This window comes from Amblyomma maculatum, chromosome 3, assembly GCF_055883805.1.
Source record: "Amblyomma maculatum isolate TAMU_Amacu chromosome 3, ASM5588380v1, whole genome shotgun sequence".
NCBI classification, from domain to species: Eukaryota; Metazoa; Arthropoda; class Arachnida; order Ixodida; family Ixodidae; genus Amblyomma; species Amblyomma maculatum.
The window spans coordinates 40,863,697-40,935,785 of record NC_139346.1 but is presented as its reverse complement, the minus strand read 5'-3'; the positions used below and the strand labels follow the sequence as shown (position 1 = coordinate 40,935,785).

Below are 72,089 nucleotides of genomic sequence, written 5' to 3'. Positions count from 1 at the left end.
AAGGCATTTGACAAAGTACCACAACAACGCCTATTAGTAAAACTCACCCTTTTAAATAAGATCCTAACGTTCTAGACTGCATTAGAGAATTTATTGCTAACAGATCTCAGTTGGTTTCTATTAACAATCACAGCTCAGGCACACTGCCTGTAACATCCGGCGTTCCGCAGAGATCTGTGCTCGGCCCGCTTTTGTTCTTAATTTACATTAATCATTTGGTGCTACACGTATTATGAAAAATTTGCATTTTCGCCGACGACTGTCAAATCTTTCACTGTTACTTACATTTGTGATCAAATGGCCCTTGAGAACGACCTTACCCGTGTCCGTGAATGGTGTGAAAGCTGGTTAATGACGCCGAACGCCAACAAATGCAAACTGGTCTCATTGCAGCGTTATCACAACCACCTTGTGTTTTCCTATAAATTTGCTAATTCATCCATAGAAAGCGCCGAATCCTTCAAGTACTTCGGTGTAACCCTGTGTAGTGATCTTTCTTGGCGAACACACATTACCACAATCATATCATCTGCCAAAAGATCTCTAGGTTTCCTAAAATGTCTTCGTCATGAGCCGCGGCAGGTTGAACTTCTGATTTATAAATCCCTTATCAAACGTAAATTTCAGTACGCTAGTCCTACCTGGAACCCTCATGAAATATACCTAACAAATGCACTTGAAACAGCCTAAAACCGCGACATCCGCTTCGTTCATTCTGCATATTCTTATACCATTAGCGTTTCATGCCTGAACAATATTTCGTGTCTCGAAAGCCTCAAAGCTCGCCGACGTATCGCGAGCCTTTGTTTCTCTACAAGTTGTACCACAGCACTCTGAATTAAACACCTTACATTGCTCATCCGACCCGCATATCTCACCGCACTTCACATGCATTTCCGATTGACCGGCCGCTATCTCGTATTGCAACTTTCTCAGGTTCTTTTTTTCCCCGCACTGCAGTGGAATGGAATGCCCTTCCTACCAACGTCGCCACTATCATGTGCCCATCGTCTTTCTTACATGTTCTGCTTTTATCGTAAGGCAATTACATGTTTTTGTTATTGTTGTATATATAACCAACCTAATATGTAATACCCCCGGAAGTGGGTCTTTAGGGGTAATTAAATGAAGTGAAGGGAAGTATCGGCAGAGCGTGTCCACACGAACTGTCATTCATTAGGGAAAAATACTCAAAGCCGTGCTAAGAATCGGCTTGCTATTTCGTTCCATCCCCAAGTAGAGCGCGCAAACCGATACTCTACGCTGACTTCCTAAGAACTAGACGGTAATTCTCCTTGTCTAAACTAAGGACACCGGAAGGCGCAGAAGGACAGGGCAACAGCGGCAGTAAGCAAGGAGGAAAATATGAAAATGTACAGAAATTTTAAATGATGGTCTTCGAGTGGCTCCGAGCCATTCATTCGCTAATGAGATCATTTTCGCGTTTACTTTTTCATTTCCTGCCTCTAAACATTTACCTAATGAACCTATTTGCCTAATTATTTTTTCGCACACAAGGTTACATAACCCTCTATCAATTGACACCACTCATTAACCTCAAGGACTTTTCAATTACTCACAACTGCTGCAGGCAAGATTTTGCGTGTTTTGTCTCTAATTAAATACTTGATTACCTTATTAGCCTAATTATTAATCAGACACAACATTGCGTCACCTTGTATTGATTGACACCGCTCATTAACCTCTACCGATTCTCAATTACTCACAACTACCGCGGGCAACGTTTATATTTTTGGCCTGTAATAAATGACCTATTTACTTTTTCTGCAGCAACCCTGCGTCAGCCTTTATCGATTGACCCACTCATTAACCTCTACCGCTTCTCAATTACCCGCAACTGCTGCGAACACGATTTTGCGGACGTGGTCTGCGGACAAGGTCCGCGGACAGAAATTTGTGAGCATAGCGAAGTAACGCTTTCGCGTTAATAAGGCTCTGCAAAGATAAAATTTCATATGCATATATACATTCACTCTGAGTTTGCCTGCGCCGCAAACACTATACACGACAGAACAACGCTTTCTTTTCATCACTCGAAACAAACCAGGCAGTTGTAAAACAATAGGTAAGGTGACCCGTGAGTGCACCGTTGTTTTAGCTGGCCTCCTTTCTTCTCAATACTTTTCTCGTTCAGACGGACAGTTTTGCTTTATCCTAATCAAATGAACACGCGTATTCTTTTTATTAACCGTATGTGACACTGAGCCATGAACGAGATTCTGGGTTACAGCGAGACAATCAAGGTGCGTTGGAGGAAAATTATCTACAACGAGTGATTCCGCCCGCTTGAAACAATGGGCACTTATTTTAAAAACATCTGGGAATGCTAACGCTCCCTCTTTAATGGTGTCTCTCGACTGCGTTTATTTCTCCAGTGAGCGACTGCCCTTCAGGATCATTGTTGCTATATATTCACTTCGCTTCCCGCCTAATCTAATATATTTGCCTTAGCAATCACATACTCACAACATTTCTGTCCTAAGCAACCACATAATGGGAATGACCAGCCGACTGAGATGGAGTGTCCAGTTTTAAGCCTGCCGTATGAAGTTTCATATGTGGCGAAGGGGCAGAGTTTTTGAATCGGGATCTAAGGTTCCCATATTCAATTCTATTATGAATAGAGCTGTCCAAGTTGGCAGCGCCTCGATACAGAAGACATGGCTAAGGTGGCAGCTGTTACCAACTCAGCCATATCTTGCCCGTCCGTGAAGTCAGACAAGATACCGACCAATCATGCCGTAGCAATTACCTTATCAAAAAACACCTGACTGAGGTAGTTTATGATTTTTCGCTCAATGCATCGATACCTCTACACGGTGGATTTTGTGGCGAACGGGGTGGCCATCACGCGTTCGCGCTGAATTAGAGAATGGTGGTGCAAATAAAAGCACAAATTCGTTTTCACTACAGCATCAATGACCGCATTCTGCTTCAAATCCCGCGTCTGTGTCGGCGGCACGGGCATAAATCATGGAGGTGGTAGTTTACAGATGACAAGGCCTGGTACCGTTTGATCGCATATGATTGTGCGGTGTCATGATATCGCGGATTTGGAAAGAGCTTCGAAAACGTGCTCCTCAATTCAGGTGTATGAGAGGGGAGAAGGGGGAGCTCTGCACTTCTACGCGTCATAGGCGCATTGCTAAGGCTTCGTTAAGTGAGGAATTGTAATTTTTATTGGTAATCATTGACATAATGATGTACTTGTCTTCTAACAGTATGCTAGAGAGCATGTATGAGGTAATGTAGGATTGAATTAGAAATGTAGTGGTTAATAGAGTTTCATCGAGCCTGTAGGCGAACGAGGATCCCTAATGTTTGCCGAGAAGCCGCAAACGCTCACACGTCACAGCTTTAAACTCGGAAATCAATTTTCCCCCACTCGCATCATCATCCTCCATTCTTTGTGACAATCACCTTGAGAGACACTACTCTGCTTGGCTGCGACCGGTTTTCGTGCTATCAAGATCTTTCTTATTTCCACTTTATGTGCCCTTCTGTAATCAGTGTCTTGCTCCTTTGCGGTCAGTTCTTTAAGGAGATTCCGAAAGTACCTACAGAGCTTTGAATTGAGCAATATGATTGATTTCGCGGCATTAGGCCCGAACACCACGAATGATCTTGTCATTTGGCTCGTGCAGAACCTACTACAAAACTAATTCCCTTAGAAAAGCGAGCATGCATGAGGCCTTTCGCACATTTCTGGGCCTTCCTCGGAGCACATCAGCATAGGGAAGTATTGCGCTCGCCAAAACCACTGGCTTTTGACGTATACTGCTCTAGACTCTTTGCGAATATATATAAGACTTATTTCAAGGGTTCCACAGCATCAGCTTGGGCAGATGCCTCTCCAGAGAACATATTCCAAATTTGCAATTCCGCATTTACAAAGACCACAGCAACGCATCAGTCCGCCATCCAAAACAGTTCACTCCAGCAGCAGGACCTCCCTGTGATGTCTACGGCTCGCATGTGTGCGCATTGCTGTTCCGGGATATTCAAGAAACCGAATATATAAACGCCAGCCCCCTCAGTAACTGACACTGTTCCTGCTACACAATGCCTTTTGGGACCGTACTCACGTCTATAGACCAATACCGATCTGTGACGTAAGCACGATGCTGTGGCGCTTTTATCGCCAGCGTGGTCCGACTGGTGGTGAAAAATAGGCTTAGCGCCCATAGGAATACATGGAAGCGAAATATTGCAAAGCAGTTTTCTAATTTCGCGGGTTATTTGTGATGTCGTTATTCGGTACAGGGCAACCATGAACGTCCAGGAATAGACCGGGGAAGTGTGAAATCTCATTACCGAGGCGAAGTATTTTTCAAAACACCGCGAAGCGTATCGGGGTGTGAATTGAGAGGGCGACCCATAGAAACACATGTTAACACAGCTTACCGCAACATTTTGCTCGGTTCAGCAGCTTTGAACCCTTCTAATTTTTTGGTGAACGTCTTGTGCGACGCCCCGACGTCATGTTGCATGACACACTACATTGTCTTGCAAGTAATGCAAGTCTGGCGACTTGCGGGACCGCTCACAGCACGATAAACTGACCGCGCACAGTTGCAGACGACCATGCACCACCCGCTGTCGCTAGCAGACGCTCCGGAGCTGGAGGCTGCCGCGGTGGATATCGCCAGCTACGCTGTCGTCTGCTATAATGCGCGAATTCGTTCAGTTCATATTGTCGTATGGCGTTTGACAACTACTTTTTAAATGTAATTCTGTCTAGCACGTAACACTGGAGCGACAGTCTTATCAAGCTTATTTACCCTATATACAGCAGTATATTAGACTGTAAGCAAACCTGCGCGATTCGCTACACCCAGCTTGCCTTTTGGCGGTGTCTGGATTCACAACACAGGTTATTCGGGGAGTTTTAAAAGTAGACTGCCTCCGTAATGACGCACCATACTTCATCGCACACTTCTTCAAAGCGCTGGTTAACGTTTAACGACCGGCCACCACTTCTGATGCTCTGCGAAATGATAAAAATGTTCCGGTAAGATGTGTTTACGTGTATTTCTACGGGTCGCCCTCCCAACGTGCACCCCCATACGTTTCGCGGTATTTTAAAAATACTTCGCCTCGGTAATCAGATTTCATATTTTGACCATCTGTTCTAGGATGTTCATAGTTGTTTTGTACCGAATAACGACATCAGTGGTGCCCCGTGAAATGAGAAAACTGCTCAGAAATATTTCGGTTCCATGGATTCCTATGTGCGCTAACCCTATTTTTCACACCCAGTTGGCTGCGACGCCGCGAGCGCCCTCTTTGTTTGTAAACGGTGTTGGTCTATACGGATGGCTCGGTAACCTCTAATAGTTCTGCATGCACCGACATCGTTCCTGCGAGACAAGAAAATATTTACCATCCAATTTCGCACAAGACTACCTGTACTAGAGCAGAACTGGCCGCAAGTTTTGCTGCTGTAAAGTTTATCTATTAACGAACTCCTCAAACATTGGGCTGTGTACTGTAATTACGAAAATGCCCTACAATCTCTTCAATCGGTCTTGAGCCATGGCTACCATGAGAAACGTTTAGCGGAGGCTCGACATCTGCACCACCAGGTATTACAAGAGGATCGCGAAATCATCTATTAGTGGATACCAGGCCATAGTGCAATTGTTGGCAACGACTTAGCTGACGATTGTGCTCGATCGGCTCAAGAAGAAAACCAATATTGTCGAGACACCACTGAGAAGGACCGAAGCAGCAAGACACCTACGACTGATTGCACGAAACGGGATTAGAGAATCATGGTCGACTTCTGGAGGCTGAACATCCCACTGGCACCACTTTGACCAATTATTTCAACCGCATATACCGATCAGCCTGCCCTGCTGTCATGCCACAAGTTTATGTCGCCAGTGGCTAGGAGTGGCGTGTACAAACTCCTAATCCCATCTCATCGGAATGGCAGACTCTCCAACGTGTGAGGAGTGTGGGTGTGTTGAAACGATGCGCACATACTTTGCGACTGCGCTCACGTTAAGCGTGAGCGTGTCTTCCTGGCTGCTACACTCCGCGGCTTGGACTCTCGCCTTATTACACAAGCTAAGTTTGTAGGCCTTGACCGGAAAGGAAAACATTGAAAGCACTCCTTAGGTTGTTAAAGGAATTGGTGTTGAGTTGTAGACTAAGTGCACATTAGCTATCTCCTTTTACTATAGCTCTTTGGACATGTGACAGATTAATTGTCTTGGCTCTCTTTCCTTTTCCTCCCTTTGTTCTCCTCCCCTAGTGTATGATAGCCTACTCGCTACACCTAGTTACCCTCCCTGCCTTTTTATTCTCGCTCTCTCTATTACTGCAATACAGATACTTTGATTACTAAATTAGCAACGCATTTAATTTAGTCTGGGTACCGGGACTGTTGAGTTGTAAACTGTCGGAAAAAGTTCATGCAGGCATTGAAAATGGTTTTCCACGTATGCACTGATAAAATTCTATAAACCTTTTTCAGTGTCTCATTGTAACCTAAGCCTTCTTGGCAAGTTCTCAGTATTCGAATGTGTCCATACAAATAAATAGCACCATAGGATTTCACTTGAAGCTAGACCTTGCAATGCGGAGCAGTCGGGAAGTACAAGAGCAAGGAGTGGAAGTTCTAAGAACGATTACGATGTTCTGGTGTGCAAAATTTTGGCAGTGACACTTAAGCGTTTTCGCGATATATTATATTATAGAATTGGATTGATTCTTTTATGTGTGTGCTGTTGGATGTTGCGCCGCAAAAAAAGCACTCCTTATATTTCTCACAATATTCAAAAAGAGAATTTCACAGAATATCCAAAACAAGAGCCACGAGCCAGCGGTGCGGAACCTGTCCCTCTTCTTTTCAATCGTCTGAAAAATCGTGACTGGGACACCGGAAACGTCACCAATGGCGAGTCGTCCTAACGGGCGCATAAGAGCTAGGATTAATTAGGTTAGAGCTTTAGTTGCTGAACTGTCACACCTTGGTGGACAGCCGGGCAGCATTCTTGCTCCCGTTACACAAAGCACGTACCATATTACGTATATCATTAAGTAATAAATTTAGCGCAAAAAAAGAACACAAAGGACAAAGAAGAACACATAAGACGTTTGACGAATAAGACGTTTGACGAGCGCTCGTCAAGCGTCTTATGTGCTCTTCTTTGTCCTTTGTGTTCTTTTTTTGCGCTAAATTTATTACTTAATGGATCACCAACTAGCCCGGCAACATGCTCTCCTCTACGTATACCATCCCTTCAGAATAACGTAACAGCATTTAAATTGCCACTCAACTGAATCCCCGTGTACTACCTGGGGTTCTTTTACGTGCGCTGACAACCCACAGGAACATTCTTCTTTTTCTTCTTCTGCTCTTCCTCCTCATTGGCTGTTCAAGGTCACGCGTGGCCCCCGCCGGGACCACGCGACGGCTAGAAACCTGGCGCAGTATTGCTATCGCGATAAAAATATTTTCTTTGATTTACTATACTTCAGAACACCCGACAAGCTATAAGAGGTAAGTTGGGACGACTTTAATACGAAGCATCAAGACACACTGCAGCAGGAGGTCGAAAAAAAAGGAACAGAAAAGCCCATTTATTTCAAGGGACTATCCATGAATGGCTACTCTAATTTATACCGAAAATCATACGCCTCCAAAAACGTAACGATAGGCTGTGGAAGAAAAAACAACTAAACGCAAGCAACGTTCTGCATCACGAAAATACGCACCTCTTCTTTACGCCGAGGTTCCTGCTAGACCATCGCTCGTTTTGCAACGAAAGCGACATTGGCCATGAACGACGAGTTTCGCGCGGCGGAAAGCACGCAGGCCGTTGTCTAGCAAGCGCCGCAGTTGGCGGATGCCGAATTCTCGCCGCGCCTTCTAGCAGAGTTTGTTCTAGTAATGTTGGTCACACCATGCGCCTCGCAGCCCCGCCTCCGCTTGCCTCGTCTTTGCGCCCGCCTCCGCTCGCTGCGCCAGCTGTGTCATATGTCTGATAAGCGGTCGAGAGATTGAAAAGGGGACTTACGTGCGTAGCAACCAAAGCTGAGGCCACGTATGGATAGCGACAAGGCTGATGAGCAGGAGGAGACTTAGAATAAGATAAAGACATGACGCCGGTCTACAGGGGACAGAAGAACAGCCTGCAGAACGACTGTCTAAAAGCCGTGAATATGCTGCTCTGCCTGAGTTTCGCTAAGTATATCATGGCATAGCCGACCTAGGCCATAGCCAATTTTTGGAAAACGAAGGTATCCGTGTAGCGCACAAGTCCTCGAACACCTTGAGGGGCACACTACCTGCTTCCCAAAGGAAGACCACATAGAGAAAAAGCCTGATGAATTGTTTACTATATTCCCTCTATCGTCTGGAACGCTAGCTACACTGGCGAAACAAACAACCCAAATGAAAGATTTCGGTGAAGCAATAATGAGTGTAACGAATTTTTTTAAGGGAACGCAACCCTATAGCTAAACATTCCGAATCATGGGAGCACAAAACAAACTTCCATAAAACATCGATCCTGGAGAGCGAGACCAATTATCGCGACATTAAGGCGCCTTATTGAATATGGCATATACTGACGACACCAAACGACGGGCACCGGACAAGAGGCAATCTTCATCGTGCTTGCCTACAGGGTTTTCGCTCGTCGCTGGCCGCCTTGCGAAATGACAAAAGATCCCAGTGGACACCGCTGTTGGCACCGTGACTCAGCTTAGGTTTTAAGGCGAAAGCAAGTTTTTCATGCGTGGCGTGGACAGGAAGTGTGACGAAAAACCAACCTACGAATTTATTTCGAAGGACGCTTTCTGCCGCCACCGGGAATCAAACCATATCGATCCGATCCCCAGTCGTGCGCACAAACCAATACAGCACGCCGGGCTCTTTTTTTCAACATGGTAATCATTACACTTGTTTAAATGCAGAAAAGAGCTATATATACTATTTACAAAATAATTAGCCTCTAGCGGTACAAGATCAATTTAAATATACAACGCAACACACAACTAAAACACGTCTTAATACAAATCCACTAAAACGGTGGCAAGAAAAGGCAACAGATCAATATTAGGATCCGGTCCGGTTGACAGTTACTGTCATCGTGTCTCTCATCTGCTGTCCCATTAGGCTAAATTGAGCGCTGGGGGAAAAGACCGACCCAGCATTCCGGTCCAAGGTGCGCGTTTTAGGCAGGCTCCGCTGTCCAAGGAGGAAAATTATGTCAAAGCGTTCTCTGTCATGCTCAATGGCCGTGAGGTAACACACGCTGCGATAATTAAAAACAACGTTTTTCTTCTGCGTTCTTAGTAAAACATCCCAAGATAACATCGCATCTTTATGACGATAAAGCAAGGATCGATAGTTTCAGGATAGCGACAGTTAACAGAAGGAGCAACAATTATTTTTGTGGAGGCACAAGGGGGAATTTCAGTGTGAAGTTCAAAGAAACACATTTTAAAAAGTAGAAGCCAAAGCCGGCAATTTACGTTTGCTTATCAACACATCATGAGTAGAAAGAACCCACAATTAAAGCAGAGGGGACAATACAGTGGAGGCGTTAACCGCATACATATCATTACTTTGTATAAATGTGTACGTGAAATGTAGAATAAGTACTCACGGGAAAAGCGAACTGTCAGAAAACGCACAGAAATGTAAAATGCTTTCATGAAACCGAATAACAGAGGCCGAACGGTAAATGGGAAGAGACCACTAAGTGGGGAAGAGGGTTCGCAAACTTAGTTTGCAGGGATGCTTTGATAATTGAATGGTAGCTACTACGAAAAAAAAAAGAATTGGGCGACCAACTGACTCGCATACAGAAGTGTCAAACCTACTCGTCAGCAGAAACAGGGGTGAATAGGTTATCAATAGTGGCGCATCTAATCAAAACTAGAGGACCAGATGAATATCGCGAACACCATCTTAAGGCTTTTGGTTTTATGCCTCGCGCAGTGGAGTGCGGCTAAAAGATAAGTGTGTTGTTTCTAGAAGCATGTTGCAGGCCCCCGTTCGACCAAAAATTGATAGGCGGTGCGTAACTAAAGTTTCAGCATAGTTTCGAAGGGCTGGGGGGATCCGCTCTCTCGAGTATATCCAGTAACGCACACTACACTTGAATGCATGAATATATTTGCAAATAATTTATTTTATTAGTTATTTATTTATTACATACTGTTGGCCTCACATTGAGGCTGTAACAGGATTGGGTTTACATGCATATGAAAGATTACAGAAATATAAAAAAGACAGAGCAGAGAAGCAACCTTTTCACTCTTATACAAACAAAATAATAAATCGCACATGATGACAATGTGTTTACAATTATCCAAATAGCTTGTCAAATGCGACAGAAAGGTTTCAAGGCACACCTGGTTTATAATTTCGGGGACAACGTATATCACTGATAAATCGCATTTAGAAAAAATGAAAATTTTATTGTATCACTATGGTATCTGTTTTCGTATAGATGCTTTGCATGTTTAGTTCTGTAACATGTGTACTAGGTTCAAGTAGATATCTGGACTTATCAAGTTTAGTGTTATTGTTTAAAAGGAGGAAAATAAACTTGAGCCTCAACAATCTGGCTCGTGTGTGGATCGTAGGAAGGCCACCTTTTTGCAGAAGCAGTGTGGGTGAGCCATGACGACTATGTTTATTGAAGACAAATCGGGCAGCTTTTCGCTGGACGCTCTCTAATCTATCGATCTGTTGTTTGGTGTAGGGCATCCAGCTAATAATACCGTATTCTCTTAAAGAACGAACAAGTGAAGTGTACGCCAAAAGTTTTGTTTCCGATGAAGCAAGTCGAAGGGAACGTCTTATCGTGTAAAAAGAATGCGAATGCGCAGGGGGGATAGTTGACGATTTTACGGAAGCCCGTCCAGTGAGGGAACTTTAGCTTTTTAATGAAAAAAAACACTCTCCGAGGTCACAGAGGGAGAGAAGAATATACAACACATAAAGCCATTGACGTTTCGGCAAAACCACGACCGCTTTTGTTCGCAATGACGATGGAACGAGAAGCCCGCGTCACGATTCAAAACGCAGCCGAAATGGCTCCGAAACTCCGGGTTTCTGTAGAGGAAAATGTGATAGTTGGAGAATATTGAGTTTTCACTAACCTCCGATGTAATGGTTCACCACTTTGCTTCTTATTCGTCATGGTCCTGTTACTCAAGTTGGGGCTAGGTTTTTAACAAGGATTGAAATCGATTACACGTCCACTTCCTGCTTGTATGCATTTTCACGTCATTGCACTGCTTGGTCTCAAACTGCGGACGCCGCCAGAAAACATTGAGTGCTGCGCGCTCTGTCAAGGGAAAAGCATAAGTGAAGAGGGTTGAGAGAGAGAAACACAAAGTGTAGGCAGAGGGCATCACCCTGCTTGTCACGTAGGGGCGTGCCCTGCAGGGGGAAGCATGGCGAGCGGGCGTCATGGCAGTGCATCGCGCGATGGCGCCATCACATTTGTCACGTAGCAGGTCCCAAACAGAACGTCTCTACTGACATTTCTACCGCGCTGTCACATCGCCCAGAACACAGGCGCTTTGCGTTTTGCCTCCATCTAAAAGGTACCGGCGCTGCCTGAATCGGATCAGTGTCCGTAATCACTGAGCCATCACGGTAGGGGATTACTGTAAACATTTCTTCTTGCAAACATAATCAATGCAACAAAACTTTGACTAAATTGTAATTACTTAAAACGCGTCTCGTAGGTGGACGAAAATGAGTGAACGGACATGTATACAGATCATCCATCGAGAGGCGGCACTGTGCATGCTACGTTTTATACGCAACAGCACTAGAGTGAGGGGACAACACTGCGCAATTAGCAGGGACCGGTAAGAACCAAAGAGAGTAAAAGGTCGCAGTTCATGCCGTCGTCAGTGCCTAATGAAACACTGACGCCAGCCGCAAAGCACTTCACGAGGAACATAAAATATATAGGTGTTTCTGCGAGAAAAACAACAGAAAGAAATAAAAAAGCTTAGATCGCAGATAAAAATGAAACATGGAGAGTCAAGGATTTAATGAAATGCTACGTTGGCGGTTCGGGCGGCTCATTCTAGTCGTTTGAGTGACACTAGCCGCAACAACTGCCATCAGTACAGCTCAGCTACATCGCTTGCCATTTTCACTCCATGCTACACAGTTCCCTATTCGGCGTAGTGGACGCTGCATGGTCCTGCAGTACGTACCCAGATTGTGTTCGTCTCTGCAGGTTAGTACGACTTCACACATGCAGCATTTAGTAGGTTCTAAAGCAAACGTGCAATATTTTTTTCTGGGCATTACATTGACAGCTGTCTGGCTACCTATTTAGACAACGCCCATCAGCCTGGATTTGTATTGGTTTTATTGTCACGGTTGCCTGCTATTTTGTTATCATAAAAATAAAGTGCGTACCAGTCAGAGCGCAGTTCAGGTTTGGTTTGGTTTGTAGGGTCTAACGTCCCAAAGCGACTCAGGCTATGACAGAAGTGGAGGACTCCGGAAATTGCGACCACCTGGAGTTCTTTAACACCAGGTGGTCGAAATTTCCGAAGTCCTCCACCACGGCATATCTATGGCAAATGATAAGTGTGCGGCTAAGGCATCGATTAGCTTTCGTTACAAGTTATTAGCTCTGTTAGAAAAAGCGATAGTTAGGCCATGACTGAATTTTCTTTTTCTCCTTTTCCTGCCATTTCACCGGTTGGGTTGTGCACGCGCATTTCAGAACGAGTCTTCGTTTTCTTCTTTCCTTCAATAAATATTCAGTTGTTAGTCCAGCCTTGTCTTGTTACCGTCCTTCCCGTGTCTCGTCTTCTGACTGGTTTGAAATGAACCGTTACCAACTCACTCAGCCTTGATGTTTTCCAGTCATCGCCGCATTAATCAAACGTGGAGTGCGACCTTTTTCATGTCGCTTATTTCCTCTCGACGGTGCATATTTATATTCGATGTTGCGCTGCCTTGGTTTCGCATTAAAGGCACGAGCAGCGTTCACCGCGCGGTTACCGCGTTAACCGCTGCTATTGCGTACCGAGCTTGGCGAATGCATGCGAGTCTGTGTGCGCCGACGACCTAGTGCGCAAAGCATACGATTGAGCTGTCCTGTTTCAACAATGTATACTTCCAAGCTAAATTACGGTTCAATAACACATAAAAAATCAGTGTCTAAAGCACCAGCCGTCGACGTTTTTATGCAGCCTTGGTGTACGTCCGGCGGCAGAGCAACATCATATCGCCGTCCAGTCCTGTAGCAGCATCGTTTTCACTATGTATTGTTGAGCAAAACATCGAAAAACGTGCGCTCTCAGCTACACCATGAACGAAGACGACAAATTCGCAAGAAATGCAGCAGCGCTTACGAAAGCGACGCCCCACGCTGGCGCGGCGGACGACGGCACTCTCCCCGAGCGCTGCTCCCTAGTCGTTGCTTAACTGTTTCGCATCGATGCATATCCGACAGCGTTTTGTGATTTCACAGCGCTAGAGTAAACGACTGTTCGTGGGACTTCCTTACTGCCGATCTCGTTGTATCAGTAAAGGAGAGGTGTAAATTTCGGTGACGCCTTAGCAGCGGAGCCAGCGTGCAGACGATGAGCCGCGCGCCGCACCAGCGGCAGCTGACTGTGCTGAGAAACTTATTTGTGCTGCAATTATTAACAGCACGCTGTAGGTCACAGATCCGCAAGAAAGAGCTTTTTACTCTCGACTTATTGTGGGGAACAGATTTCAACACTCTTTTCTGGAGCTGGTGAAAGAGATTTACCCTATCGTTGGCGCGGAATATTAACGGGAGGCACAGCCTGTCCGGCGTACGTGTTTACTACAGCGGAGGAGTTAAAATGGGCATAATATTAGTGAGTCGTCATTGGTACTAAGTCTGTCTGGCTTATACAAAACGTTCAGGGGATAATTAAAACAGGAAGGACTGGAAAGCGGCGAAGCAGAAACATATCACATCCGCACTCGGACTAATTAATGTTTCATGCTTCCCGCATACGCTCTCGGCAATTCATCTTGCAATTTCCTTGATTATTTGTGCGGTCCAAGAACACGCACTGCGTTTCTGATGACATTACCATTTAAAGGGGCACTATAAAAGGTATTTAGGTCTCTCAAATGACCATGGTGCTAGGCCGCTATGCTACGCATACTGGCAACAATGTAGCGGCGCAAAGATTCTGGTTAGAGAGTATTTTTCACCTGTCCTGCTTGCTCTCCGTGAAATGGTATATATAGAAATATTCCACGGTACACAGACGCCCTGGTTTTCGTGTCCATCGAAAAGTGGTCACTGCGGCTAGGACAGGTTTTCGCGTCCTTGGGTTCGACTGTCGAGCGCCCTAACCCCATCAGTCACTGCCGCACTACGGTGTGGCAAGGTAGGGCAGGCGAGGTTTATCTACCCGATGTGAGTAGACAATCACCACAAAGAACTTGAGAAAGCCGATTTCCCAATTTCCCAAGTCCGACTACAGGATGGGTACTGAAGTCCAAGAAATGAAACTGCACGCGCAGGGAGAGGGTGCATCGCTGTTGACTAGAATAGCCAAGTCGGAGGTTGCTCATGCTACCATGTAGCGTCAGATTCGGAAATCTTGCATTTTTCAATTTGAGTGTGGTTGCCTTATTATGACTCCTCGGATCAAGTTGATTTAGCTACAGTCTACATGTTCTGGTTTCGTTCGCGGGTTTAACGTGCCAACGCGACTCAGGCTATGATATATTCCATAGTGAAGGGCTCCGAAAATTTCATCACATGGGCATATCTAAAGCTGCGGGAGAAGTCATAGTCCTACCGTGGGTGTAGTGAGGCTGATAATAATTTGCATGCAGCCAATTGGGCGGTTGCTGCCTTTTGAATTCGTAGAGGTGAAGGAAACACCGTTGTAGCTGTTTAGTTTCTCAGAGGGTATTTAAATCTACATCCCATAAGAATCAACCAGGCCACTCTCGGGCAAATAAAGTTTTATTGCTTAGAGAGGTAATATTCATATTTTATATGAAATGGCAAAGCATGAATTGCGCCCTAGCATATTATTATCAAAGTTATGACACCGCACATTCGGAAGTAAACTGGGGTCGTGCGAAAAGCATCGTTGCAGTCTTCTTTTTTTTTTGCAAATTGTCGGAATCAATATCACAAATATGTTTTTCACGTTATTGAAAACTTCCGGGCACTTTCTATTTGTAACTCTCAATGCGCGGCGTATAAGAATCACCGTACATAGGTGTTTTCAGCGAAATTAAGACCATGGGTGAGCAAGGTGACTTTTGCTTTATTATATTTTACAGCAAAAATCATTGTCCGCACTATATTGGGAAATGTTATTTGCTTATCCTCCACCATGCTGCATTTTCAGCAAAGCACGTTTCACTCTTCGCTACCATTTATTCACCGGCATTCCATCATCTATGCTGGCTCAGCCGCTGAAAACATGAAAAAAATAGTAATTCACATTGCTTCCTTGATTGCTTTAATTTTGTTTTCTTGCAGAAAGGAAAAACAGCGAAAGAAATAAGTGTCACTTCGCATCACCTACGATGGATGCTGCAAGGAGAGCTTCCCTGAAGGACCGTTGCTGGGGCGTGCCCATCGTCGTGGCATTTTCAGCTCTCTTGCTGGTCATGGTGAGCTCTTGCCTCGGGTACTTAACGGTGCTCTTCAAGGACAAGTACTTGGTCAACCACGAGCAGGCCTCCTGGGTTGCCGTCACAGCAGTCATCGCGCAAAGCATCTCCGGTAAGGTGCCTGTCGCTGCGACAATTTGTTATGATAATCTGCTTGTCCATGACACGCGCTCGAGCTCTGCTATGCTCCAAAGCAGTGAGCAGCCAGCACAAAGCATCTGATAGTTATATGCTCTCGGAGGTAGACACAACCGCAAGTCAGAAGATTCTATTTTGCTGTCATTTCGTAGCGATGCGCTTAAACTCACTTTTTTTGTAAACGACGGGTCCTAATTTGATGATATGTCTGTTGTCCTCAAGTGAGAACAAAACAATGAAGAAATAAAAATTGAGTAGGGTTCAACGCTACTGAATCAAATGTGGAGCGAAAGCATTAACTGCGAGTGACCGAGTGTTCTTCCTCTTCTTCATCTTCGTCTTCTTCTTCATCTTTTTTCTTCTTCGTCTTCGCCTTTTTCGCGGCTGTTCAAGGTTATTCGTGGCCGCGGCCACGGCATACGCGACGAGATGCAACTTGGTGTAATGTTGCTTTCGCAATAAAATATGAATTAAACAAGCAGTCAGGGTTGGCTGCTCTAATCGAATCGACGTGAATAGAAGGAGCAAACCGGAGACTTCAGTTTGTGATTTGGAGGGCTGATGCTTATTAAACCGCCATCATACAAGAAGAAATCGAGTCAAATCCTACTATGCCCGTGCTTTGCTGCCAACAACCTAAAATTTCACCGTATTGGCACTGAGCCTTGTTAGAGCAGTCGGCTGAACAAAATGCTGCTACCAGTGAGTTTTCAACCTAGGCCGTTCGATGCGTGAGAAGACAATCTCGGTAGCCGGTTACTTTTCGCGCTTACTGCGGTTTTCATGATGGGCTTCGGATGCCACCTTGTATCCTCCACCAAATTTCACTAAAGGCTGATAGGACACTGCAAACTGATAAAAGTCTCAAACCGTCGTTAAATATTTAGGAAACATGGCAACACGCAGAATATCAAAGAGAATCGAATTAAAAAATTGCCGGAGCCTTAGTTAAGATTAAGCCTGGATATCTCGAAGCGAAAAGCTTGCGTGTTGCTCATGGTTTAGCTTATAGTTATGCTTTAGGCGTTTTAGACTCGGCTTTGCTGCATCTTTTAGCGAGACGTTCTTCTCGTTAAGCAGTCGGGAAGGACAGCCGTGAGTTATATCGGCTTTGCCGAATTTATGCACCTTTCTCGAATAAGAATTTCCAAGGCGCTTCAAAAGCATCAGGGCGTGTTCCCGGTTACTTCCGAACAACGAGGAGACCACCGTTTCTAAGGTGGGACCATTTTCTCAAATCCAACGAGGATTTCAAATTCAAGCGGATCGAGCGAGTTGCTAAGCCTAACAGATAGTCCTCGACTCAGTTGCCCACCGCGGCTCCTCGGGCAAAGTCTGCCGCAAATCATGACGACCTTGACGGGGTACGACCCGGATGGAATGCATATCGTCTCCATTCCACAAGCGAAAATTACAGTTTTCGACAAGGTTACGGAAGCCAATATTCAACGCAAGATAGAAGAGTTGGAACGCGCATCAGCCCGTAAGAACCACTCGGCACGTCAGATGACCACTTAACCGCCGTAGCTGATACGCCGCTGCAACCGATGCCATGCGCTCAAGTCAAGCGTTGGAAGCCTCCTCCACAGCCGCGACTCGACAAGCAAGATGCAGTTATCGTAATCAAGCCTGAAGAAACGCTGAATCTCAGCAAATTCAGGGGAAGCAACACTTTCGGAAGTTCCTTGCTCATGGCAGCAGGCATTAACAGCGCATCAGCAGCGCTCAGCATATGGCCCATTTGGGAACAAAACATCATCGTCGTCGGTGTGCGACACGCCAAAATAATCAGAAAGATCCTCTCAATTCAAGAACTTAAACTAGGAGACACAGCACACGCAGGGTACTCCTACGTCGTGCCCTACGATGACACATGTAAAGGAGTAATACACGTGGACCTTAGGGTTTCCAACAAGGCATCACGGAAGCGTTTCGTTCCCCGGACGCACCACTGGTGAGCCTGGGAAAACCAGGTTCCTCCAACATAGCGATGATGATGATGAGCTCAGATAAAATGGCACTCCAACATAGCGGCCGCCCCTTTCGAAGGAAACAAGGTCCGTTTTCACGTCTTTTACGACGGTGAGGCACTTCCCGTGCACCTGTACAAGAAACCAACACCAGCCTGTTTACTGTGCGAGAAACGTGACACCGGGTGAATGTCTGCCCTTGCCCTGCGCAGTCACGATGTCCTCAGTTGGGTCAGGACGATATTCAAGAAGCTCATGAATCTTAACCCAAGTGCACGGTGTGCGAAGGCCCACATCCCATGGGGTCGAGTCAATGCAAGTACAAGTCCCGAGAATCACAGCCAGCCAAATCCAAGACAGGCCAAGACAGTTACCAGTCTAGAGCCAAGTTTTGAGACTGATCCAGCCGCAGAGGCACATCGAGCAGCGGGGACCGACTGGCCCAAAAGGCCCAGTCCAATAGCAGCAACTCAGCACCACATGGCTCACGGTCATCAAGCAAAGGACCTGGCACTATCCACAAGGCGTCGCACCCCACCGGCAGTCGTCCAGCTGAGAAGACAGCAGAACCCGATTACAAGGCGCAGCGCAACGACGGCAAGGTGAGCTGGGCTTTAGAGATCGAGAAACTAAAGCCAGAAAATAAGAAACTAAAATAGCAACTCGGCATCGCAGCCGCCCAGAACAACCCGTTACAGGGTGCGTACAGGTCCTTGAAAACCTTGGAAACCCTTGAGTTTGAAAATATCGTTTTCAAGGCATTTGAAAATCCTGGAATTTTTATGCTCCTTGAAAATCATGGAATTCCTAGCGTACTGCATGCAAATGGTTATTAATCAGAAAAAAAAAGCGCGGTTAAAATATTTGTATTTAAAATGATGTGTTTGAGTATCTGCTGGTTTGGTTTGGTTTGTGGGGTTTAACGTCCCAAAGCGACTCAGGCTATGAGAGACGCCGTAGTGGAGGACTCCGGAAATTTCGACCACCTGGGGTTCTTTAACGTGCACTGACATCGCACAGCACACGGGCGCCTTGCTTTTCGCCTCCATTGAAAAGCGGCCGCCGAGGCTGGGATTCGATCCCGCGTCCTTGGGAGCAGTAGGCGAGCGCCCTAACCACTGCGCCACCCCGGCGGGGTGTTTGAGTATCTGCGTTTCAGGCCTAAAAAATCAGTTTGTGCTTAATAACCAACGTTGCGCGACGGTTAGCCACATTGGAGCTACTCGCTCTGAAGCCACCTTGAGCCTATTCAATCCAATCAGATTTTGGCGCTTACTTATGGTGGTTGATAGCATCGTATTTTTACGTCGGTTCTGCACCCGACTTGTTGGAGCTGTAGCAACCGACTGCAAAGCTAATGCCTGGAAAAAGCGAATTTCAAGGCACGTGACTTCACAGCGACGCTTACAAAGACTGGATTGCACCAGATACGACGAGTGAGCACCGCGCAAGATGCAGGCTTTGCAGCAATACCTTCGATATAACCACCCTGGGCGAGTCGGCGCTAAACAGCCATACAAAGAGTGCTACGCATGCTGGCGTCATGAAGACTGCAGTGAACAGCTCGGTGCGAAAGGATTTAGTTCCAAGTACGAGCGAACAGTCAGCCGTCCCGCCTCCTTCAAAATCGGGAAAGCTAGATGATGCTTGCAAGGAAAAGGAGTTGGTGACGGACGCAGAGATTCTGTGGACTTTGAAGGTTGTCACATCGCATTTCTCCTGTCGGTCATCATCGGAAGCAGGCCAGCTATTCCAGCGTATGTTCCCAGACGATGACGTGGTGAAAGCATTTTCTCGTGGAGAGAAAAAATGTGCCTACGTGACGTGCCATGGTCTGAGGCCCTTGTTTTTAACTGTTTTGCAGCGGGAGATGAAATATTGTGGTTACTACGTGTTACTCTTCGACGAGTACACAAACGACTATCTCCAGTGGAAACCAATGGATGTTCACATCCGGTTTTAGAATTCGTCTCACAAGGCGGCAACGAGGTACTATACCTCGGTATTTATGGGGCACTCGCCATCCGAGGACATCCAAGGAAAGCTGCTGAGTGTGCTCAAGCGTTTCCCTCTTGAGAAAATTCTTCAGATTTCAATGGATGACCTTAATGTTAACCTTAAGTTACTCAAGAATTTCCAAGAGCACCTGCATCAAACACACCAAGTTTAATGTCTGGACATTGGGACCTGTGGCCTCTACACCGTCCACAACGCCTGCAGGGCAGGTATTACAGCAAATAAGTGGAGAGTTGACTGTCTGCTCTCCAGTCTGAGCGCGCTTTTCCATGGTTCTTCTACAAGAAGGGAAGACTTCTCAGAAGTTACCGGTCAGGAGGCTTTTCCCCTGCACTTTGTTGAACACCGGTTTCACCGGCTTGCACCGCTTGCTGTTGCACCGGTTTCATACCGGCTTCAGCAGATACGTATGCTGAAAAGGCAGAGGCAGCTAATAATCTGAAGTAAATTGTCAGATCCACTAGCCTGAGGAAGGCTGCACGAAGCAAGACTGAAGCCGCGTTCAGACTACGTGCGCATCCGTCGTAAGTATCGTATTTATCGCAGTGCGCATAGCGGCTGGATCTCCCGTTTACGTAGCTTGCGACCGCGCATGTTCACACTGGGCCGTTCGGTAAGATGCGTTCTTTACGACCGGCCAATCAGCGCTCTCAACATGGCGCAGGTTAGCAAGCGGCTGACAACGGGGGTCTGGGCTCTTGAAGCTCAAAATGAGATGTGAAAGAAAAGACTGGACACACAAATAAAATACGAGAAAAAAACAATGGGTATATTAACAATTAAGCACTCGATTACAAATAGATTTCTTCGTTTCGCGCACGCACGTTCGCACACAGTTTTCAAACGTCCGCTCGCCGTGCTGACCCACCGCTCACTCCTTCGCACATTTCTTCACGGGCCCGCTCTCATTGTCAACGTACAGCGCACTCCTGCTCGGTGTCCCGTGAGCGTACTCTCTCGCACCAAAACAGGCGTACGGTCCGCCTGCATCCCTGCTTGCGATTTACCAGTGCCACGGAGTGATCTTGGAGACGGGCCGGGGCGGTGACTCAAAGGCCGTACTACTGACATCAAACAATGAGCCAGGGCGCGCGGCAGACACGGAAACGTCCTCGGAACCTCGTCCCCCCTCAGAAAATGCTGTTTTCTTTTTCTATTTTACGGTGAGCTTCTTTCAAACTTCGATGAGTCCGCACCAGTTCGGTTATGCGGCCCGACCGCAACGTCGCCCCACATCAGCCTTTCCCTGCAGGCCAACTGTTTCCTCACTTGTCAACAGAGTCGATGGGCTGCGAGAATGCACGGTGATGAAGCGAGCATCCCCCGCCTCCATGACCTCACTTTTCTAAACTAGAGAAACATTTGCTTGTTGGGAGCTTGTTCGCACATGAAAAAACCGATTGATAAACCACTTAATACTTTGACTCAGCGCATTGACAATTTGAAGCCAGGCATCGTTTTGCACTTCTATCTGCGCGATTTCAGCTACACGTAGTAGAGAGCCGGCATCTGCCAAACTTTTTTATCAGAGGCTGATAATTCCACAGCGAAGATTCCGCACTGCACATGATCAAGCTGCGGACAGACACAATCACCGACACAACACAACACCGGCGAGTCGAGACACTGCAGCAGAGTAGGAGCGTTGGATGATGTCGCCTACAAGGGTTTGCGCGCGAAATCTGCGAGGACCGGAAGCCCCGTGACCGGAAAAGGAAAACCGAAACGGCTGTGCGCATCAGTCGCGCGTAACAGACGTATCTGTGCTAGTCGTAAAAGTCGCGGGTCCACCGACATGTACGCCCATGCTGGCTGCGTACGTTGCGCATTTTACGCTCAATACGACAGCAGTCTGAACAGACACGTTACGTTTTTCGCGCTTACGCTTACGATCCTTACGAACGATACGTGCGTTGCGCACGTAGTCTGAACGCGGCTTGAGGAACTGTGTAGCCTCAACGAAAAGATTCAGGAAAGGCGGCAGGAGCTCCCCTGAAGTTGCCATTAGCAGTTTTGCAGAATGGATTGTTATTCGACATTGGTGCAATGCATTGCATGGTGTTTTTCAAGACTGAATATTTTTTAATTATTTTGGCTTAGTTCAATGCTGGCTTTATTACGTTGGCTTAGTGCAATACAAGCTGTTCCTCGAAATGTTTCTTTTTCGATTTTGCTCAGTAAAATTGGTACCTGACATTGAAAACTGCAGCATGTAGCATTGTGTTGAGTCCTTGAAAATACTCCAACTGGGCCTTGAAATTCCTTGAATATCCTTGAATTTGCCTTTTCTGGATCTGCACGAACTCTGCATGATTACCTTCATTGACGCAACAGGCGTATCCGATGCAGGAGGGCAATTAAGAGGTACACCTTCCGTACCCACTGATGCGTCGTCGGCAAACCTTGTCCTGGCCACGTGATGTCATCACGTAACATCACAACGTTACCGGCAGGCTAAAAGGAGCTGCCTGAATAAAGCGTTCGGTCTTTGCTTGCTACCTGCGTGATGCTCTATAACAGTGCCCACGAGGAAGCGCGCTAGCGCTAGACGAATTTACCTGTGCAAGAATGAGTGCACAGATGCAGAAGGTACGTGGCCTACGTATCGTGTTCGGCTAGAGGCTTACTTCGAAGGCCAAGAGCATCGCGGAACCAACGAAGAAGCGAGCGCTGCTCATAGCTTCGCTCATGGACAGTGCGGTGCGAGTGGTGCAGGGGCGGCGTCATCCAATAAAAACGAATGAGTTGAGTTACAAAGTCGTCCGGCATTTGGAAGACCACTACGCTCCACAAGTTAACACGATCACTGCAAGTTATACTTTCTTCATGCGCTCGTAAGAGAAAGGGGAATCTGTCCATGACTTTATTAGGAAAGTAGACGATTAGCGGAGAAGTGCAACTCCGGAAAGTCACTGGAACGCATGTCACAGGACAGGATTGTGTGCGGTGTGCAAGATGAAGCGGTCTGGCGACATTGACTGACTCAGCGGAAGCTTACACTAGAACAGGCGGAAGACTTAACTGTCTTGGCACAGAAAGCCCCCCAGAACGCCAAAAGCATGCACTTTGCAGAGATAGGAGAGGTACCGTCTTTGCCAAAAGTAACCAGGCTGCATGTTTCGCTTATCACTAGTATTACAAACCCAGTAAGAATTCCAAGAGGATTCCAACTCATTAAAAATAGGAGAGGTGAAATTGAGATGTTTTTGGAATTTGATATCATACGGCCGAGAAGCAGGCCCTGCAGCCTGGTTACTTTTGGCAAAAACGGTACATTTTGTCCGACAAAAGAGCCTTTCATGGAAGCCGCGTACAAGGCTGGAGACGCGCGATACATGTGGAAGGTATGGTGCCGAGTCGCACACCAAAGCGGAATGCAAACAGCTTTACGCGGTGTGCCACCGGTGCGGCAAACGAGGACATCTCCGCCGAATGTGCCAGTCCAGCACAAGTCTCTTGGCACGTATTGCGCCCAGCAGGCCAAGGGTTCACACGCAATGGCGGCTGCAGGGGACACGAACTCGAACGATAGCGAAGCCCTGTACACAATTTCAACGGTTTTCCACCAAGAAGGAAGCATCCGCAATGTTCGGCCAATTTACAAGGGCATTAATTGGAATAACGTCCCTCTTACTATGCTGGTGGACACAGGATCACCCGTGATTGTCATCTCCTAACTACGTTCCGGAAGTACGAGACGCTGTGGCCACCGTTGCGCAAATCACAGCTTAAGCTATCCTGCCTCTTGGGCGAACTACTATTTGTCGGTGAGCTGAGTATGACTGCTACGTGCGACGGGAAAGGCATTCAGAGTACGATCATAGTGGTCGACAGCGTCGGAACATTTTGTGCGGCAGAGACATAATCAAAGTATTCAACGAGGCTGGGGTGGCAATGCTGTCGCGTGTGGTCGTGACTGTGCAACCGGTCGAGATAAAAGCTGCCACAACGGAACTGCAATAGCTGCTCAACAAATATGCTGACGTGTTTGCTGCAGGACTCGGCGTATGCAAGGGACCACCGTTGACTTTGCAGCTGAAAGAGAATGCGTGCCCAAGGTTTTTTTAAGGCCCAAACGGTCCCCTGCGCTTTGAGGGATAAGATGTCGGAAGCGCTGGACCAACTGGTTGCACAAGATGTCCTAGCGCCAATGAAAAGTGCCGAATGGGCAACACCAGTGGTACCCGTTGCAAAAGGCGATAAGGCGTTATCAGAGTCTGTTGAGACTTTTGTATGACAGTGAATGCAGCCACAGTGATGAAACAGTACCCGTTGCCTCGCGCGGACCGCTTTTGCTAAGCTAAGTGGCGGAAAAGTATTTGCTACGTTGGATTTGCGCCGAGCCTACAACCAGCTACCTTTAGACGAGGATGCCAAAAAAATAGCAATCCTCAACTCTCAGAAAGGCCTTTTCAGTTTCAACCGATTACCCTTCGGCATAGGTTCTGTCCAAGCTATATTCCAGAGGCGGATGTACGCGCTGTTAGGTGACATTCCAGGAGCGCAGGTGTACCTGGATGATATTATCATCGGTGAAAAAAAAGAAAAATGCATTGGGCTGAAGAGAGTGCTGCAGCGGCTGCGGGAGTACGGTCTCCGACTGCACAAGGAAAAGTGCAAATTCCGACAAGACAAAGTAACTTTTCTCTGTTACCGGATCGACAGAAAGGGTCTGCGACCCAAGGACGATAACATCAAAGCCATTGTCGAAGGCCCGGCTCCTACTTCGGTGAGTGAGCTGAAAGCTTTTCTCGGACTTGCAAATTATTACGGCAAGTTTTTGCCCAATCTGGCCACTGTGCTGGCTCCGCTGTACGCCCTCCTAGCTAAAGGGGCCACGTGGCAGTGGAACAAGGAACATGAGAAACATGTTCAGAAAATTTAGCAGGCAATTGTGACTTCCAAGTTCCTTTTTCATTTCGACCCGTAACCACTCTAGCGTAACTAGCATAACTACTCTCAGTTAGAAAAAGAAGCGCTGGTCCTGGCATTCGGTGTCGCACGGTTCAAGGCCTACTTGTACGGTTCGTGTTAATAACCGACCACAAGCCTTTTACTGGTTTATTAAATCCAGACAAAGCAATACCACAGATGGCGGCGGCGAAAATCCAGCGCTGGGCCTTGTTTCTCTGCAACTACAGCTACACAGTGCAGTACCGCAAGGGCGGCGAGAGTTCCAATGCCGACGCCCTCAGTCGTTTGCCATTGCCGGCTACGAATCCGCCGGATGTAGCTGCTGACGAGTACGTTTTGTATGCCCAGTGTCTTTAGGAAACTGCGGTCAGCGCCCTGGAGGTTGAACAAATGGCAAACCGAGACGTCACTTTTCAACAAGTCAAAAGGTGGATTGCCGACGAATGGCCACCGTATCTACCGCAGGATCCTGAGCATCTGCGGCCGTACTTCAACAGGAGAACAGAGCTAACCGTGAACCACAATTTTGTGTACTGGGGACGTCGCATTTTTCTACGTATGGCGGCGGCAAAGCGTTTGTTGTGTCTGCTCCATGAGACGCATCTGGGTATGACGGCCATGAAAAGCGTAGCGAGAACGCTGCTGTGGTATTCGGGTCTCGATTGTGACATACAGCGACTGGTGAAATCATGCGGTATTTGTGTACAGGCCTCTGCGATGACGCCAGTACAGATACCTTTGTCGTGGCCAGCAACCGGGGAAAGATGGAGCAGACTACACGCAGATTTCGCAGGACCAATGGACGGACATATGGGTTTGGTCGTTGTAGACTCCGAAACGCAATGAATGGAAGCAATCCCAATGACAACTGCCACATCGCAAACAATGGTCGACGCCCTACGGTCAATTTGCACGCTTCGACCTTCCAAAAACTTTCTTATTCGATAACGGTCTGCAATTTGCGGGCGCCGTTTTTCACACGTTTCTGGAACGAAACAAGGTAAAGCAACTCACAACAGCCCTTTATCACCCACAATCGATTAGTTTAGCCGAAAGAGGTGTCCGCACACTAAAGGAAGGGCTAAAAAACCCTGGAAAAGATCTGGCAATGCGTATAGCTCAGGTTTTGTTCCGACATTGCGAAATGCCTGAAAAGCGTGGCAGATCGCCCGCGGAACGCTTATTCGGTTACCAGATAAGAAGAAAGATGGACTGCATCACGCCCGATGAGAAGTCGGCAGAAAGCCAACGAAGAGTAAGTGCGGCTACATTTGATGTTGGAGAACCGGTCTGGATGCGCAATTTTGGAGCAAGACGCAGGTGGTTTCCAGGAGTAGTGAATGGCCAACAGGGGGCCAGGATGGTCTCCGTTGGCTCGGAGCAAGGTCTTCAGCAGCGGCACTTAGACCAACTGAGACATCGGACTAAATCAGAAGACAGAGCCCCTGGAGAAGTTAGTAAGCATGAACCTGCGACGCTCCGACCACGTCGCAAGATAGCCCAGCAGCCTCCGAGATAGAAGCTGCCCCGCCATGTTTGCGAAGATCAAACAGACAGCGACGGCCACCTGTACGCTTGAATTTTTAAGGGGAAGAGATGATGCGTCGTCGGCAAACCTTTTCATGGTCACGTGATGTCATCACGTGGTCATGAAAACGTCACCGGCGGGCTATAAAAGGAGCTACCTAAATAAAGTGTTCGTTCTTGTTGCGTCCTAACAGCGTGTGGCTCTATAACAGCCACAGCAGCTAAATACTAGCACCATCGACAGGCAAACTTCACTAGAGGCGCCACAACAGGCGCCAATGCCGCAGGTACCACAACAGCAGGCAGCAGTACCGCAGGCACCTATGCAGCAATATATCGTGAACACCCCAACACAGGACCGCATTCGACATCGTACAGCACACGATAAAGATCCCCAGGTTGTCGAAATTACTCCGTAGCTCTGCACTCTGACTCCCTTTTCTCGCTTTCCACTTTCACTCCCAAGCATCCAGTTTTTAGGCACGAAAGCATAGCGCCATGCTAGCCGGAAAAATGATATTGAAATAAGAATATACACGAAGTGTCTTTAACATACCGCCGATACATACACCGACACAGAAGTGCTACCACGGAGGTGCGTGTGCTGTACGATGTCAGCGCACGTTAAAGATCCTCAGATGGTTGAAATTACTCCGTAGCCTTCCACTACGACTCCCCTTTCTCTCGACGTTCACCCCCACCTTCCTCCCTTCCCTTACGGTGCGATTCAGGTGTCCATGTGTGACAGATACTGCGTCTTTCCCTTCTTGTGACGGAGTCAGCGGCGGCCACTTGCACCGTGCGTGACAACACTCGTGCTCCGACATACGCTGGCTCATGTGCAGCGCTGTATTAACTAGCGTAGTGAATCTTCTCGCTTCAAAATGAGCTGGGAATCCAATATGTTCCTTCTAAATGCATATCCGTGCTTGGCCAAACTAAATTACTACCTGTTTTTACATATATTCAGCCTTGTAGCAGTCCCATTTGCTGCAAGCATTTTGTATCTACGACCAACGAGAAAATAGAACTCTATCGAAATTATCACATTTCCTGTAATATCAAAAATACATACTATTGCTATGTCTAGGCGATAAGCCGGTCCACATGATATGAAACCCACTTTAAAATGTGGTTTAGAGCCCTTATTACAGTGCCAGCCTACCTTAGCATCCATATGCAGAGGATACGTTTTCCTCGGTTAACAATCAGCCTGAAACTGACCATTCAGATCTGAAACTTCAAACCTGTTGATCGAAGGTCATGATATGACGCTAGATAAGTTAGCTATCCTTCATAATGTGGACAATATCGAAACCTTGGAAGAAAGCAATTATTATCTTAATTCATAAGAAAGTGCGTAAGGGCGTCTAAATTTACAGACCGATCAGCTTACTGTGCTTTATAAAAAGCATTTATTAAGGTGCTCTATAATAGAATCAGGACACCCTTCGATTTCAGCCCCCAGAGTACCAAGCACGCTTCCTTAAAGGTGACTCTGCACAATATCATACCATCACTACCGAGCAGGTGATAAGAAAAACGCCGAATGTAACTCACCCATTGATAGTGCCTACAGTGATTACGGGAAAACATTTGAGTAAGTCGAAACCTCAACTTTAGAGAACGTTTGGGGCATCAGGCAGTTAAATAAGCCAAGTGTGAAGGATTAGAAGATATTTTTAATAGCTGCACAAAACCCCATAAAAGGATAATAAACTTACAATAAAAAAGGATGTTCGCAAGGAGTACACAATCTCTTCGCTTTTATACGGCACAATTTTACAGGAAAAATTAAGATTTTTTTATTGCGAGGACCCGTTAAAAATAATTGCAACAGAGACTATCTTACCAATCTGGTATCCGCAAACAATGCATTTTTACACAACTAAGACGAAAAATTTCATAACATATTTACTGATGTAGAGACAGTGGGATAGTATGTCTAATATTTTTTGCAGAAAATTAAGGGTATATTTGTTGTCCTCAAAAGGTATCAGTATTTTATGATTTTTAGCTTGGGAACTAGAAATGACGAGATAATACACTTGTTTAGAACCTCTGGTCACCCTATATCTGAAACACATCAGTGAAAAAAAAATCGGGATAAACCGGGGCACATTTTACTGGATTTCTCAAGTTCTGTATTGTCTCGTTTCAGTATTCCTCGACAAAAGTGTACAAATCTATATCTTAACACTACTGAGCTTTGGGGCAGGAACATGTAAGTCAGCCAAAGGAATTCAACTCGAAATCAGGACAACACAGATACCTATGTAACAGCAATTAAACGATTAGTGTAGCATTATTAGACGGGAAGCAGGCAAAGTGTGCTGGCAAAGTGTTTAAAGAAATAAACATCAGTTATTGTAATAATGTAACATGATTCTGGCGGAAATCAAGTAGTAGAAATGGCTGTGGGCACGGTGTATATTTGAAGGCAGGGAGGCTGTTTGTCGCAGCGGGCAAGAGACTGTTCTCCAAATTTAAGACATGCGCAGACCAGGGCAGTATAATGCAAGATGTTCGCATAGTCTTAGTTTGTGGGGAATATGCGATTGAAACTACCACAAGAAATTTTTAATACAACCTTAGGCCTCCGATAAATGTTTTGCTTGTAAAATTATAATTTTCAGCGTTTTTCATTTTCCAAAATGTCAAATTTACAAGTACACCATTTCAAATTCTAGAGATGATCAATGCTTGCATTATTCCTTACACCCACAACAGTCCGGCATCCACCACAGGCGCGTGAAGCAAAAACATCATTTTCCCGGAATTTTCCCCGACTTGAGACCGCGTCAGCTGCCAGCTGTCAACAATTTGTATTGTTACCAGCTATATGTAAACGTTTGCAATATGCAACGTGTATCCAGTGGTATAGTGTAGTGCTTACGCCACATAGCCGCTTAACTGAAGTATAATAAGGTTACAGCACTGATGCCCACATAGCGCTGCCGTTGAGAGATAGGCATAACAATGGTACATGAAAAACATATTCCCTTTACGAAGCAGACGACGAAATACTGAAAGAAATAATGCCCTGGTTTACCTCTATTACATCAAGACAAAGTGAAAGCTTCGTTGGGATTGTTACGTTTCATGTTAAACATTATCATCAAATGTACTGTCATTGTTGCTGCTAGTATCATTTTGTCATCATCGTTAGGCTGGCGTAAAACAATCTATTTCCACGATCGTGGCGTAGAGTACTGGTTTGCGCGCTCTACTGAAGATCGCAGGTATAGTGATTCAATCCCCGGTGGAGGCACATTTTTTTCTTTATTATAGTCTTTCCTACAATTCCAATCGAAGGTCAAATGTGGTGTGATGCTCTTTGCTTATATCTACAATTTGTCCTCTGGATCCCTGAAGGTCAAACGTGAGCCGTCGCTGCCCTTGGCCCGATGCGGGGTGGGGAAGTATTCGCTTCAAAAGAGAGCGACGAAGCGATCACCCACCTCTGGGCGTCAAGACGGTGCATTTAAAATATTTTGCGTAGTCATTACAGGCGCCGGTCGTGCGGGCAGAGACCGTTGGCAGGCGGCTGCCAGCAAGTGCCGAAGCTGTCTGGAGGGCTCCGGGTAGACATCGGCTGATAGCAGGCGCGTGGCTGATTCCGGAACTTGGCGACCAGGCCATTTCATGCTAAGCTCGAAGCAGGACTTGTAGTCAAAGCAGCGTTGTAGATTATGTCACAGCATTGACGCACTGAACGCCACAATCTAACGCGACAATCAGACTTTCGCGCACGTTACGCACGCCGCCGAAAGCTATTGTTGTTACCACGGCCCTTCTCATAATTGCAATCAACCTCACTGCAAACAGTGATTAAAGACCGCGTTAATAATCTCAAGTAGACTGAAAATGTTTCGGAGCCCTCCACTGCGGTGCAGTATTCCTCACTATGGTATAATAAAGTACTTGGGCCGAAATCCTACTGACCTTGCTTAGGAAAAGGCCTTACGTTTCGCGAGCTATGAAAACCCCACGATATTAACCAAGAAAAGCATATGGATGAAATCGCAGATCGCCCCGGCACTTAGTCATTAGTTTTTTATTCGATTCACATAAACCCTTTCTAGTGTCAGGTGAATGCAATATTTTTGAACGTATTTGCTGCTTCAGCCATTTTTACTGCTATGCATCTGTCCTTTCAGTGTTGACGCAGGTAATAGAGGTGCTCCAGGAAGTTTATATAAAGTTGAAAATTCATTTGTATGAACCATCTGTCCCGTGACGACACAGAAAGTTTTGTTCAATGTTTATTCCAGCTGAAGTGACACTACTCGTGCTGCCATATGAGCTGAACTCAGTCAGCGTCTAATGGCTGACATGTCACAACTCACATGTCACAGCTGAAATGTCAACCGCACAGAACAGCTGGCGAGACAAAACATGTCGCGTGCATCGTGTTTCCAGAGATGTGCATGTCCCTTGTCAACTTTGAATAAAAGCGTCTCAGACATGTTGCACGTACATACATATTAGGTTTAGATGGTTTTTAAACAAAATTACTGGGTCGTTCGGTATAACTGCTCTCCAGAAATGGACGCCTTCATAGGTTATTATGGTACACTTAAGAACAGCAACAAAAATACTGGCGGTTTAACTCGGCTAATCGCGGGATGTTGTGCAGCTGCAATATGTTTTTACATGGCTTTGCTTGCTGTCTTTAAGTTATTACATATTATTTGCCGAGTCAATCTGGTACATATTCTTGGCTTTGCAGGTTCATGCATGTTATTTTATCAATTAGTAATCATTGATCTGACTTGTTATTTCAGCTGTTCTGCTTCTTGATGCAGCATTACACGTTCACCACAGCGACGGTATCTTTAGAAGTAACGTTTCTGTTCATCATAGCTTTATGCTGGTATCTTATCTGCACCTACGCCCTTTGTGCTTCGAGTTGTTTGTTTCTTAGAAACTAAATCAGCATTTTTGATTGTCGATGCCTCTGTCGTCTTATCAGTTGTCTATCTCAACACGCGATCACACTCTTCGCCAAAGAGAGCAGCCTCCATGCAAAATGAAAAGCACAGTCAAGTCACGGAACAAAGCGGTCAAGCACGACTAGCAGTGAATGCAAAGCGAAGCAAGATCAGTATTTACTTTATTCGCTGCAGCTTCCGCGGCAAAGGCAATGCCGTCATTTTTTTTTTCGCTTCGCTTATGAATCGCCTTTCGCACGTGTCATTCCCCCATCACATTTATTCGCCCGATTAGAGAGGGGTCGATAGACGCCGCATCGCTTTTTGATTAGAGCCGCATCTTAATCATACCTTCTGCAGCACGCTCCTTGTTTTTACTCACGAGACTAAGAACACTAGCTCTAATAAGCTAGGCAGTAGAAGGCTCATGTGTCGGTCCTCTTTCTTACCTCCGTTCATGCTCGCAAACACAAAATCAGCTTCACACATCGCGGTTCTTCGAAAAGCGAGTAGTAGCCTGCAATTGCCTATCCAACCCGTTGTTGCGACTGTAGGAAGAAAGAAAGAAAAAAATACACGGGCCTGCGACTGGTTCTGCAGCTGAGCCACCTACGCTGCCTCGCGCGGACAGAAGAGAAAATAGAGAACAAAGAATAAGAAGAAGACGCAACAGCCGTCGTCCGCCACTGAAAAGGTGGCGGGTCCAACTTCCACAACCAACATGCATTCTTTTTCAGATATACCAAATAGTGTCTCTTTTACAGCGCCGCCAGTTATGTCCGTACGAAATCCAAATACGTAGCCATACAGCGCTTACGCATTAATAAATCTGGCGATATGCGGAACGTCGAGCTCAGCCACCACAGGGTCTGAGTGTGTTGGTTATACTCAGATCCTTTCGCGTCTGAGCACGGTGTTTCACGCATACGCCAGATTTTAATGCGTAAGCATCGTATGGCTACGTAAGCGGATTGTGCATGGGCATGACTTCGACGGCGGTCTAAATGTAGAACTGTTGCTATATCGGAAAATAATGATATCATAGGATAGACAGTCAAGGATAGGTATGCAAGTGACAAAGCATTACCTACTGTCACAATGAAAAAAAAGCTGAATTCAGTAGTCATCACAAGAGGCAATGTCTAGCTAGCTCGCAGTTTAAAGCTCAGAGAGGGCAAGTTCACGAGAAGAATACGCATTTTTTCTACCGTAAGGATTTGGCAGTGTACTGACTGAGGCACACATATTGCCACTACCAGCACCTCCACCAGTGTCACGGCTCAAGCCACAGGGAGCCGTGAAGGTACACGTAGACGAGGACCCGAGAATAAGGTCGGCTTCTAGTTCCGATAACAGAGTCCAGCACCAGCACGCCTCTCGAGACAACAACCGCTTCGTCGTCGTCGGCACCAAGCACAGCAGTCGCGCGGAGATAGGCACGCGGAATTGCGCTTGCAGGAGTTCGATTTCGACGTTATCTATAAGTCCGGCCGAAAGCACACCGATGCTGACAGCCTGTCCCGCGCTCCCGTTGATCCTCCTCCGTCAGACGCAACCGACTACGATAGCTTTCTCGGAGCAGTCAGTACGTCCGACCTCGTTTCCAGACAGCGTGCCGACGCCGAGCTACGACTGATTATCCACCATCTCGAAGGTGGGCGTCCTGCAATGCCCCGGTACCTTGCTCGAAGGCTGTCATCGTTCTGCCTCCGCAACGGGGTGCTTTATAAGAAAAATTCTACATCGAGTGTAAAAACATACTTGTTAGTCATACCGGCTGATCTAAGGCACGAAATCCCCCTGGCCTGCCACGACGAACCAACTTCCGGTCACCTTGGCTTTACACGCACCCTAAACCGAGTCCGACAGAACTATTACTGGCCATATCTTACTCCGAGCGTTAAACGTTGCGTCCAGACTTGCAGACAACGCCAGCGGCGAAAAAACCCGCACTCGAGCCATCCGGCATGCTGCAATCTGTTGAACCACCCCTCACACCCTTCGAGCAAGTGGGCAAGGACCTTTTAGGCCCATTTCCTTTATGCTCGAATGGACATGAGTGGATCGTAGTCGCCACATACTACTTAACACGCTACGCTGAAACAAAGGCCCTTATCCGAGGTATACTGCCGGCGAAGTTGCTCGATTCTTTATGAACGACATTGTGCTCAGACACAGTGCACCGTCGACCATCATTACTGACTGAGAAAAGGCGTTCACAGCTCGGCTACTGCGGGGCACGTTAGCTCTGAGCCATACCGAGCATCGCATGACAACAGCCTATCACTCTCAGAAAAATGGCCTAACGGAACGACTGAACAAAACTTTGGCGGACATGATCGCAATGTACATCGACGTTGAACATAAAATGTTGGACGAGATCCTGCCGTATGTCATCTTCGCCTACAATACGGTGCCGCAGAAAGCCATGAAGTTTACGCAGTTCCGTCTCTTATATGGAAGGGAGGCCCGCACGATGCTGGACGCCATGCTCCCGTGCAGGGATGAAGCGGTCGAACCCGATGCCGCTGTAGATTATGAGTGAAAAGTTGAATTGCTCCTGATAGCGCCGATGATAGCCAACATTCTCTTATCACCGACAGTTAAATGCAGGAACTAAACACCTATCTCTTATTGTCAAAACTATAGACGGAAAGGAATAAAGAGATGATTATCTGCCTTTATTGAAAAGGCAAGCACAACAAAATGTATATTAAAAACATCGTGTAATTGTAGAGTATTTTCAAAACGTGCTGTGTAGCACGTATTTTTGTTTTGTGAAAAAAGAACACTCGAATAGCCTGCGTGCATACCTCAGCAAAAACTGTTCACGAAACAGATCACACATGGCAATCAAGCATCTGCCATGCACATGGCAGATACATTATTTTATTAAAATAGGGGAGACTGCCAGTAATTTTGATTGCTTTTCACAACGTGAGAAAGCCCTTAATCTCATGAACATTGATGTCAATGCATAGTGGTAGCTAAAACCAAGCAGCTACTATTCACCTGTGACAAAATTGTGTGTACTGCACAACCAGGCAGCTCCAAACCTGAGATCAAAGAGAACAAGAATGACTAAATCCTATGCACACTACAAGTAATAGAAGGGTTATTGTGTTTCATTTCATCCTTGCAAGACCTGAAAGAATTTTGGAAAAAAAGAGAGGGAAGAAATACAATCGGCATTACTTGCCTATTTAATGGAGCCAGACTTCAGCGATGGAGGTTGGAACATTTGGGTTAAAGCATAAGTAATCCCAAATATGTAAGAAGAAAGAAAAAAGGCAAGAGATTCAAGGCTTATATGGTCTACTGCACAATATTTGGGAGAAAAGAACGAAGACCGCAATAGTAACCTGGAGATGGTACTGCTGGCACAGAAATGTTAGCAGGCAGACAAAACCTAGACCACAGTCGCATTACTCGAGCAGAAATTGATCAATTCAGATAGAGTGTATACTGAGAAGCCAGAATTTAAATAAATAACATTCAAACGCTCAACCCAGCGATCACTCTATGAAATATCACTGATCGTAGCTAGCAACGGCCAGTAACTGCAAAATTTATAGATGTCTTGGTGATGACTCCCTCCTTCACTCCGCGAAGTTCCTTGCAAATTGTTCATAATATATGACTCCTCAGGTTTGTCGCACTCACGAACCATAAAGATGGAGAACTCAAAGCATCGCGATGCTCTCTGAAATGCCCTGTCTTTCGCAGCTCAATCGCTTGAGCTAGCCAAGGTGGAGCTAGAAGAACCTCACCTCTGCGCTTGGCAACAACCAAGTAGATCAAGAGATTATTGTATGAGTGCGAAGCGTTTGCAACGGGAGGGCAGCTAGTGTCCTCGGGCGGCTGTAAATTTGCGCCTTCATTCCTAATCCTCTAAATGGTTGCGAAGGGGGAAAGTAGATTTATGCCGTCATTTCAGTGATTTCTGCAATTGCAAAAAGATGTCTGCGCTTACTTCACCCCCAAGAGCATCTGTCTACTACAGTGCGGTGAGCAAACAGCCGCCTATACTCCACGCAAATTCACTATGATTTAGGCGCTCACCTCAATGTGGCCAGAAATGTGGAGCCCAAATCCTGCCATTTACGACAATGCCACCACATCTTTCAGATAATGAAAAGTCATTTTGACATCACCTATGATATGTATGCGTTACGTATTTCCCGTTCAGCCCATTCCTAATACAAGTACAAATGCTTTCCTCTCTACCGACAGTGCCTTCCTTTTCCTTCAACAATTACTTCAATTTACCATCCAGGTAGCATGAATAGCTCTGCTAATTATCCGTTTTATGATCGCGTCATTCTTACGCCAGCACAAAAAGCTATTTCGACATCTAAAATTTTAGTGCCAGAAATTTAAAGCTCGTGATTATTCTGAGAACCAATCAGAGAGATGATATGACGCCGAACGGCCGTTATGTTATCGACAATAGGGCCCCTAATCGGCTTGCACGACTGAAGCTGAGCTCTGAACCACAAAACGGCGCCCATAACGTCACTTCATAACACTTCTTATAGACGCTGTCGAAGCCACTAGTTTGAAGTGGTTGGAGGAGGAGGAGGAAAAACTTTATTTAGTCCTATATTATTTGGCGGTTTTTGGACGTCTTAAGAGATGTCTGCTTGTTGTATCCACAAGAGTCTTCTCCGTCGACTTCGTCCACTTTTTTACAATGGTCGGTTGCCCTCAGTCCAGGGCTCCGCTGGCTGCTGCCGCCCGTTGGACTCGCTGTACCAGACCTTGCTGGTCTTCGCAGCGGTCGCTGGACAGCAGAGTCTCCCATTGCTCCGCACTCGAGTTTCGAATTTTGGGGACCACATCTATGTTTTCACATGCCCATGTGATGTGATATAGTGTTGGTTTTTCATAGCACCACGGACACCTGTCAGCGTATATGGTAGGGTGCATTTTGTTTAGTATGTGTAGGTTTCGGTATGAGCCCGTCTGTAATTGTCTCCATATGACAGTTTCCTCTCTGGTGAGAGAACTGTGCGGTGGGGGATATCGCATTCTTCTTCCTCTATAGTTTTCTAGTATGGCCGAGTATGCCTTGGGTGCTGGCAAAAGTTCCGCGGACCCGTCGGATGCTCGGAAAGTAGTGTATGCTCGAGCTATCCTGTCAGCCTCTTGGTTCCCTGCCACCCCCATGTGCCCCGGTACCCATATAATTTTGTGTCTGGTCTTGTTTTCTTCGTGGTTTTTGAATCTGTCGCTCGCTTCGAGGAGTATACGAAGCGCGTGAGGACCAATCCTACCATTCATGAAATTTCGACAGGCTGTTTGAGAGTCCGTGAGTATCGTTAGCGACCGCCCAGCTCTATAGCCCTCCGCCACCGCTAGAGAAATGGCTACTTCCTCGGCCTCTACTGCTGTGCATTGTCGGATAGAGGCGCTGGTCACTACGCGTAGAGACGAATTAACCACCGTGGCCACTGCAATTTTGTTCTGTCCTCCTCTCGAGGACGCGTCTGCATACACAGTCGTGTCTTCAGGAGCGTATGTTTTTTGAATAAAATTGGCCCTTGCTTCTCTTCTACCTTGGTGGAGGTTAGGGTCCATGTTTCTCGGGATTGGAGCTACCTTGAGGGACTTGCGAAGTTCGTCGGAGATCGTTACCGTCCTCGCTATTTCTCGCATCTGCTCACAGTATCCGAGTCTCTGTAAGAGAGCTCTTCCAGTCGTTGTCTGCAGCAGCCTGAGTTTTTGCGACTCAAGCTGCGCCTCGCGTAGTTCTTCGAATGTGTTTTGCAATCCAAGCGCCATGAGCTGTTCTGTAGACGTGTTGCGCGGTAATCGGAGCGCCGTCTTATACGCTTTGCGTAGCAGGGCATCCGCTTGCTGTATTTCACTCTTGTTGAGGCACTGGTAGGGCAGGCTATAATTAATTCGGCTCACTACCAGGTTTCTAACTAGTTTTAGTGTGTCCTCTTCGCGCATGCCATGCCGCCTGTTGGTGATGCGGGTGATCATGCGTGTCACTTGTAGCGTTGTTGTTTTGAGCATTGTAAAAGTGTGACTACTGCGTTGGTTCGATTGAACCCACATACCTAATATTCTTATTTTTGTCTTTTCAGGGATGGGCATTCCTTCCAGGTAGATGTTGAGTTTCAGGTTCTCACTGGTTGGGACGGTCCGGTATTGTTTGCCTCTCCACACTCGAAGCAGTTCCGATTTCTCGGTCGAGCATGCGAGTCCTCTTTCTCCGAGATATTTCTGTACACAGGAGGCCGCTTCCTGTAGTTTTTCTTCCTTCTCCCCGAGGGAACCGGTGTTCGTCCAGACTGTTATGTCGTCTGCATACATGGCGTGCCTGATGCCTTCGATCTTCTCAAGTTTTCGTGCTAGACCTATCATAGCTATATTGAAGAGGATAGGTGATATGACTGATCCTTGTGGTGTTCCTTTGTTTGGCGCGTCAATTCTGTTCGATCGAAGGTCTCCAATGCCGATGGTGGCAGTTCTATCTGACAGGAAGGCTTTGACGTACCCGTGGATTCTGCGTCCGCAGTCCAGGTCGTCTAGGCCTCTAAGGATCGCTTCGTGACTGACGTTATCAAATGCTCCCTTGATGTCAAGGGCCATTATGACATTTTCACCTGTTCGGGGTACGTTGCGGAGCACATCTTCTTGTATTTGAAGCAGCACGTCCTGCGTCGAGAGTTTTGCTCTGAAGCCGAACATGGTATGGGGTACATGTTAATTATCTTCCATGAAATTTTGCAGTCTGAGCATCACCACCCGCTCGTAAAGCTTGCCGAGGCACGACTTTAGCGATATGGCCTGGGATTTTCAATTTGGAGCTGTTTGCCAGGTTTAGGTATCATAATTACTTCGGCGTGTTTCCAGTCTTCGGGAACCGTCTCCGCCTCCCAGTGTTTGTTTAGAAAACTTACGAGCTCTTGTATGAGGTCGTCACTCAGGTTTCGGATCAGGGCATTGTCGATTCTGTCGGCTCCTGCTGCCGTGTTTCTGGTCGTATTCCTTATGGCCACATAAACTTCTTCCACAGTTATTGGGCGGTCGAGTCTCTCGTTTTCGGCTCCGCGATAGTTTCCTTGGTATCGTGAGGGGTTGCGATCACCGAAACATTTTTTTCGTGCCTTCTCTAAAAGGTCGGTGTCCGAACCCTCGAAGGAGTGATGAATCTGTGGATGCTTTTATTGTTTTCTGATTTTGTTTTGGTCGGATCGATTAGATTCCAGGTTCCCTTAAGCGAGTCGCCGAATTGTTCCCAATTTTGTCTCACGAGTTGCGCTGCGTATTCTTCAGCTTTTGCCGTAACTTCTGCTATCTTTAGTTTTAGTTTCCTTTTGTGTTTTTGCTTCCGCCATCTTTTGGTGAGACAGCGTCTGGCTTCCCATAGTCGCAGAAGGTGCCCGTCTACTTCGGGCGTTGTTGTTGTTCGTCTTACATTTTTTGTGCATTTGTCTCGCGTTTCTGTCAACATGCCGCTCCAGTCTTCTAGTGATTGAATGCCCCCTTCAGATTTTTTGCAAGCCCCGCGGAACGCGTTCCAGTCCGTGAGTTTTGCTTGTCCGATCCGGCATCTTACCCTTTCCGATGCTATTCGCGTCCGGAGGATAAAGTGATCGCTACCTAGGTTTTCCATCATGTTTTCCCACTGTGACTCCTTGCTTTTCCTTACGAACGTGAGGTCCGGGCAAGTGTCCGTGCTCACACTATTACCGATTCTCGTGGGGGTCGCGGGATCTGTGATTAGCTTACAGCCAAAATATTCGGCTACGTCCGCTAATGTTTTTCCCTTGATATCTTGTTTCCGGTATCCCCAACTCGTGTCCATGGCGTTGAAATCTCCCATGATAATGAGTGCATTTTCTTTGGCCAGCTTGTGCGCTCCGTGGAAGAGTTCGAAGAATTTGGCTTTTCTTTGTCTTCGCGGGCTGTACACGTTTAGTACGAATGTGCTCCTTCCCTTTCGCTTTTTCGGAATGATTTCGACAAGCGCGTGCTCGATGTTCGTGTCGGCGATGGTGTCGTGCCTGATTGCGGTGATGGCTTTGATGACTAGAACGGCTGCTTTACCTCCGTTTTGGCTCTCGTAAACATCGTACTCCTGTAAAGAGGGCCTTGTTCCAGTCTCTTGGAGCGCAATCACAATGGGGGGTGTAAGCTGTGTGTTTATGTATTGTTTTAGTAGGGCCTGTTTTTTGCGGTAGCCTCTGCAGTTCCATTGCCAAATTTCTAAGTTTTCTTGGTCTTGCTGACGCGTCTTGGTCATGTTTACGCGTTCGTGCTGTTGCCTTGTTCGACAACGAACGCCGTTAACGCTGGACGGTTGTACGCTCTTTCCCTAATGTTTTCGTTATGTCTTTTTTTTTTTTCGAAAAGCCCTTTTGATTTCTGAGATCTGCCCCTGAAATTGGGCTTGCATCTGTTGCATTTGAGATTAGATTTGCCGCATCATATCCTGCATCATCTGCTGCATCATCTGCTGCATCATCTGTTGCATTCGTGTTTCAAGTTCTCCATTGTTGGATGCTTGTGGCTGTTTTGGAAAGGCTCTAGTGATTTCAAGCTCCCGCTGTTGTGCCTTTAGTGTTTTTGTTAGTTCCTCGACCTTGCGTTCGAGCTCATTTTGTTTGAGTCGACCGAGTTAAAGCTCGCGTCTGAGTGCATCACTGCTCGCGTCTTTAGCTTCTTTGACAGTAATATTTTTGTTGTTTGTATTGTTTGTGTTACTATTTTCTACCGAGTGCGGATCAATGGTAGATGCCCAGCTTACCTTGCTGCCGCCTTTCTGGGAAAGCTTATTTTTCTGCTTTTCTTGTTTGTTCCCCTCCTGTGAACCGGCCGGCGACAAAGGTGGGAAGGAATTGGACCTTGATCGGCTCCTCGAGGTCTCTCCTTCTGAGCTGAACCATCGCTTACGTGGTCGCCCGCGTTGGCCACTGCGCCCTCTTTCCCCGCTGGGCTTTGGTCTTGCTTTTTTCAGTCTCTCGGGGCACTCTTTGGATCCGGTGCGATGTGCCTCACCGCATATTAGGCACTTGAGCTCGCACACATGGTCTTTCGTCGGATTTTTATCTCCGCACAGTCCGCACACAATAATGTCCGGTGTGGGGCACACGTCGGAGCGGTGTCCTTGCTGGAAACAGACGTAGCACACTTGCCTCGTGGGGCGGTACTGGTAGCACGGTAGTTCACCTCCGTAGTATATTACGAATTTCGGCAAGATCGGGCCGTCGAACGTGATCACGGCGGTCTTGGATTTTCCAAGCATCCTTGCCTGGAGAATGGTTACTCCTTGAGTTCTGACTCGTAGGTGTGCTTTCAGCTCTTCGGGAGACGTACCTGGGTCAACACCGTGAATTACGCCGCGAAAGACGTCCTCCGGAGCTGCCACGTAAGTGTTGACCTCGTACGACTTTCCGGCGAATTTAAGGCGGGTAATGCGCCGCACCAGGTGAGCCGTTTCTTCATGTGGGGTGCTAACGATAATGATATTTGATCCTGTGCGAAGCCTTACAAGTATGTCCTCGTCCTTGCATTGTTGGCCGCACGCCATGATTACGGCGCGCGCTACTTGGTGTGTGGTGAGTGATTTCACCATGAGTCCTTTCTTGGGTCGAAAAATTATTTTGATGTCATTTTTGGGGAGTGGCGGCAGTCTTCGCCTAGGCCTCCTCTGCTCCACCTCTCCGGTCTTGTTGCAGCCGGTTGCATTACCCAGTGATTTTCGATCATGAGGTTGGGCGTCCGGGCCGGTTCCCGTGCCTTTCCGTTGTCCTTGTCTCTGGTTTTTTTTTTCTGGCGCTTGGATTGAACAAGCTCCCAACTGGCATCGTTGTTGTAGCCGACGCGCTCCGATGAGTAATCTGACGGGATTCCGTCTTCGCTTCCTGACTCGGCGTCTCCAAAGTCGTCTTCATCCATCCCTTGGAATTCGTCAAGGAGGGCATTTGGTGGTTGTGGCGACGCACTTGGGGCTTGGCTTGGCCCTGCCATATTGTCTCTCTTTGAAGAAGCGTCGGTGCAAGGCGTCGCCGTCGTCAATAAGCCTAGCGTCCCATGCTCTCCCGATGTCGTGCTGGGCGTCCCGTCAGGGTTAGCGGGCTGGCGCCCGCTTTGGAACTTTCAAGTGCGGTAAAGATCCGAAAAAATGGCCCTACCGCTTGAAATATGGCATCCAGGGGATCCAGCACTCGATGTCTTCCAGTTCCGAATGAAATCTGGTGGCGAAAAAGCGTTGGTCCGGTGAAATCGGTCAAAATTTGCGGAGCCGAAGTGACGCGTGTCCGCCTGCTTCAAGCGCCGCGCGTGGTCTGAAGTGGTTGGAGAAAGAATAGTTGAGCACACTTCGTATGATGATGTGCGAAAAAGAATAAAACGAATGTAGAACGTGATGACAACTAAGAACGAGAGTCAAAGTATTTATCTGAGCTGGAGTCGCAAATAAATTACTGAATGCAAGCTTTCAGGTTGAGTAAATGTTTTACCGGCGTAATATGCGTCAGTTAAAGCGTTTTCGGAAGTGCGATTCATAAATGAATAAAACCGTGCCACTGCTTTCCTACGTTGCCACCTGCTTCTAATATCTGCTTTTCATAATATTTCTTTTAATCAGGTTTTAAAAGCTTAAGAACCACATTTAACAGTTTTTATACCGATCAAGCAATAAAATTTGAACAGTTGTTTCACTGGTTTGCTTTGCAAGTCTTGCAGACTACTTAGTAAAGTTGAAATTGAAGACGCGAAGGCACTCAATAATTATTTTCATGTAGAACTACAGGTGGTCGAGGATGATATTAAAGTAGTTAGTTAAAAGAAAACTCAGTTGAGCTTGTTTGGTAACTTTGGTAGGATGTGACCACGCACAAATCAGCGTTAGTAACAAGTTTCCTGAGGTTTCGTTTATTGAAATTTCTTTTTAAACAACGTGTGTCCGGGCGAGAACTACCCAAGTGGAAGTGAAGAGTGATTTGGTTATGACCTGTCAGGTTAATGCCTATGGTGAAAGCGTCTGGAGAAGAGAGTAGACTCGTTACAGCATGATCAAATAGTATGCCGGAGCGTTTTAATTTATTTATAGGAAAGGAAAGTCGCGGTAACTGTCTCACTTGTTTTCTGTGGACACCGCAACTGTGCCGTAAGGGAAGGGAGGATGGTGGGAGTGAAAGTGGAAAGAGAGAAAGAGAAGCCGTAGTGGAGGGCTACGGAGTAATTTCGACCACCTGGGGATCTTTAACGTGCGCTGACGTCGCACAGCACACGGACGCCTCTTCGTTTCGCCTCCATCGAAACGGAGCCGCCGAGGTCGGGTTCGAACCTGGGTACTCCTGCACAGTAGCCGGGTTCGAACCCGACCTCGGCGGCTGCGTTTCGATGGAGGCGAAACGAAGAGGCGTCCGTGTGCTATGCGATGTCAGCGTTTCGTTTCTCCGCGCATCGAATAGGGAGAGTGATTAGTGAGTATAGACCATAATTTTGGCAGCATATCGTCAATTCGCGTGCAAGGACATGTAATAGGCCACAGAGTTCAGAGCACGGGGGAAGAAAGATAGGTGCTGCGATGGCGCTGCGAGAAGCGGCCGCTTAGTGTGGCTTTTACGCATGACGCGCCAGCCAGGGGCAGCACCCGTACAAGGCTTGTAGAAGGCTTTTGCTGGAGCCCAAATGTAAACATGACGCAAGACATTTAAACAGCGGAACACGTAGGCATGCCTTTATTCGCATTTATTTTTATTACCATGCACACGTGCGTGTAGTCCATTACAGCACAATTTGCAGGTTAGATGCTGTAGGGTGGTTTCATGTAAGATCAAACAAAAGATTGTCGACCGACCTTATAAATTGATTTTAAAATTTGATATACTGTTGACCGATGACTGGAAAGAAGATATCTGCAATCGGTTTTGCTGCCAATGTTATTTTTTTCGGGGCATAGGAAATTAATAATAACGAAGGAGTGGAGTGCCGCGCTTATGATCTCTGTTGTTTTTGATAACTTTGGTTATTGATTACAAAAAGTGTAATAAAGTTAGGTAGCTGAAAATGGTCTCACTAAAAATATGCATGCTTTTGTTTGTATTCGAATAATTTTGATTTTTTGGAGTCTAGACTTTTTTTTATTTAAATAAACAATAAATGAAAGGTTAATGCCGCATAGCCGTTCTGGCTACTCCTTTCTTCAAAATCTATAAGAAACACCTGCTTTTATATAATTTCTTATGTCAGAATCAGCCTGCTAGGACCCTGGCATTCACGTTACCCTTATAGGCTACTAAGGCACGTCCGTACGGCTAGGTCAGAGGGGGGCTTAAGTATAATAATTCGTTCAGAGCAAAGGAAAGGCTTTGTAACTGTCACAAATCTTCTGTGGACACCTGAGCCGCGCTTTAAGGGAAGGGAGGAAGGTGGGAGGGAAAGCGGAAAAATAGAAAGGGGTGCCGTTGCAGAGGGTTAAGGAGTAATTTCGACCATCCGGGCATCTTTAATGTGCACTGACATCGCACAGCACACGGAAGCCTCTTTCCACCTCCATCGAAACGCAGCCGCCGGCGGTCGGATAAAAACCGGGTTCTGCGGCGCAATAGTCGGGCATCGTTACCACTGCACCACCGCGGCGGGGCGGAATCGGCCAGGAAATGAATAATAATAATAATAATAATAATAATAATAATAATAATAATAATAATAATAATAATAATAATAATAATAATAATAATAATAATAATAATAATAATAATAATATTTGCGTCTATTTTGCATGTCTTTGTCTAAAAAAAGTGTTTGGTTGAGCGGCAAATACATCGACACTATGTTCTCCGTATATTTATCTATCAACTGCGAAAGCTTATATAGGTATATATAACGTTTCAATACAGACACACGATCGCGCTAGTTTTAACAAAACAGCGAACAATAAAAATTTCTGAAGACAACTTTTTTTATATTTTTTAAACTTTGTCCCCCTACTCTCCTTTACTTCAGCTTTCAAATTCATTGAAAACATATTGCATAATTTCGTCGTGCTAGTAATAATGGCCATCCCAATAACGCCCTCGCTTAATTCTCAGCGCACGACGCAGCTTTCAAGATTCTCCGACATTTGTGAATTGCACACTGTTTTTCAACTGCGGCATAATATTGTATTCTGTCATTTATGTCTCGACGTTGCATATTAGCTGGCAGACACTGTAGGGAATGATTCGGAAATTTGTAGATGTGGTGTTCCTGATACGCTTGTGGCATCTGGCAGCAGAGGTGTTTTTCGAATTTTACCTTCACCAAAACACGGATTGCACAAAAATACGATGAAGTTCAATTAGCAAGCAACGTATTCCGAACAATACTAGTGAAATGAAGAAATTGTTAAGGTCATGGAGAATTCCCTCATTAAAGCAGGAAGTTTCTTGGCTGCAATTGTTTACTTTAATCATTCGACGACACACATTACCTTCATTCCTGTGCACAGTTTCTTTGTTTCTTTCATGCAGTCCAGGCTACGCATGCCTGCATAAGTGTAAACCTCAGATCGAACGCGCGGCAAATGCCCCAGTCTGACCGTGTGGATGCCGTCGTCTGAGATATACACGCGCATCCGGCTACAGATAGCTTTGCTTTTTTGTGTTCGATACTTCACTTTGCCACTGGAGTGGTGGTGGTGGTGGTGGTGGTTGTAAAACATTTATTGTGGAAACCAGGGTACATTACAAGGGTTGAGGTGGTTCCTGATCCCGGCTGGTGTCTGTCAGGCTGTGCCTGTGTGGCCGTGCCTGGCAGCGAGCGCTTCAGCCCAGTCAACCAGCATTTTTCGCGCTGCCGGGTCCGAGCTGGAGACCGCGATCTCCCAACCCTCTTGGTCCGTGAGGCCCCATTGGGACGGCGGCTTCAAATCTTCGCATAGAAACATTATGTGATTGAAGGTGGCTCTAGGTGCGCCACATACAGATTATGTGGGGTCGTACCGGGCCGGGTGTGCCAAGGCCAACCAAGCTGTGGAGGGAAAGGTTTTGGCTTGTAGTTGTCGCCAGATTGTTTGTTGGGGTTTTGAGAGAGAGGTGTGAGGGGGGGGGGATATAAGGGTCGTTGTTCTCGGTAGTGAAGTGTTATGTCATGACAGGTGAGAAGTCTGTCCCGCGTGCTTCCCCAGTCTTCGGTATGCGCCACGTTCAGTCTGATACCATCTGGCGCAGCGCAGTTTCTCATGTGGCAGCGGCTGTACTGTCCGCGAGCTTGAAGCGGGCGCTGAAACCTCCCCGACAGCGCTTTGACCTTGCTTTCTTCACCGCCGTGTTATCGGGTCTGGTCGCGGCAAGGTTGCGGTGCGAACAACGGGCGGATAGAATAGCGAAACTTCATTGCACATGCGTTCAACAGCTACCAAAGAGGCATTTCAAAGGCGGCATGATGTAACGAAGCTGCTCTTTAATTGGCCACACGGGGCAACAGTTCAGTAGAAGCGCGCCCGGTGCACGCTCCGGAGCGGCGAGCGCAGCGTATCGTCTGCTCGAGCAGGCTGTTTACTCGGAAACGGAGTTATTTGTTCAGTCAGCGTTACGAAGTTTTCTGCCTGTTCAGAAGTCGAATTGCAGATATCGAAAAAGAAACGTCTAAGGGTTGGGGCCTTTTATTGCTGATTTAAGTGGAAAATTATCAGCGCGCGCCGATTCCCCATAGGCCCGCCAGCAGAAGCGGCGAAGAGGATGGCCCCCAGAACATGCGCTGCCCCTGGCGGCTGCCCTCTCCTCCGGTCACACTAAGCGGCCGCGCGCTCGCTGCAACGCGGCCGCGCTGTCGGAGCACCTCTCTTTCTCCCACCGTAGTTCAGAGGCGAAATCAGTGAAAATGAGCCTGGAGACCTATATACACTACATGAGCCTGTAAATGCTTTCGCCTTAAAACGGCGATAGCATATAAGGCTCTCGCGACATGGCCAGGGAGGTTATCTGTTCTTGATGGCGTGGCTTCAAATCCCTGTAATGGCAGTGTTTTCAACTGTCAGTTGACAGGGGCAAGCTCTATGTCAATTCGACTACACGCCACTCACGAGGCAAGAATAGCTTTCGTAATAATAACCATGCTTATGTAAAAACAATAGGCATGTTTGTGTATACAGGTTTGACCAAAAGTATCTTTCATATATAAATTATAAAGTAACACATAAAGTAGCTTACACATTGTCCTAACCGCAGTATGGTTCAAGCAAATCTCCGAAAGAACTAGCAGTGCATCTAAATGATCTTGCGATTAATTTTATTCCCTTCATTCATAAGCGCAGTGTATCAACGTCCTACAAAATAGGGTCATTGAAGGCTTCTGCAGCGTTTTTAAGCATCAAATTATCATCACCACGTCTCTCTATATTTACCGTGTTATTTACCACCTGTATATGGATACCCAAAAATAATTTCACGAGGCGGGAAGCCGGAGAAACAATATGAACAATTCCTACAGGCCCAATCACCTCCAACCCCACGTTTCAAACACACGCGCCTTCGAAAAAATGGATGATTCCTCACTACCTAATTACCTTCTCCAGTCCTTAAGATATACGGTGCCCCATAATACAATTGTTGCGCATACCCCAATCACACGTAAAATTTTGCACTCAATGTTCTTAGTATGCCCGGTGTTTTGTTTTTATTGTGAAATTGTACTTCATGTATTGAACCTAGAACTGTTATTTTTGTGTGCATAATAATGTATTATTTTGTGCATAGTAATCTGACCTTCTGTATCATTCATGGTTATGATAGCCATTTTCAGTCATTTTTTTCATATACAATTGTTTAAACTAAGCTGTCGCTGTTCCCTGTTGCCGACCCCTTGACCTCTTCAAGGTGTTCTTACAGCTTTTTGTCGGGGATTCCTTTAACATTTTGAAATAAAAATAAATTGAATATGTTTGAAAATACATAGTGACCTCAATGCACTACATTATGTTGAAGTTCTAACGTTTTTGTCTGCGCCGAAGAGCGAAGATAGGATGGTAATTTTATTGATTGAGTACCTTCTTCAACTGAGATGATCCATTCATTTGTTAAATTTTCGTTTTTACAGAAGCTCAATATGCCGCTGCGAAGTGAACTTCTTTGTCACTTAAGGTTGTTGCCATCCTAATAAAGCGAACTGGCGCACATGTTTTTAAGTGACACTATATTGTCACGTCTCGGTAGAAGACCAAGGAGAACCTAGCGATAGATGGTTTGAATGGTCGACCAGAACAAGTCTTGTGTTCAAGCTTCTTTCACTTCCAGGCTCGCGCTTGTCGTCATCTTTTGCGTCGTCTTCTATGCGGCATTTGCCCCCCTCCTTAGGAAGCATCGTCCCGATGAGAACAAAAGGAAGTAGGAGGTTAAGGTCAGACTGAGTGGTATGGCTTCATACGCACGACGTGGACGACGTCAGCTTGGTGCTGGCGTCGCTTTGATGTCGACACCCCGTCTGGCATCACCTCATAAGTGACGTCGGTTAAACGTCGCTGAACAACATAGGGTCCAAAGTATCGTCGCAATAGTTTTTCGGAGAGTCCACGGCGGCGAATAGGTGTCCAGACCCACACTTTGTCGCCAGGTTCGTACATTACATGCCGGTGTCTCTGATTGTAGCGTTGTGCATCGTGCTCCTGCTGATTTTGAATCCGCACACGAGCTAGTTGGCGAGCTTCCTCTGCACGCTGAGCGAATTCCTCGGTGTCCTGGTCGAGATCATCGGTGTCGGCATTCGGGAGCAACATTGCATCCAGCATAGTTGTTACTGGTCGCCCGTGAAGGAGGCTGAATGGTGTCATGCGAGTGGTGTCTTGGCGGGCCGTATTGTAGGCGAACGTAACGTAGGGAAGTATTTCGTCCCAATTCTTGTGGTTTACGTCGACGTACATGCAAAGCATGTCTGCGAGGGTCTTATTGAGGCGTTCCGTCAACCCATTGGTTTGAGGGTGATAGGCAGTAGTTTTACGGTGACTGGTACCACTGAGGCGAAGAACGATTTCCAAAAGTTCGGCCGTAAATGTAGTTCCTCGGTCAGTTATAATAAGTGCCGGAGCGCCATGCCTCAGGACAATGTTCTCAACGAAGAACCTAGCTGCTTCGGCGGCGGTACCCCTTGGCAGAGCCTTGGTCTCCGCGTAGCGGGTCAGATAATCAGTGGCGACAATTATCCATTTATTCCCGGCTGTAGACGTCGGAAATGGTCCCAGGAGGTCCATGCCAATTTGCTTAAAAGGTGTCGCTGGCACTTGAAGAGGGTGGAGTAGGCCAGCTGGTTTTACAGGGGGTGATTTACGGCGCTGGCAGTCAATGCACGTACGTACATAGCGTTTCACTGTCGCCGGCAGTTTTGGCCAGTAGTATCCGTGCTGTACTCTAGCCAACGTGCGGGTGTAGCCTAGGTGACCGGCGGTTGGCTCGTCGTGGCACGCTTGCAAAACTTCAGTGCGGAGAACCGATGGGACGACGAGCAGAAAACTGTTTCCCCCAGGACGGAAGTTCTTCTTGTAAAGGACGTTGTTGCGAATAAAAAATGAAGAGATTACTCGGGCGAAAATCTTCGGCACAACCGTAGTTCGCTTCTCCAAGAAATCAATAAGAGGGAGCAATTCCTGATCCTCTCGCTGCTGTTGGGAAAGCGTTGCGTCATCTATGACACCTAAAAACGCAGTGTCTTCATCGGTCATAGTGGAAGGTTCGACCGGCGCTCGCGAAAGGCAATCTGCATCTGTGTGCTTCTTTCCAGATTTGTAAATAACTGCCATGTCAAATTCTTGCAATCGAAGGCTCCAACGCGCGAGTCTCCCTGAAGGGTCCTTTAAGTTCGTCAGCCAACAGAGAGAGTGATGGTCGCTGACGACTTGAAAGGGGCGAGCGTACAAATAAGGGCGGAATTTCATAACCGCCCATACCACTGCAAGACATTCTTTTTCGGTTGCCGAGTAGTTCGCTTCTGCTTTAGATAGGGTCCTGCTGGCGTAAGCAATTACCTTTTCCACACCATCCTGGCGCTGTACTAACACAGCACCTAAGCCCACGTTGCTGGCATCCGTATGAAGCAGTGTAGGGGCGTCGTCATCAAAGTGCGCCAGGACAGGTGGTGTCTGTAGACGCCTCCTCAGCTCATTGAAAGCTTGTTGCTGTTCTTCACCCCAGCGAAAGACTGCGTTGTCACGAGTCAGTGAAGTTAATGGCCAGGCTATTCGTGAAAAGCCAGCAATAAACCGACGGTAATAGGCGCAAAGACCCAAGAAGCGCCGCAATGTCTTTTTGTCCGTAGGTGTTGGGAACTTGGCGACTGCGGAGAGCTTTTCAGGATCCGGCCGAACACCTTCTTGGCTGACGACGTGGCCTAAGAACTGCAGCTCCTCGTAACCGAAGTGGCACTTCTCGGGTTTTAATGTGAGGCCCGCAGATTGTATGGCCTGAAACACAGCTAGCAAACGGAGTAGATGCTCTTCAAATGTAGCCGAAAACACTATCACGTCGTCAAGATACACCAAGCATGTTTGCCACTTAAGTCCCGAAAGCACAGTGTCCATCAGTCTCTGAAATGTTGCTGGCGCCGAGCATAAACCGAACGGAAGGACTTTAAACTCATACAATCCGTCGGGAGTGATGAATGCTGTCTTCTCCCGATCCCTCTCATCCACTTCGATTTGCCAATATCCACTTTTCAAGTCCATCGACGAGAAGTAACGTGCATTTCGTAGGCGATCTAAGGAGTCGTCGATGCGAGGGAGAGGGTACACGTCTTTTTTGGTCACTTGGTTGAGCTTGCGATAGTCTATGCAAAATCGTAAGCTGCCGTCTTTCTTTTTAACAAGTACCACGGGGGAAGCCCAGGGACTCTGTGACGGCTGGATAACGTCGTCTCTAAGCATTTCGGCCACCTGGCGCTGTATGGCTTCACGTTCTTTCGGAGCCACACGGTAAGGATTTTGTCGAATCGGGCGAATCGAGTCATCCGTGATAATTCGATGTTTTGTCAAAGGCGTTTGGCCGATCCGCGATTCTGAAGCAAAACAGTCTCGAAATTGATCTATGAGATCCAAAAGGCGGTCCCGCTCTGAAGAAGACAGATTTGGGCTCACATCAACGATGGTTACGGGTGTCTTGCACACTGATCCTCTCTGTTGCAGTAAGCAACAGTGCTGCGCATTTGGGAGGCTGTCGAAAAAGGCCACAGTTGTGCCTTTCGGAATTTGCTGACGCTCGTCGCTGAAGTTTGTCAGCAGCAGTTCGGTATGCCCATTGGTCAAGTTGACCAGCCCTCGAGCTATAGAAACACCTCGGCTGAGTACCAGGGTAACTGCCCGTTCGGCGACGCCATCGCCTGTATGCGCCACGTCGCATTTCACTTGAACAAGAGAACATGATCTCGGAGGTAATGTCACCGTCTCATTGGCGACGCGTAAGGGCAATAGTGGTACTTGCGCATAACCAAGGTCTTCATGGTTATTGGTGAAGGCAACGATGCTGTCACGGATGCTGATTACAGCCCCATGAAGACGCAGAAAGTCCATGCCCAAGATGAGGTCTTTGCAGCAGTCAGGGAGAATAACGAAGCTGCCAACAAACACCGCGTTTCCTATTCCTATCCGGGCAGTGCATTTCCCTGTCGGTGCCAGTAGCTGACCCCCAGCACTTCTTATTACTGGCCCAGTCCATTCAGTTTTTACTTTGCGCAGGGTGTCGGCCAGTTTCTGGCTAATAATTGAAAAATCTGCCCCGGTATCCACCAGAGCATGTACCGCCAGCCCATCAATGGAAACGGCGAGGTCAGCGCTAACAAAATTATCTGGGTTGATCGTCCCTTTCGGCATTTGCGGCGGAAGCGCGGCAAGGTCGGCGCTGTCAGCTTCGTCGTCATGGCTGATCATCTGGTACGGCATTTTCGGCGGTAGTGCGGAAATGTCAATGTTAGCGGCGGCGTCAGAAGCCCGGGTTGTCGGCAATTGCGGCGGTGGTGAGGGTTTCGACACTTTTAGACTGGTTGCAACCTCCCCTCGTGAGGTTGCAGCTCTTAGTTTCCCCGGTGAGGGCTAGGAGACCGCCGTCCGCTAACGCCAGTAGTGTTGCGACGTGTCGGCGAATAACGCTGTGGCGATGGGGAGGAGCGGCGGCGGAAACCCGGGGTTTCGGTTTCCCTGCTGACCGGAGGGTCGTCGTCGATTTGGGCAGAATTAGTGTCGAAGCGGCGGCGAGCAGAAGCAAGCGGAAAGGACTGCCCCTCTTCGCGGTGGCGGCAGTACCGATACACATGGCCAGGTTGTCCGCAGTAGAAACAAAGTGGTCGGCTGTCATAACTGCGCCACCTGTCAGTTCGGCGCAGTTGAGAGCGCCTGGGAGGCGCCCACTGAGGCCCCTGGAGGAACCGAATCTCCTGACGGTTCGGTGAGCTCGGTGGGGCGTGGTCTGGAGGTGGGCGACGAAGGACCGCAGCATAGCTCTCGGGCTGCGGCTCGAGGTAAGCTGCAGGAATGTTGGCGGTGCAGCTGATCGGTTTTGGAGCGTGGTATGGTTCGGAAAGGGGTGCCGCGTTGTAGACTGGATGAGACTCGTTGCATGGTGTAGACGGTGATAGGGCGTATCGAATTTCATTCCTCACTGTTTCCATGAGGGCCCCTGACGACTGAGCCTTCGTAGTCGTAATTCGCTGCAGCTCCTCAAGGACAATGCCTCTAATGATGTCTCGAAGAGTGGTCGTATCTGTTGCAGTCAGCGCCGCCGCAGTCGTCGGGGCACAGTTGACCGGTCGGTTGTACTGGCGGCACCGGTCTTGGAGGGCTCGTTCGATAGCCGTAGCGTCCTTAACGAACTCACTCACGGTTTTAGGGGGGTTGCGGACCAAGCCGGCAAACACCTGTTCTTTGACGCCATGCATGAGATGCCGTAGCTTCTTTGGTTCACTCATATCAGGGTCGGCACGGCGAAAAAGGCGAGCCATGTCTTCCGCAAACATAGCCACGCTCTCATTTGGCTTCTGGATGCGCACTTCAAGCAGGCGCAGCGCATTGTCCCGTCGGTCAGTTCTCGCGAAAGTGTCGACCAGCTGGCAGCGGAAGTCATCCCATGTGGATAAGCTGGCCTCATGGTTTTCAAACCACGTTCTAGCATTATCCTGAAGGGCAAAATAAACATTACAAAGCTTCTGGTCCGCGCTCCACTGGTTGATCTTTGACACTCGCTCAAACTGGTCGAGCCAGTCTTCCACATCTTCAAACGCTTCCCCGCGAAAGCACTCTGGCACCTTGGTGTTCTGTAGAGTCACCGGTGTAGGATTGGTATGTGCCATGGCTTGAGAGGTCTTAGGAACTTGGGCGTTTGAGGAGTCGTTCGGCAGATGACTGTACTCCGGCGCTAGGCCTAGAAGGCGGCGGCTAGCACGATGGACAGGCGTGTCGATGTTTGGGATCCGCTGTGGACTGCCGGAAGGAGTCCTATGCATACCCAGCACCTCCACCAGTGTCACGTCTCGGTAGAAGACCAAGGAGAACCTAGCGATAGATGGTTTGAATGGTCGACCAGAACAAGTCTTGTGTTCAAGCTTCTTTCACTTCCAGGCTCGCGCTTGTCGTCATCTTTTGCGTCGTCTTCTATGCGGCAATATCAAGTGTAGAGCATTTTACTAATTGTGTACTACACATGGTCTCCAAATATTGGGGAAACTAAGTCAAAGGTAAAATCTTCCTGAAAAGAAACAGCAAGATGAATTGACTGTTATTGGTAACGAACTGCTTTACGTTCATTGATTTCACAAAATGTCCGCAATTTTCTCTTTCTCGCGTTTTACTTTTGTGAAAATGAGAAGCCAATATTATCTTTCCCAATACCTGTTTCACTGTAATATTGTCATGATTTGCCCACATTTTGTCGTTGCTTTTGCATTAGGTGAATTTTAAGCAGTGCGTACTGGTCCGGTGCGGCTAAAAGATACCGTCGTACCCCGGTTTAAAACGGACTACTCAAGGACAAGAAAACCGTTCCAGGGAAAATAGTTATGTGACGTCGATACGGAGGCCACCGCAATTTCGACTTGATATGTCTCTACCAGCATAGACGGCGGTGGGAACTGAGTATCAACATCAAGGATGGGTAGCAAAATTGGCCAGAAAATTTCATTGACGACTTATATGAGTGTATGTGTAGTGAAGTGTGTGGGTTCATTGATGGAAGTGGTTTGCAGTGTGGTTGACTAATAGATTGATTAGTGAGTAGTAATTGGTGCTTAGGGAATGAAACCAGCATGGCCTAGACGCATAATGTCGCGTCTGCATCGCTGAGTTTGTACGCGTTTGATGGATCTTGGGGCTGCTAGTAGTGCGGCAACGTCACCTTGCATTGTACCGGCTTAGGCGCATTGTCTCAGGTTGCTCCCGTGATGCTATAGTACATGACTAACTACCAAGGAGGCTTAGTTGGACAGATGCCGAGTAGGCGGGAAACGCTCGATATGAGACAGATGGTTGATGCGAAGACGGCATGCCGAGGTACAATCATTAAACGTTAGGCAATAAGTACGCAAGCTATCGCGTCTACTCTTAAGGCAAAGTTTAAGCGCCCTCCCAATTCTCGCAGTAGCTTTCTTGATATCTATTTGCACATATGTATATAGTGTCCGGGAGAAATCGGTACACAACTCATTCAGTGCTATCCCTCTCCACCAGTTAACCATTCCGTGTGCGGATAAGCGGAAATGCACGATGCTGATGTCACGTATTTGTCACTCCTTGCTTAATTGGAACTGGCAGCTATGGCGTGCGCAAACTGGCAGCAAACGTGAGCGTGGTTTCTCACGAAAGAGTAATGCTTTTCTATATACAATATAGAAAATGTGCTTTGCCCCCCTCTGCAAATTGCGAAGCTGGAACATGCTGCTTCTGCAAGGAGGCAAAAAAGGCGGTTTTTCGCTGTGTACGAAAAATTTCAGTAAGCTTGTTTCATATTGTTTCAGATATCTTGAACACTTTCCTTCGTCTTGGCTGCCCAATGGGCATCGCCTCCCTTCTACTACTGTACTGCATTAACTTTTTTGGAGACAAATTTGCTTATGCTTAATGAGCGCTTTCCAAATTGTTCGCGTAAATAGGAACATCCATCATCATCATCATCAGCCTGATTATACCCACTGCAGGGCGAAGGCCTCTCCCATATTTCTCCACTTAACCCGGATCTGTGCTAGCTGCATCCACTTGACCCCTGCGAAGTTCTTAATCTCATTCGCCCACCTAACTTTCTGCCGCCCCCTGCTACGCTTTCCTTCCCTTGGAATCCAGTTTGTTACCCTCAGCGACCATCGGCTATCCTCTCTTCGCACTACATGTCCTGCCCATGTCCATTTCTTCTTCTTAATTGCTAGTAGAATATCGGTAACTTGAGTTATTTCTCTGACCCACTCTGCACGCTTTCTATCTCTTAATGTTACCCCTACCATTTTTCGTTCCATAGCCCTCTGGGTTGTCCTCAACTTAAGTAGAACTCTCTTGGTTAGCCTCCACATTTCAGCCCTATAGGTGAGTACAGGCAAGATGCAACTGTTGTATACTTTCCTCTTGAGCGATACCGGTAAGCTGCTAGCCATAATCTGCGAGTGCTTGCCAAATGCGCTCCATCCCAATCTTATTCTTCTAGTTATTTCCTTTTCATGGTCCGGATCTGCGGTTACTACCTGTCCTAAGTAGACATATTCGCCTACTACTTCCAGTATTTCGCTACCTAATGTAAACTGCTGTTCTTTCCCGAGGCTGTTGAACATTACCTTAGTCTTCTGCATATTGATTTTCAAGCTTGAAAATTAGAAGATTACTTTTCTGCACTAACAAGGAAGCAGCTGTGTCGTGGGCCTCACTAGATTAGCGTACCGTTAGTGAAGGTAGACGAGAGCAGCTACAATTCAACTCGTATGAAGCTTTTCATTTCCCGCCATGGTGGTGCAGTGGTAAGACGACCGATTACTGTACCCAAGTACCCGGGTTCGATCCCGACCGCGGCGGCTGCATTTCGTTGAATGCCAAACGAAGAGGCGTTCTCAGCAAGGGAAAGGCACTTTATCTGTCACACTTGGTCTGTGGACACCTGAACCGCACCGTAAGGAAAAGGGTGAAGGCGGCAGTGCAAATGGAAAAAAAGAAAGAAAGGGGAGCCCTAGTGGAGGGCTCCGGAGTAATTTTGACCTCCTGGGGTTCTTTCGGTGACATTGCATAGTACACGGACGCCGCTTGGTTTCGCCTCCATCCAAACTATTTTTTTTTTAATGTTAAGCTGCACTAGCGCCTCTAATGCTTTCACGATTTTCTGCGTGGCTGTAAACGTCCAGATAAAATTTACAATGCTATTTATTGAAAATCACTATTAAATCATTTCAAAACACCGCCAATTTTGATAAGTAGGGTTGACTAAATCATAGCGAAAGAAGTACCAAGCCTTCATGCCTGCAATACAATTGAGGGTACTTTGGACGAATAAATTTCGATGAGGCGAGTATCATTATACAGCGCTGAATGTAGCCACTCACTAGGGCACCTTCATCTCCCTCTCTTCTTTCACTCTCACCTTCCCTTCCATTACGGCATGGTACGTGACCACGTTCGCCCCGACGGGGCGACGCAGTGGTAAGACGCTCGACTACCGTGCCGGAGTTCTCAGGTTCGAACCCGACCTCGGCGGCTGCGTTTCGAGGCGAAACGGAGGCGTCCGTGTGCTGTGCGATGTCAGCGCACGTTTAATATTCCCAGGTGGTCGAAATTACTCCGTAGCCCTCCACTACGGCTCCTCTTTCTCTTTCCACCTTCACTCCCATCTTCCTCCCTTCCCTTAGGGCGCGGTTGCGGTGTCCACAGAAAACAAGTGAGACAGTTACCGCCTTTCCCTTCCTATAAATAAATCAGTTACCGCGTTGTTGTGGCTGTAGGAAGAAGGAAATGAAAATGCACGGACCTGCAACTCGCTCTGAAGCTGAGCCACCTCCGCTCCTCATGTAGACAGAAGAGTAAATAGAGAAGAAAAGGAAGAACAATAGAAAAAAACTGATTCATTTATTGGAAGGGAAAGGCGCGGTAACTGCCTCACTTGTTTTCTGTGGACATCTCAACCGCGCCGTATGGGAAGGGAGAATGATGGGAGTGAAAGCGTAAGAAGAGAAAGAGGAGCCATAGTGGAGGGCTACGAAGCAATTTCGACCACCTGGGGCTCTTTAACGTGCGCTGACATCGCACAGCAAACGGACGCCTCTTCGTTTCGCCTTCATCGAAACGCAGCCGCCAAGGTCGGGTTCGAACACGGGTACTCCGGCACAGTAGTCGGGCGTGCGTCTCACCACTGCACCACCCCGGCGGGGCGATAGCAAGACGCGCGCCGGAACAGCCGTCGTCCCCCACCGAAGCAGTGGCCTGTGCAATGACGGCCTACAACAGATTAATATTCGGTGGCAGGCTAGCCACTGCCACAAGCGGCTGTGGCCAACCTGTCCCAGCCCCATCAGGAGAGGCCGCGCAGGGGTGGTGCAGTGGTAAGATGCCCTACTTCTATGCCGGAGTTCCCGGGTTCGAACCCGACCTCGGCGGCTGCGTTTCGATCGAGACGAAACAAAGAATCGTCCGTGTGCTGTGCGATGTCAGCGCCACGTTAAAGATCCCCAGGAGGTCGAAATTACTCCGTAGCCCTCCACTACAGCTCCTCTTTCTCTCTTTCCACTTTCACTCAAACCTGCTTCCCTTCCCTTACGGCGCAGTTGAGGTGTCCACAGAAAAAAAAGTGGGACAGTTACCGCGCCTTTCGCTTCCTAGTGTGCGCGGAGAATTGTGACAGATACGGTACCTATTCTATCCTGCACATCAATTTCAAATGGCGCTTATGCCTGCTGTACTAACGCCTCCACATGTCGGTCTGCTTCTGTTTGCTGTGGCCCCGCCGGGGTGGCGCAGTGGTTAGGGCACTCGACTGCTGTGCCCAAGGACACGGGATCGAATCCCGGTCTCGGCGGCCGCTTTTCGATGGAGGCGAAAAGCTAGGCGCCCGTGTGCTGTGCGATTTCAGTGCACGTTAAAGAAGCCCAGGTGGTCGAAATCTCCGGAGTCCTCCACTACGGCGTCCCTCATAGCCTGAGTCGCTTTGGGGCGTTAAACCCCAAAAACCAACCAACCTTCTGTTTGCTGTGTGGTGCAGCGTTTGAGGAAATGTCAACTGAAATTCACCGCACGGACGCCTGGATCGGACGCCCGGCGGGGTCAGCTTCGTATATGCATGCAAGGCCTGGTAACGTCATGGCCTCTCGTGACGGTAAATCACGCGCCCCTTGTCGAACACAGCTAGCATTTCATTGAAGGCCTCAAAGTTCATCGGCGTGCTATAACTCGTTTGCAGGAAATGAAAGGTGCAGTACCTAACCCTCGCGGAATCCCGCTATGAATGTATAACATTATTAAGGAGCTGGCAAACGACGGGTTAAAGCGTCGTGACGCTGGCCAAGCGTCGACCCGGGGTTATGCCCTACTCTGCACTACGTCGTCTAGGCCGTTTGTGGTGGGTTGTGAGGCTTGTGCTTTTTGTGCTCACCCCGGGCCTGCTGGACTGCGCATAGTTGAATGTTCTTGTCTGTATTTTGTACAGCACTTTGAAGTCCCGGCGGGTATGTCCTGGATCCCGCTATCTTTCTCACGGTTGAGAAGGAAAATTATGAAGAGCGTTTCACGAGCTCTCAAGCTTATAAAGGCCTTGTTGTCGCTGCGGGAGTTTTAAAGGGATGATGCCAGTCTGGCACAAAGCCAAAATCATACTTTGCGCGAGCAAGATAGCGGTGAGAAACCTTTATATGGATTTGTTTGGAAAGAAGCAGTTAGGATACTTGGACAATTGGTACTGGATAGAGAGATCTCCGTCATGTGTGTCCCGGCTCACGAGGGGATTCCAGGCAATGAGGCTGCTAACAGTCTCGCTCGAGATATCTACACATGGGCGGCCGTGGAATCACCCTTACCCGGGTCGAAAGATCCGCTTATCACGTACAGTGAAATCACGGCTGCACACAGGAATGAAAGATTAGGCCTTCCAACTTCAGATCGGTCTCTCTCACCTAACGAGTGCAAAGACTGGCGAAAATTAAAAACAGATGTTCTCCATCTTATCTTTACGGGCAGGGAGAGGAACCTCCAAAGTTCTTCACCAAATACGAGATAATAGCCAATCAGGATCTTCTCATTTGGGAATGCCCCGATTCTCCCGGGAATATTGATGGAATCAGAGAGAAAGAAACCTGGGATGCCCTCCCCCGGTGCCGGGATCTAGAGCAGCATTCTCGAGTAATCCGCCTGACAAGGGACGCTTTGCGTAAGACATCCCCTGCGGGGCTCCTTCGCCCTTGCAGGCCCCATAGGGTCTTCATGAGGGAGAGGAGGCGCCTCTTCATGGGTGGCACTAAAGTTGTCTTGAACTTGATTTGGCTCATCATGACATAAATAAGACGCCCGACTACTGTGTCGGAGTTCCCGGGTTCGAACCCGACCTCGGCGGCTGCGTTTCGATGGAGGTGAAACGAAGTGGCGTCCGTGTGCTGTGCGATGTCAGCGCACGTTAATCCCCAGGTGGTCGAAATTACTCCGTAGCCCTCCACTACTGCTCCCCTTTCTCTCTTTCCACTTTCACTCCCACCTTCCTCCCTTCCCTACCGGCGCGGTTCAGGTGTCCACAGACCAAGTGTGACAGATACTGCGCCTTTCCCTTCCTGTGAACCAACCAACCAATTGATTTATGTGTATTTGTTTATGTTTTGATCGGAGTTTCCTTTCGTCTTATGTCGTGGGCCAAAGCCAGGCAAAAATAAAAAAAGTCGGGGCGTGGCACAGTTGATTAAGCGCTGGGCTGGGGACCGAAAAAAATGGAAATTCGATTCCCAGTGGCAGCAAGATTTAATAATTTATTTTCAACTCTCTCTAACGAAAGCGTGACATCTGTGCTGACGACCTTTTGTCTACAACGATGCGTCCTTAAGGGCTTTCGCCTTGAAAGGCAACGCAAAATCTCTCCCAAGTTCCTTCAGAGTGTAATATGGATTTAATGGTTGGTTGGAACGTCTAGCGCTGGCAGTACTTTGGGCACAAGGGATCGAATTACCAGCCGCAGGGCACAGCTTCAGCGCGAGCGAGATGGGCGCCTGAGACAAGCGATGGTGATGGCGATGCCGCAGCGTTTTCTGTTCTTTGTCTTCTTTACATTTCCCCCGCGTGAAGAAGTCGCCATCCTGGCGACTCAGGGAGAAGAGACGACCAGAGGGTTGTAATATGGCTTGAGGCGGCTAACGTGGACAACCTCGCGGCCGCGACGGCGGTGGTCGGAAGAAGGGGTGACTGGCTCGATGACGTAGTTCACAGGGGATGTGCGTTCCAAGACGCGATAAGGTCCGTGGTATTTGGTGTCTAGTTTGTTGGTGGCAGGAACGCATAGCCAAACGAAGCTGTCGGCCAGGAACGTGGGAGCAGGGGTATCGGTATCATGCTGATCTTTGCGATAGCCTTGAGTGTCGGAGGTAAACGTGCGAGCTAGCTGACGGCATTCCTCGGCCTTCTGTGCAATATCTGACAAGGCACTGTACTCAGAGGCATCTGGATGGTATGGCAAAATTGTGTCCAGAGTACAAGATGGTTCACGGCCATATAAGAGAAAGAAGGGCGAAAACCCAGTTGTTGCTTGGGTGGCTGTGTTGTACGCGAACGTTACGAATGGCAGTACCTGGTCCCAGTTGGAGCTTCCCGATTCAGATGTAACATACATTGCGAGCATGTCCCCAAGCGTACGGTTGAAGCGCTCCGTGAGGCCGTTTGTTTGTGGGTGGTACGCGGTTGTAGCCCGATGTATCGATTTGCAAGACGACAGGAGCTCTTGAACTACTTCGGAAAGAAAGACACGACCTCTGTCACTCAGTAGCTCGCGAGGGGCGCCGTGTCGAAGAATGAAGTGGTGTAGAAGAAAATGGGCTACCTCTCGGGCTGTCGCCGCGGAAAGTGCAGCAGTCTCGGCGTAACGGGTCAGGTGATCGACTGCGACGATGACCCATCGATTACCAGCGGCCGTGCATGGTAGCGGACCATAAAGGTCGATTCCCACGCGATCAAACGGGCGAGCTGGACAAGGTAAAGGCTGGAGAGGGCCAGCGGGGTGGCGAGGAATCTTGCGTTGTTGACAGGCGGTACAAGAGCGAATGTAGCGCCGTACGAAATTGTACATTCCCCGCCAGTAGTACCTCTGACGAATTCGATCATAGGTTTTGAGGACGCCGGCATGAGCGCTTTGAGGGTCAATGTGATGGTGGGCACAAACCTCGGAGCGGAGGTGGCGCGGAATGACAAGAAGCCACGTTCTGCCGTGTGAGTTGTAGTTCCTGCGGTAGAGAAGACCGTCCCGAATGGCGAAATGGGAGGCCTGTCGGCGGAGTGCCCGAGGATGCGTAGCCGCGGAAGTAGTGCCAAGGATTAGCAGGTTAGAAACCCAAGGATCTTGTCGTGGCTCGAAAGGCATATCCTCAATGGTGAGTGCTGACAAGAGTGCTTGAGGAGGGGACGATGAGTTAGGCGAGCGCACCGGTGACCGAGAAAGAGCGTCGGCGTCAGAGTGCTTGCGGCCAGAGCGGTACACTACACGGATGTCGTATTCCTGAAGCCTGAGAGCCCAGCGCCCGAGACGGCCAGACGGATCCTTGAGAGACGTGAGCCAGCAGAGAGCGTGATGATCTGTAACTACCTCGAAGGAGTGGCCGTATAAGTAAGGGCGGAACTTCGTTACAGCCCACACGATTGCTAAGCACTCCTTTTCGGTAACGGAGTAGTTGGACTCGGCTTTGGTAAGAGCACGGCTTGCGTAGGCGACAACGTATTCGGAGAAGCCAGGCTTGCGCTGGGCGAGGACGGCGCCGAGGCCGACACCACTGGCATCGGTGTGAAGTTCTGTAGGTGCAGTAGGGTCGTAATGGCGAAGGATTGGGGGTGACGTCAGAACATTGCGCAGTGTCGCGAATGCATCATCGCAGGCTGGCGACCAAGAGGAGAGGTTAGGGGTGCCTTTCAAGAGCTGTGTAAGGGGGGCTATGATGGTTGCGAAATTCCGAACAAAACGACGAAAGTACGAGCAGAGGCCCACGAAGCTTCGCAGTTGTTTCGAAGTGGTCGGTTTCGGAAAGTCAGCGACGGCGCGCAGCTTCTCAGGATCAGGCAGAACTCCATCTTTACACACAACATGTCCGAGTATTGTGAGCTGGCGGGCACCAAAGCGGCACTTTTTGAGGTTGAGTTGAAGACCGGCGCGGGTTAGGCAGGTGAAGACCTGGCGAAGTCGAGTCAGGTGGGTCGGGAAGTCGGTTGAAAAGACGACGATATCATCGAGGTAGCATAAACAGATGTTCCATTTCAGGCCGCGCAGTACAGTGTCCATCATTCTTTCAAATGTGGCTGGGGCGTTACAGAGTCCGAATGGCATAACATTAAATTCGTATAGTCCGTCTGGAGTAATAAAGGCGGTCTTAGGACGATCCGCCTCTGCCATGGGCACCTGCCAATACCCGGAGCGTAAATCGAGTGAGGAAAAGAATTCTGCGCCTTCCAAACAGTCTAGGGCATCGTCGATTCGTGGGAGGGGGTACACATCACGACGAGTGATTTTGTTGAGGCGGCGATAATCAACACAAAATCGTATGGAGCCATCCTTATTTTTAACTAGAACCACAGGAGACGACCATGGGCTACAGGATTCTCTAATTACTCCGCGTTGCAGCATGTCATCGACTTGTTGGGCAATAACACGGCGCTCAGTCGGGGACACCCGATACGGCCGCTGATGGAGAGGTGGGTGAGCGCCAGTGTCGATGAGGTGGGAAACGGTCGTCGTGCGGCCCAAGGAAGATTGCGGAATGTCGAAGGAGGCGCGGAATTGGTGTAGAAGGTCAAGAAGTTGCTCGCGGTGGCGCGGTTCTAGAGCGCTGTCCACGGAATGGTCAAAAAGGTCCCGCTGTAGCGGATCTGAAGCCACACGAGTTGGAGTCAAGGCGTCAACTTGGCAAACAGGGAATGACACATCATCAAAGGTGAACAGAAGGTCCACGGGCTCGATGCGGCCGAGGCACTCCCCTTCGATCAACATAGCGGGAGACGGAAGAGGATTGGCTATCAGAAGTGTGCTAGCGCCGTTTTTCATGTCAAGGACGGCAAACGGCAGCGGTAAGTGGCGGCGGCGGCAGACAACGTTAGAGGGCACAAAGAGGACTGTCGCGGCGGTGGTAAAAGAGGCAGTGAGGGGAACCAGAACAGCGCTAACGGGTGGGATGGTTGTGTCATGTGCTACGAGGAGTTTGGTCGCAAAACGAGGACACGGCTCGTGGAGCAGGGCATCAGACGGTGCATCACTCGATTCAATGAGCTCTACTTGAGGACTGGCGCAGTCAATGATAGCATGATGCTGGGACAGGAAATCCCAGCCAAGAATGACGTCATGAGAACATGTGGGGAGAACGACGAATTCGATGATGTACAAGGCTGCAGCAATGACGACGCGAGCAGTGCAGATAGCTGTCGGCTGTATACTGTGAGCGGATGCGGTACGAAGCGATAGTCCCTCGAGAGGCGTAGTCACCTTTCGGATGGAGCGGCATAGTTTTTGGCTGATAACTGATACAGCGGCACCGGTGTCGACGAGCGCAAGAGTATGAACACCTTCAACGATGACAGGAATAACATTCGCGGGATTAAGACGAGGACTTTGAAATTCGGTCGGATACGCAGTTCGTGCCTCGCGAACTGCGGCGGTTAGTTTTCCGGCTGGGTAGTGGGTCGTCGGCGCATTGGCGAAATGGAGCGGCGACGTGGTGATGGCGAACGACGAGGGCGGAAGTCCGGAGGTTCAGGGGGTGCTGTTGGAGGACCCGATGGGACTGGGAACTGGGGGGCCAAATAAGGTGGTGCAGGCCGTGCAGCAAAGGCCATATTTATTCGGCGCCGGCAGTAGCGTGTAGTGTGTCCGGGGATGCCGCAGTGGTAGCAAATAGGCCTGTTGTCTGCAGTGCGCCATGGAGATGGTGTCTGACGCAAGGGGGGAGCAAAGGCTGTTGGTGCGTTTTCTGTTCTTTGTCTTCTTTACAAGAGCTTCATCTTCTATACTTTTATGCCGTGTACTCATACACAAGTCGATGGAAACATACACGGGCACTACGAAACAAAGAGCTAAAGACGAATAGATAGTATCCAGGAAGACAGACGGAAACATTACGGATTATATGTTCAAATAATGAGAGGCCGGCCTCCATTGTAGCTACTACTGTGACCAGGAATTCTCGGAAGCAATTGGTTCGAGTTTGAAAATGAGCTAAGTAAGTCATGATTAATGAAAAAAAGGTTTTAAGATCTGCAAAGTCAAAAATACGCGTTTCTGCTAAAAGAGCAATACGAAGAAGCTACTTTTCTTGCCACACTTTTTCCACAAGAAATATTGCAAACGTGAGTATTATTGTTCTAAGTGCTCTCTGACCGAACGTTGGACTCCGAAACCATGTGCTTGGCCCTGGAGAAAAAATACGCCTATACCTGGTGGCTACCCGTGAAAGGAGTGAGACAAGGCTGCATACTGTCGCCCTGCCTATTTAACCTATATGCTGAGTGCATCATGAGGAAGGCCGGTATGGACGAGTTTTCAGCTGGAGTGAAGATAGCTGGAAAATGTATCAACAAGATATGCGGATGATACCACTTTAGTGGCAGAAAGTGAAGTGGAACTCAAGAGACTCCTGATGCGCGTGCAAGAAGAGAGTGAGAAGTTTGGGCTTAAACTGAACGTTAAAAAGACAAAAATCATGGCGTCTTGCCCTATCAAGTCTTTGAGCATCACGGGGCAATAAGTGGAAGCTGTGACAGATTTTCTCTTCTTGGGCTCCAAGATTACCCCGGAAGGAGACTGCAGCCATGAAATTAGGAGACGCCTGCTTCTGGGAAAGAGAGCAATGGTTAGCTTTCACCGCCTAGTAAAGAGCAGAGACATTAGTCTGCCAACCAAGATCCGTATAACTCGTGCTATGGTCTTTCCAGTGGTGATGTATGGATGCGAGAGTGAAGAAGGCTGACCGCCGAAGAATTGACGCGTTTGAATTGTGGTGCTGGCGAAGACGCTTGAGAGTTCTTTGGACTGCCAGAAGATCAAATCTGTCGATATTGTCGACCATAAACCTTGACTGCTCATTGGAGGGTCAAATTCTAAAGTTAAAGCTCAGCTACTTTGATCATCTGATGAGGAGAGGAGTTGCTGGAGAATGATTTGATGTTCGGAAAGGTTGAGGGTCACCGGAGAAGGGGTAGTCAGCGAACGTGATGGTTAGATGGCATCCTCGAGACGCTGCAGATGAAGGTATGTGATGTTAGGAAGATAGTGAGAGACTGGAAAGCGTAGCGTGATATGGTCTATAGGGTTACGAAGTGTCGGAGCGCGACTGAACGACTGAACTGAAATTAACTGCACTCGTGAAAAGAGCTACGAGCGTTGGCCACCCTTTCTTTTGTATCTCATATCCAGAATGATCGCAGTAGTCCATAAAAACCTAGCTGTCGTGAGAATGGGTGCCCAACGAGTTATTGGTTAGAGAATTGGAGTTGTGGAGCGAACCAAATTGTCATCTAAGCTCGTGATCGTCGGGGTCATGATTATTAATAATGCTAGGGCCATTTATTTTTCCGTAATTGCTTATGCATATTACTCTTTCATTGCAGGCCTCCTCGTCACGCAGATGCAACACAAGATATCGGTCTATCACATCAGTTTAATAGGTAGCGTCTTGGCGTGTGCTGGTCTTGTGGCGTCCGCTTTTGCCCCAAGCATTACCTGGTTGACGTTCACGTTCGGCATATTGTATGGTAAGTTGTGCCTTAGATTTGATATTCTTGGCCTGCCGCTATTTGTTAAAGGCGGAGTGCACATTTCTATCCTGTGTCGCAAAATCTGCAATGCAGCCTGCGTATGTGGGAAAAAAGACACTCTAAGAATAGAGACAATTAGAGATGCTGACGTCGACTTTAGAACGGCTCGATGTTCTTTATTGTCTAAATAATCACTACTTGAGAAAATGACAATAATTGTAGGTACAAAAATAATCAGATTATGTACTTATGGATGGCCTGATGTCAAACTTGCATCAGATGTTCTGGGCCGTCACTGGTATTAATAATGATACTAATTGGTTCGCGGAAAAGGAAAAGAGCAGTATCTGTCACACTTGCTCTGTCGACACCTGAAACACGCGTAAGGGAAGGGAGCAAGGTGGGAGTGAAAGCGGAAAGAAAGGGGTGCCGTAGTGGAGGGCACAAGAATAATTTCGACCACCTAGGGACCTTTAACGTGCACTGATATCGCACTGCACACGGACGCCACTTCTTGTCGCCTCCATCTAAACGCAGCCGCCTGCAGTCAGGATCGAACCCGGATACTCCGGCACAGTAGTCGCGCCTCTTATCACTGCATCACAACAGCGGGGCATATAGTCAAAAGGGTGGCTGTTCATGGCCCTACGGGGTCGGGACGGTAGTTCAACGCCGCTTGCGGCGGGGGCTAGACGGCCAACGAAATAATGTTTTGTAGGCTGTCATTGCCCCGCCACTGATTAGGTGGTAGACGACGGCTGTGGCTGCGCCCGTCTTTCTCTCCCTCATCTTTTTCTTTCTTCTCTACTTTCTCACTTCTGTCCGTACTCCGTGTGCTGTGCAATGTCAGCGCACGTTAAAGATCCCCAGGTGGTTGAAATTACTCCACAGCCCTCAACTACGGCTCCCCTTTTTCTCTTTCTCTCTACCTATGTTGTTTTCACATCAAAAATAATAAAAGCAAAATGGCCCTACAGTGCCCTTATTGCCGCCTAAGAAATCCTCATCAGCAATTTTCTCCTCATCTTCCTCCTCCTGCTCATTGCAGCGAAGCATGCACACATAAGACTGTGTATGTGTGAGGCTGCTGAAATGTTATGTTCTTTTAAATTATTGACATTGCATAAAACGTAGTCGCAGCAGGTTGCATATTAACGATGAGCATTGAGTCCTTACTACTAATATGAGATAAGAGTGCACATGATAATTGCACAAGCTCCACACATTTTTCAATGGCACTTGGTAAAGTTCTCTTCCATGTTACGGCTTTTAAAATAGTAGTTTCTGTTGAAAACTTGCCAACTGCCAGCCAGCGGAGTTTTCGTCATGATGAGTTAGCAGAGGCAACCTAAAGGCCATAGTAAGAAAACTGCAAACAAAAGTAGTGTGGCTGGATAAACAAAGAGCTTCATCGACCTTTCTTGCGCTATTTTTCTCCGATTAACATTTGCAACCTTCCTCAGCTAATCACTCCACTATAAATATTAACTGAAGCCTTGATTTCACGAAGACGTACAGGCAAACCTACGTGGCTTAGGAAGAGCTTATTCGACTCGGAATCATACTGTCTGTATGTGCTTGCTCCCCCCTGAAATGTGCCTTCCAGGTTGGCAGCCCCGGAAAATACACCCACGAAATGTTGTTTTGCGGCAGTAACTGAGGTGGTGCGAGTTGCCAGAAAATAATATTGTTTTCAGCAATTTTTTTTAAGGAATAACCTCCAGAGTGAGAATGTGGCAGGATACTTCTGTCCTCAGTACGCTGGTAACCATACAAAGCCACTACACCGCGAGGCAACAAAGCAATAAATGACGTTTTGAAAACGCTCATCCAGTAAACCTTTGACGCTGCTAGTGCGTGATTTACTCATTGAGTCTCGTATTACAGCAAAATGAGAGAAAAACAAAATTTAAAGATTTTCTTCTTTCAAATAAAACATAGTCGACATTATATCCCCCTTGTTCAAGTGAAGGTGATGAGTCAGAGGAGTTAAATGGAACCATGACTAACCAGACCAAAGCAGGAATGTAATGCATTCCTCTTTATGTGCAATGCATAAATTAGTCAATGCAGTCTTCAATAAGCGTCTCATACTTCCTGTCGAAAAAGTTTTCATAGCTTTCTTAAATTTCAGCAAAGGACGCGAAGGAAGAAATTTTCGATGAATTTGTTGGTCGTACAAAACAGACCACGAACGGGTCAGAGCTCTGGACAATATATTTATAAATGTTGTTCAAACATTATGCGTTTCACAATCAGTCGTCCAAAAATCAACGTGCACATTTGTGCCAAGCAGCAGGCACTGGCTAGGAATCAAACGAATGAACAAGGTTCATTCAATAAGACGTTTCTTGTTTGTTATGCCGCAGGTACCGGAATAGGAGTGGCCCTTCTGAGCCTTTGCTTGTACCTGCTTCTCTACTTTGAGAAGTACAGAGGCACGGCTACAGCCATCATGTGGGTGCTGAGAGCTACATCAAGCATGGTTGCTACAAGACTTCTGTGGGCGCTGACAGAGACGTATGGAGTGCAAGGTTGCCTGCTCATAACTGCCGGGCTAGTTTCCCACGTCATACCGCTCATTATGCTAATAAGGCACCCTCAACCATGTGAGGTGCCTTTCTCCAGCCTAGCGGTCCGCGCAATTAAACTTTGCTCAGGCTCAAGAAAAGAAAGTGACATATGTACTAAGAAGGAAAAAAGAGCTGATTCCTTGCGAAAAGACTTTTCTCAACAATGCACGAACAGTGAGGAGAAGGCAACCGGCATTGTGCAGGTTGTTCTGCAGAGCTTTCAATCTCTACCATTCTACGTGCTGGTGCTTTACTCCCTAATCTCTGAATACGTCTTCGTGACTTTCACAATAACCATGGTGGCCTTCACAGTGGACAAGGGATGGACACTAGAAAGCGGCAACCAAATTGTGATATACAATGGTGCTGGTTGTTTGGTTGGTCGAGTGGTCGTGCCTTTTGCCACAGACAAGATCCGCAATAGCCGCTGCCCAATGACTGCGGCTACCTTCCTAGCTGCCGCTGGATGTTTCCTCCTCCTGCCCCTTGTGAACACATTCGGCGCCTTGGTAGCTCTGGCAATCGTACTGGGCGTAGCGCAAGGGTACATCCTCTGCATTAAGACTGTTCTCATCGCGGACTACATGTCTGTGTCTAGGGTAAGCTTTTGTTGTGGAGTGGCTGGCCTGACAACAATTCCTGTATGGCTTTGCGGACCATCCATTATAGGTAAGAACAAGATTTCTTTATTTCCTTATGAATGAATATAATGAATATGGCGATATGGACGCCATACTAAATTTGCTTGCTTGTTTTTTGCAGGCTTCTTTCGGGACAAGAATGGTTCATATAATTTACTCTACGTAGTATTTTCGGTATTATGCCTGGTCATTGCGGCAATGTTGGCGGTGCTCGCTTGCAGGGACAGTGCTCGCCGAAGACGAGATGATTTAAAATTTAGATCTTTAACGGAGGAAAAAGAAATAGCACTCGCCATTGCACCAATTCTAGTTTCATCTTTGGAGGATGGTGTCGACTGCTAAGCGCCTTCTTTCGTTCAATGGTCCATTCTCATATATAAACTGCTTGTGGCCATCCTCTCTGTATGCGCTATGAGTAATTTGTGAATTTCTAGAGGCAACAAATATTTCAACGTAAGGATGAAAAAGTGTTACGATGCTATAATCAATAAAGGTCCATCAAATAAAATGATTCCGGCATTCTATATTCATGTACGAAATACAGACTCAATAAGCAGTCACATACCAATATCAATAAAACCATATCGAAACATCGCCTAAACCAATTTAGATGCGCTCAGCTGGAACACCATAAACTGTCTTTTGTCATATTTGCTGACATGGCAGTCAGGTTAAAAGTAAAATCTATATTGTTCTCGAGTTAAAACCTTAAACGTATTGCAGGTCAGAATTAGTAGAGATATGAGGAAGAAATGTTGCGCAATATCATTTGCTTGGTTTTATTATAATGGACAAAGCAAGCACTCAAATCAAGCGTGACAAAACAAATTCGGAGACACACACTTTACTCGAACAGCACCTGACAACTACTTCTCGTGGCAACGCGCTGCCTTAGATCAATAACTTGCATCTTTATTTTTTTTTAAGTGAGGCTTTATGATGCGCAAGGTATGCAATTTGCATTATGTGTAGTATGCAATTAAGATGTAGTCGGCATCGCTGAGTGAGTGGCGACAATCTTGCATGCTTAGAAAAGCAGGTAAACATTAGCACGCGCAGTCGTCCACGCCATGCCGCAACTGTATAAAAGCGAGCTTCATAATAGTGTCACGCAATCGGTTAACAGGATATGGGAGTAGCGGAAAGCAAGTGCGCATGCTCACAGTAATATGCACTAAAAGGCCCAATTATGTAGATTGTGGCAGTTACAGTGTCCCAATCTACGGCGACTATAGTATAAAACTGCCTAACGTTTGCCTTTCTCACAAAACTCAACAAAACCTTTGTTTCCATTTTGTTAGCTGATCGACGTTATGCGCTCGTTTTTATGCCCCGCTCTGCCTGCACCAGCTAGAACATAGCTTTGCGCCGATTCAGTCAAGATGCTCCGGTCAGCAGGACCACGCCTATATCAGTCCGCAAGGATCAGATGCGTCAATTCTAAAAATCTATGCAGCAAGGGGGATGAAGCCTCTCGAGCGAAGTACGCGCACGGCTCGCAACACTATATACCTCCGAAGGCGGGGAAGCGCGCTTTCGCTATATGAACTGAATCAGGGGCCCCTCTGATTTTCACCGGCGAATCGCCGCCTGTCAGGAAGAATTATCACATTTTTAAAGGCTTCGGGGCTTCAAACTGTACGCGGCGACCCCAATGCACAATTTCCGCCGACATGAGATTGATATATCGCTCTCTCACTGCAATCCTGCCAAAGATGCAATTACGATTTTTCCAGGCTGCATGGTCTCAACCGATCGATGCACAATAAAGCATGTTGCCGGGCTAGTTGATCTCACATCTTTTCAAAACCCGGAAAAGACCCTGGAGCAAAAAAAAATACTACACACAAGAGAGAGAGACAAGGGTACAACGGACAGGTGCTGTCCGTGGTCCCTTTGTCTCTCAGTTTTCTGCGCGTTAATTTTTTGCGCCAAGGCCTCTCTCGGGTCCACGATGACGGACAGATTCAATATATATATATATATATATATATATATATATACATATAGGGGAAATGAGGGTGCTCGTTATAATACATGAAGGAAAGAAGCCAACAGTCGGCGAGGCCAAGGAAAGCATTGGGGATGGTACTTTATGTCTTTTTTTTAATGTTTACTTGGATAATTACAGATATTAGTAATGTAATCTGTTTAGGGGAAAGATAATTAAACACAAAGTAGAAGAAAAAACAACGTACCGATGGTGGGATCCGAACCCACGTCCTCCGAATAACGCGTCCGGTGCTCTTCCAACTGAGCTACATCGGCCGCTGTCCCCCCTGCTACTTTCTTGAGTATTTATGTTGTCTGTATACGAACCTTGAGAGTATTCACCAGCGCCAGGTTCGTATACAGACAACATAAATACCCAAGAAAGTAGCAGGGGGGACAGCGGCCGATGTAGCTCAGTTGGAAGAGCACCGGACGCGTTATTCGGAGGACGTGGGTTCGGATCCCACCATCGGTACGTTGTTTTTCTTATACTTTGTGTTTAATTATCTTTCCCCTAAACAGATTACATTACTAATATCTGTAATTATCCAAGTAAACATTAAAAAAAAGACATAAAGTACCATCCCCAACGCTTTCCTTGGCCCCGCCGACTGTTGGCTTCTTTCCTTCATATATATATATATATATATATATATATATATATATATATATATATATATATATATATATACATATATATATATATATATATATATATATATATGATTTCTGCTGACTCGCTCTAAAAGGAAAGACATTACTTTTTACAGCGCTACGAGGCTGAACTAGTCTATACGCTGTAAAGACGCGACTTATCTCGTTTTACACTCCAATTATGTCCCAGATGCGGAAGAGAACTGTCAAGTGTCTCTCTAAATGGTCTCCAAACAAATTTTATGAGTGTATACGGAATCTCCAGGTAATTTATTTTTGATTCATACATTTCATCGTCGTTAAAGCCCTTTGGTCTACTTTGATCTGTCGTGTGCGTTCCTTACAGCCACGGTGCGCGGAAGTGCTTCGTCGTACTACCAGCGAAGCCGGGGGTTTGCAATAAAAGAATAACAATTCTTTAGCAACCACATAACGGTCGCTTTGTGACCCCAAGGTAGATAACGACTGCCTCCAAAAGTCATGCTTTGAAAAACTGTACGAGTCTGACAACAGAATCCAGGACCAGCGTCCATCTGGTTCCGTCACTCAGACAACTAAACGCCTTCTAGCCTAACAGTAGCTGCCACGGTTGCCACGGCAAGGTACTTAGCAGCACTTGTTTTTATGCAGCCGCTGTAAACAGTCTCAGTTAAGGTTGTTAACGGTGTCAAACCGAGACCACGTTGTCCCGTCTTGCACCGACAGAGTCGAGCGCACTATCGTTCCAACATATGCAATAGTTAAGCAAAATACTAGCACGAGAGTGCGGGCTCATCTTCTCAGCGTTTATATGCGTGCCGAAAATTAACATATGCGAAAACGCTGATGGCTCTGCTTCCCGTACACCATCCCGCTTTCCTATATAGCCTGATTGACTCCCTTTTTGTCGTTGAGCCCAAATAGCGCGAGTCCAAATAGAGCGCAGTTTTTGGTGTTCTAAAATCTCTAAACGTTCTCTGCGCACCTTGACTTGGTACAGGAAGCCCATATATGCAAAAGCATATGAATGGTACAGCAAATCTGCAGTTACCCCTAAATATCCACATCATTATAAAAACATACATATATGCATACTGATTGCAAACACATTCGCAAAATTATATAATGAAAGTAAATAGGACCATAATTATGTTTAGAAGAAATATTACAAGCAATACTGTCACGTAGTGGTGACAAGGCCAGTTACCACAAATGAAGACACTGACGTTGCACTTGAATGAAACTCATT

General features: G+C 47.4%; 1 protein-coding gene across 1 annotated transcript; it reads left to right on the top strand.

Annotated features, from left to right (window-relative positions):
• The first annotated feature begins 23,726 nt into the window (after positions 1 to 23,726).
• On the top strand, positions 23,727 to 68,709 carry LOC146194633 (monocarboxylate transporter 12-like). The gene is made up of 4 exons (XM_084597476.1): positions 23,727 to 24,502; positions 64,855 to 64,998; positions 67,371 to 68,243; positions 68,337 to 68,709. The coding sequence occupies exons 2-4, from the start codon at positions 64,872 to 64,874 to the stop codon at positions 68,555 to 68,557; spliced, it is 1,221 nt and encodes a 406-aa protein (XP_084453602.1). The 5' UTR covers positions 23,727 to 24,502; positions 64,855 to 64,871; the 3' UTR covers positions 68,558 to 68,709.
• The last annotated feature ends 3,380 nt before the right edge of the window (positions 68,710 to 72,089 follow it).

Coding starts and splice junctions, on each gene's coding strand:
- LOC146194633 (XM_084597476.1), top strand. CDS start 64,872: ATGCAACACAAGATATCGGTCTATCACATCAGTTTAATAGGTAGCGTC. Junction 64,999..67,370: donor CACGTTCGGCATATTGTATG/GTAAGTTGTGCC, acceptor GTTATGCCGCAG/GTACCGGAATAGGAGTGGCC. Junction 68,244..68,336: donor TTGCGGACCATCCATTATAG/GTAAGAACAAGA, acceptor TGTTTTTTGCAG/GCTTCTTTCGGGACAAGAAT.